Below are 72,089 nucleotides of genomic sequence, written 5' to 3'. Positions count from 1 at the left end.
CCTCTGGGCCGGATAGTATTTTAATTTTTTTAAATATACCCGGGCCAGGCCCGAGATTTTTAAAAAACACCCGGGCCGGACCTGAATTTTTAAAAAAAACACCCAAGCCGGGCCTTAATTATTTTTAAAAAAACACCTAGGTCGGGCTGTATTTTTTAAAACAGCCTATATTTGAAATCGTTATTATTAGCTATAAAAATCAAAAATAAATATAATTTATTTTTAAAAAATCCAGGCCGGGCCTTAAAATTTTATTTAAAAAAATTTTTTTAAAAATAACCCAGGCCGGGCCGTAAAATCTTTAAAAAAATCCGGGCCGTGCCCTGCAAATGGTACTTCTGCAGGCCTCTGTTATTCTTCTTAAAAAAGAGAGTGTTATCTCATTAGTTTACTAATGGGAAGAGTTTATAAAACCTTTTAATACATTGGAAATTTAATCTAAAATGTGTTTGAAATAATACAGAGCATCCATAGCATTTTTTGGGACTATATCAACTATAGTTAATCTTATAAACATAGTTATTCAGCTAGTAAGGCATCATAAGATACTTTTACATCTTCATAATAAAAATCTAACAAATATTTTTTTTTCTATCACGATCTGAAAAAGGTTTGGAAGGCTTTTGTGGAAGTAATATTTACAGATGTAAGTGCTGCATGATGAATTAAAAATTCATTTATTTGGGTTATAAATGTATCTGCATCTAAGATATACTCTTTTACTGATCCTATATTAATGTTTTAACGATGAGCTTGCCTTGCTAAAAGTCGAGGGAGACAAATATTAAACACATATAGCTCTGCTTTTGACTCAACAATAAAATATAAAATATGAAATTCTTCAAACATTAGCCCTAATTTCCTTGAGTTCTGATAAGCTATTCTCATCTTCTTAATCAAATCAATGTCATGTTTTTGAAAAGTAATACTTAAAATAGTTGTATAATTAAATAATACATTTTAATGAGAAATAAAATTTGGAATAAGCATTGAATCCAATAATTTTCTTGCTTCTGACGAAATATTTATTTCAGGCCATTGTGATATTTCAGTGATAGCAAATAATTGGCTCTTCTAACTCCTTAATAGCTGTTAGTGCTTGATGGAAGAGGCTCTATCTCGTTGAACAAGGTTGCAATTTCTTTTTCCCTGTTGGACCAGAAGTTTCAGAAATAATTATTATTTGACTAGAAATTTGTAAATGGTAGATAAATATTACGCCACTAAAAATTTGAAAATAATAAGTAAATATTACGCCGGAAAACTTGAAATCGAAATTAATTGATAAAATAACTTATGAATATGATAATAAATGTAATAAAATATATATTTAATATGAGATACGAATAAATATACAAATATAAATTAATCTAAACAATAATATTTTTGAAAAATATATCCGGCATCTGCATTTTTTGGCTTGGGGGGGGGGGATTTGTCCCCCTGCCCCCCTTCCCGCTGCGTACGCCAATGCTCTATTTGTCGATTGTGTCCAGCCTATCGAATCGAACTCCCACCATCCCTTGCACTGCAATTCTCCCGCAGTCGACAACCCCGCATTAAATCTATCAGCAACATTCTCCTAGCTGGCTCAAAAAGTTAATATTCCACCCACCCTAGAACCAGTAAGCCTTCTCGTCCCCATGACTAATAGGCTCTAACTGACTTGGGATTGGGATTATAGTTGTGACGATTTTGCAGGAAAGTCCAACCTCTCATTTTCCATCGAGGCAGAAATCCTATAAAAAAACAAATAATCTGGCCTCACCAACACTGTGTTGATACTATTACCTTAGGAATGGGCCCACAATTTCATTTAAACCATAAAGAAAATTATGAGACAGATGTTTAGGGACTCAATGAAGGATTCTACCTTCTTCAGCAGATTTCTCTCGAAATCTGCAGGTTTAATTTTTTAAGCATTCTATCTTCTTTAGGGTGATTTGTACCTTTTTCAATATTTTTTTTAGTTCTTTTAATGTTTTTCTTTATAAAATATTTATTTTTTTAATATATATTTTTTAAATTAATTTTTAATTTAATATTGTTCTTATTTGTATTTAAAATATGTCTTAAATTTAATTTTATAAAATAATTGAAACTTTTTTTTAAATAAAATTATTCACACATCAAAAAATAAATAAATTTAATAGGACAATTTTATTTGTAATAATAATAAAAAATCATCCAGTCAGGTAAGTGTTGAACGTTGTTTTTCAACAATATAAATAATAAACCTCGATGAAATAATTGGTTCATTTAATGATTAAATAAAGATTAATTAAAATGTGCAGATTTAAAAATTAGATATTTTTTTAGGGACGTTCCAAAATGGAGCCAGAAAGCCAGAATGGAACATTTTTTTTACAAAACCTGTAAACCAAAAATGCCATTATTCAGGGTCACTGATTTAAATATATCAATATATTATTTAATTATGTCAAAATCTTTTAAAAATAGAATATTACAGGGCTTCCCTACAAAAAAGAAAAAGTCCCAATCAAAAAAGGAAGAATCAATAAAGGAAAAGGTCCAATCAAAAAAGGAAAAGTGTCGATCAAAAAAAGTAAATGGTTATTTTTTTTAAATATTTTGAAAGAAATTATAAATTTTTTTCTTGTCAATTTTCCTCAAATTTTTCTTCCTATTTAATTTCAATTTTTTTTTGCAATCTTTTAATTTTTTTATCTTCTTATTTTTGCAGGGGTTCGAACCGAACCGAACCGCAAAACCGGAATGAACCGTTATGATTTTCTGAACCGTAACCTTAACCGAACCGTTATGAAGAAAATATTAAAAGAGCGAACCGAACCGTTATAAATATTTTGAACCGGTTCAAAACGGTTTTAAAATAATTAATTTTAAATTATTAACCTAAATTTAAAATTTTAATTTTCCTTGGGGGTAGTTTTTAAATTGGTGATTTCTTTTCAAATTAAATATTTCTATATTATCAACATTATATATCAAATTAAATATTTTTATATTATCAACATTATATATCAAATAATACCAGGTTTGTTCTTTTTTCTTTAAATAGTTAATTTATAAGAGATTAGACAATTTATCTGTTAATTAAATAAGATATCTTAAAATCATTGACATATTAAAAGCTTTATATCCAGCATATGTTTTGACAAAATATTTACAAAGTGAACAATTGACAATGGGCGATTTTTATGCTGCGAGGATCAAATGTCTCATGCAAACGAGTAAAGTAGACACTCCATTTGCCAGACTTTTAGTTTCTACGATGAAAGCAAGAGAAATAAATTTCAAAAATGAAGTTTTTTGCTCTGCTATTTATTTCGACCCTAGATATAATGTATTTTTAACTTTTGAAGAAAGAGAGATCGCCAGAAAACATCTTTGTAAAACTTGGAACTTGATACAAAATCTAAATAATCAGAATATTGAAATTCTAAATACTATGCCTACGTGTTCGTATTCGAAGGATAATTTAGATGATGATTTTGAAGATTTATTAAAGTCGCATGAAAGTCTTAATAAGAATAATTCTCAGGGCATCAAAAATTATAATAAATGTATAGAAATAGAATATATAATTCGGTCATTTGATAATATAGAGAGATTAGAAAAAGATACTAATCTTTTGAATTATTGGGAAAATGTAAAGAATAGTATGCCAGAACTTTATAAGTTAGCTATAACTGTGCTAGCAGTTCCAGCTATGCAGGTCTCCGTAGAAAGAGCATTTTCAAGCCTTAAGTTTATACTCTCTGCGCAAAGAACTAAATTAAATCCTGAAATATTAGAAAATATTTTAGTTATCCGTTCGAATTCTCTTTTTAAACCTAAATAGTATAGTATACATATTATTTTATTGTATTTACGCATGTTTGTTTTTATCTTATTTATTTATGAAATAAAAAAAACTAATTTGTCTAATTTATATTTCCTAAATTTAATAAAAATATCTATTAGATTATCATGGATAAATTAAATAAGAAATTATAAACTAAAAAGATTTTTCTCTAAAATTAATATATACATGGTTAATGATTAATTTTTTTTAAAATTAAATTTATAAAAACCGGAACAAACCGAAAAGAACCGTTATAAATTATAAACCGAACCGAACTGATTTTTTTTAAAAAAACCGAAATGGAACAAAACCTTTATAAAATTTTAAACTAAAAACCGGAATGAACCGAACCGTTATACTAAACGGTTCGAAACCCTGTTTTTGATCATTCTAGATATCAATCTTTTGAGTTTTATTTCTCCTTAAATTTTTATTTCTCTTTGACAATCTGATTTTTTTTTATTAATATTTTTTGGATAAACTTTCTAGTGCAAAGAATAATTTTAGGAGTTCTACCTCAGATATATAATTTCATTTACAATAGGACAAATTGAAAATATTATAGAAAATAAAATGTTATAATAAAGAATTTATCTACAATACTTCATCTTGAGATATCTAATAACTTATGTAAAGGAAAATATTTAATTAAAAAATTAAACTTTAAAGTAAATAAAATGTTAGAAAAATATTTGTGATGAAATTAAATTACATTTATACACTTTCAAAAAAATGTGAGTGAATGAATTCATGATTGACCAATAAAAATTGAGTAATAATTCTCTGGCCTCAAACCCATACCCTCCTATAAGTACAACTGCATATAAATACATCAAAAGTGGCATCTCCTTAAGTCTATGCTCATTTAGATAATTATTTGTAAAAATTAGTTTAAAAATATCCATGACAAATGTGTCAATGTAATATTCTTCAAAAATTATAGTAAAAGTAGGATAAAAATATAAACTATTGAACATATGTATATATCATTAAAAATGATAATAGATCAAAAATTTGGGTCCAGTCTTCTCTGACAGCCCTGACATTTTTTTGCAATTTTTGTTCAGGCCCTGATTTTTAATTTTGCTGACAGTCCAATCATAAGTAACTGATAATTAAGCTCATTATATGAATCTCTACCATTTTTTAACTAATATATATATAATTTAAATGTTTTTTTTAAATTGACCCAGTTTGGTAAAAAAATATATTTTTAGCCTCAGCCTGGCTTTTGGCCTTTGGTCCAAGCTGCAGATTGAAAAAAATATATTACTCTCAAAATTTAGGTGTCAAGAAAATGTGAGATAATTTTTTAATAGTATATATTTTTTTTAATTCTATATCTTATTATATTTAATTCTATATCTTATTATATTTAATTTAAAAACAGATTTATAATTAAAAATCAAATTATAATTTATAAAATTGTTTAAATATTTATTCATTTGGCAAAATATTTTGAATAATTTGTAAGAGTTCGTCAATTTGATCTTCGGCCAAGCGTTCTTCACTTTCTTCAATTATCTTAAATATATAATTTATAAATTGAATACATTGAAATTTAAATACCAATTGAATCTCTACTGGAGTTTTAGGTCTTAAATTTATAATCATAAGTTTCTCAGCTTTTGTTAAATTAAAAGGTAAGACAGCCTCTAAAAATGATTGAATATTATTTTTATTCTGATAAATAACAGGTGTTGATTTAAGATGTCTTAACGTCTCATAAGATATTGTGGAAGAATTTTGATTTAAATTTGCAGTTTTAATTATTAAATTTTTGGGTTTATTATGAGTTTCTTCTAATAAATGATATACTTCATAATTACTTAACATGGCACAATTTTCCTCAACAATTTCCATTTTTTTTTAAGTGCAAAACTTCTAATGATATAATGTCGACCGTTCTTACCAAGGCATAAGGAACAATCCCTATAGGAGTTTCAAAATTTGAGATGCAAAAGAATCGAACGTTAGTGTCGCAAACTAGTAAATCACCTTTTTGCTTTAACTTTTGTGGAAAAGTAATAATAGTTGGTTTTCCTTTTAAGTAAATTATTGCTTTTAGAAAATTATTACGAAGTTTGTAACATATTTTTTGTATTTCAGGTTCTAAATCATTAGACATTTAGCAGGATGGATGGATATAAAGTCAACCTTTCTCTATATACTAAACAACATCCAAATATTAATAATGTGAGGCAGAGTTGTACAAAAGATCTTCTTTGAAGATTTTTGAGCGAGATCTAGCTCAAAAATTTGAGCAAGATCTTTGAAGATCGAATTTGAAGATCTTTTATTTTTTAAAAATTTTGTGTAACGATCTTCAAAAATCTTCATGATATTTATTTTTTTACCCCTTTATTAAAAGCCCAGATGTTTTTAAAAGGCAGGAGGAGAGGTATAAAACATAAAAGAAATATTATATTAATAAAATTGAAAAACATCTGGGCTTTTAATAAAGGGGTAAAAAAATAAATATCATGAAGATCGTTACACAAAATTTTTAAAAAATAAAAGATCTTCAAATTTTACGATCGAAGATCTTTTATTTTGAGCAAATGTACAACTCTGATGTGAGGTGAGATAATAATTTTTAATATATAATATCTAATGGTTACTTAGTCCACATATCTCTGTTCTACCTTAATTTGAATCCAAATAGAGGCTATTGTGTTTAGTACATGTTTTTTTAATTACTTTTTTTGTCATAGCCTTGATTTGAAAGAGATAAAAAAGTATTTATTTTTGCTTTTTGTAAAACAAAGGGTGTTATTACAGAGCTGCATATCCTATTTTTACCAGAATAATAAAAACAAAGTGATATACACTAGTCTTAGAATCATTAATGGGAACAATCGCTAAAGGCTAACCCTTACGATCTCGTAAGGGTCATGATTAACTCGATATAGATTCTATAACCACAAAAATAATCTAAAATAAACTTTTATAAAACACATTTAGTTACAACATAAATATTTAAAACTTAATATTATATTAACCTATTAAATACTCCGGTAAAAATGACGTTAGTACTCGGGTGGGGTTTAATAGACCCCAATTTCAAATGTATATATCTACAGTAATATTCATTATTTTCATTAGATATTTGGATATAAGATAGATCTAACCCTAAACTTAATAAAATATTTAAATATTTTTATTTCTTAAGCCTAGATTAAGGATGATGAGGATAATTATAATTTGTGCCAAATTTTTTTAAAAAAACTTACCTTTTTTAAATTTCAAATATAAAATTAAAAAAATAACTTATCCATCATACAAGATAATTCATAATATGGATATTTATTCTTCAATATAAAAAAATTTACACTAATACATTCAAATATAAAAAAAATATAGAACATACAAATTTACTCTGGTGGAGTCTCACAAACCCCAATCAGTCACAAATTCTTTATATCTTAAAAACTACTCAACATAAATATGTGAAATTTGGAATATAGATTCTAAGATATATTTGATAAAGCTAATGAAGAATCCAGATCATAATATTTAACTGTTTTTATGTAATATCATTTCTAGCATGCCTGGGTTTTCATCTACTCCACCAGAGTATTGAAGGGTGAAACCGTTAAAATAATAGATATTTTTAAAACACATTTAATTAATTATAAAGATTTATAAACCAAAATATAAGATAGTGATAAACATAAAAATTATTATCTTTTATAGGGAAAATAAAAAGCGCCATTATAAATTAAAATAAAAAATTGATGAAATGTGAAAAGAGAATGTTTTTGCTAAGAGGAGTTGTGTTAGTTTCATTTTACATAATTGGGATAAAACCAACCCACTAACTTTTCTGAACTCTAATAATACTTCCAAGTGCAGATCTCCGAGACCTAACTATCTAACTTATTAATATATATCTTATTAAGGAATCTAAAAATATGAAAAATCTCTGATTAAAAGAAAATACAAAAATCATATGTTTCACTTTTAATTTAATAAAATAAAACTAAAGAGGGACTTTAAAAAAAACTATATTTAATTTTTATGTATTTAAGGCGAAACAAAAGAGGTAAAGAAAACTATTTTTTATTTATATGTATTTAAGGCTAAACAAAAGAGGTAAAAAAAAGGGAACTAAAATAAAATAAAATAAGAGAAACCATATTTAACATAAAGATGTAGTGAAGTATTGAAATAATACTAATCCTTCATATAAAATCATAGGCGTAGCCAATATTTTCTTAGGGGGGTAATATTAAAAAATACATTTTTGGTAGGGCCTTCGGCCCACTTTTCCCCGAACTTAGCCGGTTTACCTTAGTCTAATTAAGTTATTCTTAATAAAAAAAATAAGCCTGGAACAAATATGAAATATATTTTTATTAGTTTATATAAAATATAATAAATTACTTGTATATACATTAATATAAAATATAATAAATTACTTGTATATACATTAATATAAATAATATTTAATATAAAAGCATGGTAATAATTTATTCCAAACAAGTATAAGAAATTTTTAAAAAGTAAGTAGACATATAGTTGATATTCCTCTATTATATAAAATTGGTTACAAAATACTAGATAAGACTTTTACAGACATATTTGACAGTTAGAGAATATATTACAGTTAATATTTTTTAAAAATTACTAATCAATGCTCTTGATAATAAATATAGCAACAAATTGCATTCAATTATTTAACGCCATCTATTTAATTTAAATAAAAAATTATATTAAAAAATAATTTTCATATTATTTATCCCACAATGTCTTTAAAAGATATTTTTTGATGTCCTTATCAATATTTTATAATTTTCTATAAAATATATTGACTAATATCTTCATGAGGCCGTTTTTAAAAATCGGGTCGTTTAACAACACCAATGGTTTAGGATTCGTAAAAAAAAATTTAAACGATTTTATTATATTGCAAAAAATATTATTACTAATAAGCTTTCTTAATTATTTTTTATATTGGTTTTTTAGATATAATTTTACTAATGATTTATGACTTATAAAAAAAATGTTTCATAAGAATAGTTAAATTAAAAAATATATACTATTAAAAAAAAATTTGTATATTTCATATGAGGGACTAGTATTATTTTAGTCAAACATTTTTTATATACCACTTGATAATGCAGATCTGTATATCACCACATGTTTTACCACATTGCAATTGGGAAGTATAAGACACCGGATATGTTATTTGAAAAGAACACATAACAACATCACCAGGTTTGCGATATTACTATTGGCTATACGACCACATACAATCGATAAAAAATATATAAAAGAACTGGATTGTTTGTGTGTATGGATCATTTTTTCTTACTTTTACATTTTTGTTACCGAAATTATTTATAAAATTTTAATTGTCCCCCCCCCCCCACCTTATTTTTGTTATTAAAACTATTTTACAAAAATTTGAAAGTGATAAATAAGGATTCATCTTCACTTTTTAGATATATGCTGTTATATTTAGCCACATGTGATTTGCTATATAACGATTTGCTTTAAAATTCGATCACATACAATTTATAAAAAAAACCTAAAAAGGAACGAGATTGTTTGTGTGTAAGGAATATTTTTTCTTACTTTTACATTTTGACAATATTTTGTTTTATTTTAGATAATATTTTTTATTTAACTAATTATGTTAATATTAAATTTCGAATTGTCGGTATATAGTTGTTAGCTCATAAATTAATAAAAGCTAAATATAAACTGACAGTTTTCAAATTCCGTCCACTATCCTGTTGATTGCTTATAAAATAATAAAAGCTAGATATAAACTGACTTGTGTAAAATTCCGTTCGAGCTCCTATGGTAGTGAGAGTAAGAGATGTATAGAGGGGAGGGAAGTCATCAGATTTGGCGCGCTGGCTAGTTCAGAGTTCAGATTAAAGGGAGTAAATTTAACCATGGTGGGGTGGTTAAGGACGATGGACTAAATTTGACACAAGTCAGTTTATATCTAGATTTTATTAATTTATGAGCAATCCACAACTATTTACGGACAATTCAAAATTTATTATTAACCTAATTAGTTAAATAATAAATATTATCCAAAATAAAACAAAGACATTGTCGTAAGAACAACTTATTAGCCTTACACATAAACAATCCCGTTCTTTTATAGGTTTTTATTGATTGTATGTGCTTGTATTTTTAAGTGAATCGTAATGTAGCAAATATATGTAATTATATATAATAAGAGTTTTATCTTTGCAAAAATGAAAATGACTACTTGTTTATCACTTTCAGATCTTTATAATTTTATAACAAAAGAGAGGGGGGGGGGAGTTAAAATTCAATAGATAATTTTGGTAACAAAAAAAGGGTAATTAAAAAAACATATTGTAAACACAACACTTGATTCCTTAATAAAGATCTCCATCCAAATACATATAATTACTTATCTAAAGGGTATAATTAAATCATTAAAATAAATTTTGAGGTATCGTTAAATATACACTTGGTAACATGCTATTTTAGTTTATATAAAATTTATGCATAAAGGATTTTTCTTAAAATTTTCAAATTTTAATATACGGTCACTAGGGGATTTGTAATGATGTACTGTCAATGATTTTTCAGTTTAGGTAGTATTTCTAGTGTCTGAGCCAGATACGCTATTTGAAAATGACAAGCCATTTTGTATTTATTTGACATTTTCAAAAACGTTCGACACTATCCTTTTAACTTTTATTTTTAAAAATCCCGATTCAGGTTTATTTTTAAAAACAGCTGATTATTTAGCCAGAATAATATTATGTAAGCTTCAAGATTTGACAAATAAAGGTCCAAAATTTTCTGCCATCTATGAGCAAAATTTCTATGCTTACATAATATTATTTTGGCTAAAATCATAATGGAGTTGTTTTTAAAAACCGACCCAAATTAGCTTTTTAACATCCCCACAATGGAGTCATATGTCTAGTCAGAATTTTAACTGAAAGGTGAGGGGGGAGGCACTATTAGATGTGATATTTCTCTAATAAATATATAATTGAGATACGATAAGGGTGGGGAAGGAAGGAATATTTGTCAATTTAAAATATATTTACGAGGAGAGGCAAAGAGAAAACGTTCTTAATGCTCTCACCCTTCGCTACGGCTTTATATAGAGCATAATAGTAAAACCAAAAACAGTTTTGAATGTAGGATGAATAAAAATATACTAATTGCACTCAATTTTTTGTAAAAGGGGGTGGGGAAAGTTTGGGGAATTTTTTTTATTATCTTAACATAATATTTACGAAAACAATTTTTAAGGATTTTCGCTTTCCCATAACATCAATTATTTGAATAATATATTTTGGAGCTAAATAACTTATCAAAGTTTGTTTAAACGTTAAATTAAACAATACATTTGCATGATTTTCACTTTATTTATTTAAATTTAGGGTGTCTAGCACAACCTCGGCCGGGGGGAGTGTAGCCTGGGAATCACAAATAATGGTGAGTAAATGACGATAAAACATGAGATATCAGAGTTTTATAACGAAGAAAAATATATAAAGGGCTGAGTAGGTAGATTAAAAGAATTATTAATGTATCACCATAATATAAATGAGTGTATCAGGAGCTAATTTTATTGAGCAGGGCAATGAGAAATAAATCATACAAATAATTACTAATATAATTCAAATGAATATTGCCAATTAAGATGAATATTGTTCGGGGACCAATTAGGCAAGTTTTTTAATAAGGGAAGATCCTTATGAATAGATATATAATTTTTATTAAAATTATATAAATATAATATGTATTCTACTTTCGATCCGATTTAAATAATAAATATAGAGAAACATGTATATAGTTTTTTTAGTAAATTTTACAAAATAACCAACATGAATAAAAGGGAATATTAAGACCAATTGGCAAACTTCAGAAAAAATTAGGATCATTACGAATAGATACAGAATAATATTTAAATAATAAAATTATCGTAGTACGTTATCTTTTTGTAATAAATATAAAATCCTATTTAAATATTAAAAAATTAAATGTTTTATCCATACAAACATATTTATAATTTTTTATTTATAATGACCAGAGCTACGCTAGGTATTCTTCATTTCAATAAATCTGGATTAAAAGATTAAGGAAATATTATAAACAAGCATATTTTTGGGCAGGGTACATGAACATTTCCGCAAATTAGTCAGAGGACTATTATTAAATATCTGTAGGCTGAATACAAAAGTATTGAACAAAATTATTAGCATACACATTTAAACTGTTAATTATTTAATATTTTATATGGGAGGAGGGGAGGAGGGGAGGCTAAAACTTATTATTTTATAGGCGAAGAATAAAATCATTATATTTAGGTTTGAAATCTTTGAAATCACACCCCTTTTGTCATCATACGGAGAGCTTTCCTTTAATCCTACACATTCTCATTACTTGAGATACCTGTTTCTATGTTTTATATATTCTATTATGTTTTGAAACCTACCATTTAAAATTATTTAGCTATAATATATTGCATATTTTTATTTATATTTAATTAATAACATAATCTTCTTATTCGCCACTAATCAAAATAAAAAAAAATTGGTCATCCAGCTACCTCCAATCCCCCCCCCCCCCTCTTAAATATTTCCTTTCTAGGTAGTTTAATTCAATTTTTTCTTATTTCTTTTAAAGTGCTAAATATTATAATAGTTCAGTTTCATGTTTAAATTTTCATTAAACTACTCTCATATAAGGTAAAATACATATTTATTAAGATATGCATAAATGATGTGAGTATGGAAGAATCTAGATTCAAATTCTTGGTAAAAAAAATAATCTTAGAAACAAATATTATTATCCTATTATTAAAGAGATACAAATATTAGTATCCTGCTAAATGATAGCATCTTTAATATAATATAACTTTTATAAAATTATCACTACCTATGCTCCTGCAATGGACGATTCATCAGACACAAGCAATGTAATACAATCATCCAACATGCTCTGAAATCCGGCCAAATTCCTTCCACATTAGAACCACAGGGTCTTTTTAGATCTGACGGTAAACGTCCTGATGGGATCTCTCAAATCCCATGGAGGAGAGGCCAACTTTTGGTATGGGACTATTCCTGTATTGACCCCTTGGCCCCATCCAACCACGCCATCAATATCCTTGACCAGAAGGAACAACTTAAAATTTCTAAATACACAGAAATAATAAACGATCATTGCTTCATCCCAATCATATCAACCACTCTTGGCACCTTCGGCAAACTCGCCTTAGCATTTTTCAAAAACTTAGGATCACAAATCAGCAAACTCTCAGAAGAACCTCGAGAGGGTTTTTTTCTTCGTCAACGATTATCCATAGCGATTCACAAAGCTAATTATATCAGTTTCAATGGTAGCCTTCTAGCCAAAGAGCTATCATAGACAACGCTTACGTTCCTTTTTCATTTTTGTTTCCCTGCGTCACACCATCTCCGTTCTTTTTTTTAAATAGTATTATTATATATTTTTCAAACATTTTTAAATATATTAAAATTTATTATAATGAAAATTTAAATTATTATATCTTATATTGATAATAAATTCTAATCTTAAAAAAAAATTAGAATTTTGTATTAATATTGTTTTTTTATAATTTTTTTTAAGCCTTTATCCTATCGTATAAAATAAAACAAATAAATAATTAAAATAGATAAGTCTAACTTTTTATATAATATATTTACGAAAAGCTAAATTAATTAATTAGATTTTTAAATAAAAATTTAGAAAAATTGATAATAGCTCAATCATCATATTTGATAATGAGGTAGATTATGTTATATATTTGGCACATTTATAGTTTAGACAGGCAAGTTTGACTATTATTTTTTATCGAGTTAAAATATTAATTTATAATTAGAGTATTTTAAAAATTATTATTTTTTGAAATAATAAATTTTCTAAAATAATTTTATTAAGCCTTCGCCTTTTTCGAGTATACATTGTACCTTAACTGAATAAATTGTTAACCGGAGCTATAATAGCCGAGGGGGAGGGGGCAAGAGAAAATTATCTCTTAGGAAAATTTGCCTATTGTCGTAAATATTATTTTAAGTAATAAATTTTTTTTGCCTTACCACCTCCCACCCCTCTCCCCTTAATATTTACAATATTTTATTATAAACAAGAATTTTGAAAGAAAAATAAGTAAAAGTTAATAAATTTTTAAAATAGTATAATTCAAAACTTTTAGAAAAAAGCAGTTTCATATTAAAAAAAATGAAGACCAAAAATTATTAAAGACCTCTAATAAAATTTGTGCGGTAACCCACCTAATGTTGCCCTGACCCGTTCTCTAATAAATCCCTGGCTACAGTTGATAAAGGAATTATCTTAGTATATATTTCAAAAATGTTCCATAATGTAAGCTTAACAACTAATTTTTTCTAATATATTTTTACGATTTTTAGGATATTAAAACCTCCAGCTTAATGTTATTTCTATTATTATAGAATTAATTGTTTCACTAAAAAAGAAAGTATCCTCATTTACTTGGTTATAAATGAGAAATCTAATGGTTGTAGTTTGATATGTGGGCTTCTTTTAATAATATGTTTTTAAGTTTTTTTTGTCATCCGACTCAATCCATTAGTTTTTAAAGTATAGACATGATAAGAATATCAAGAATACCTTATTTTATTAGGAAAATAAATCCAATTCTTTTGCGCAAACTTGAATTTTTATTTATCTAAGTCCCACTTTAACCAACAATAGTATGAGATGTAATTTTACATAAAATTCCGTGCTTTTCTTATGTAATTTGTCAAATTAACTATCTGGCTTAAAACCTTAGAGTACTCTTCAATATTAACAAATACAACTTTTAGAGTTTTACTTATCAATTTTTTCAAACTATCATTTAGTATATCCCACAAATACCTTTTACCTCCCTTATTTTTTCTGATATTTGATTGGTCTTTTTAAATGTATTCCATAGTTATATATTTTACCATTACTCCATTGTAAATCCAAAAGAATTATTGAGTGTATGAAAGGCTTATCCTTAGTAGTCGCTATTAATGATTTTTAAGCTAAAAGGTAAAAACATATAATTACTGACATAAATTTCTTGGACAAAAAGTTAGGATTCCTTGTAAAAATATACTGGATATAAATAGCCACAGACAAATAGACATTGATAATTACATCGAAGGCAGGAGAGGCAAGACTGATATTATTTAAAATTCATTTTAAAATCTTTTATTTAATTTATCTTTTTTTTTCTATCACTACTAAAAATTTTACAACTATATATATTATTATTTTAATACTATTTACATATATACAATTTACAATTTGTTTTAAGGTTACTTTAAGAAAAGTTATTTTAACGTTTTACAAACACAAATACTATATCTTTTTTTAAAGGTCGCACAAAATATATTTCACAAAAAGAAAAAAAGGTCATTAAATAAATTTAAAAGAAATAAATATAAATTTTTTTATATTCTAATTAACATTTCCCTCTTTTTTTTAATGTCTTCTTTCCGTAGTTTATTATCTTCACTTCCAGTCATTCGTTTCCTAATTGCGCCATTAGTCATTTGTTCGTATATCTTTAGATTGTTTGTTTGACCATCTGATTATTGTTTGTTGAATCGATTATCGAACATCATGAAACATCCTTGGTTGCAGGTCGTTGATTGAACATTGCTTGTTGATTTGCTGTTTGTATTGATCATCCCATTTCTCTTTCAAAATTATATACATATATATTTTTTTTACAAAATTTTTATTTATTTATAACAATTATTTTCTATGTCGTAGGTCATATTCTCGCTTTTGAACTTGACTTTGAATTTTGAACTTGACTTTGAATTTTCGAATTTTGAACTTGAACTTGTTCACTTCTTCCGCCTCTAAAATTTTTTTCAGTATTATCTATCGATACTCTCTTCTTTATTTGATCCAAAATAATATGATGTCCATTGTCTATTCTGTACGTTAAGTTTCCTTCTTTTTGTATTACCATTCCTTTGTCCCAAATATTTTCTTTAAACGTTTTATACCAAATTTTCTCTCTTACATCTATATCTCTATTGTCCGATATTTTCCTCTTTAATATATTTTCTTTTTCTTCCATTGGTTTGATTAATTCCCTTTTAGTCCTCATTGTTCTTGAAAACATTAATTTGCTAGGTATCATCTTTGTTTTATCATTAGGCGTGTTTCTGTATTTGAACAAAAATTTTTCCAACGCAATGTCCACATCTATTTTCTTGTTGTTTTCCATTTTCTTTTCATGCTCATTTTCATTGTTCTTATCAAGCGTTCACATTGCCCATTTGATTGTTGATGATGCGGTGCTGTGAGTATGTGATTTATTCCATGATCTTCACAAAATATTTTAAATAAATGGCTGGTAAAATTAGTACCATTGTCCTTAACTATTTTGTATTGTATTCCAAATAAACTAACGATTCTTATTAATTCTTTTATTGTAGATTCAATCGTTAAATTCATTCGTGTTATTATTAGAAATTTGCTATATGCATCAATAAATACCATAAAGTTGTCATTTTCAATATTTGCAAAGTCTATATGCATTCTTTCAAAAATCTTAGTTGCTTACTCCCATGTGTTTTGTACGTTATGTGGGTTATCCCCGTATTTATTGCATGAATCACAATTTTTCATCTCTTTATCTATTTCTGTATTTATACCAGGCCACCACAAGTAATCTCTTACTAACAATTGTTTTGCCTGCTCCTAGATGTCCTTTGTGTAATTCACGTAAGATCTCCTTTCTCATGTTCATTGGTATTATTATTCTGTTTTCCTTAAAAAGACAATCTTTCACCAAGCTCAATTCTATCTCCATATTTTTGTATTTTTTATAATTTATCGGGTTGTTTTTCCTAATATTATCAATTATTTCCATTAATTCTTCATTTTTATTTGTTTCTTTAACTATTCTATTGAAGTTTATAAGGATGTCACATATTGTCATCAATTTTTTCATCTTCTATATTCTTTATCGCACTTTCGATATTTGTTAATGGTAATCTTGATAAACAATCTGGCACCAAGTTCTGTTTCCCCGGTCTATATATTATTGTGAAATCATAAGCTCCCATTGCTAAATTCCACTTTTTTAAACTCATTGATATTTAAGTATTCTCTTTGAGTGTTTTTGAAAACAAATATATTAGCGGTTTGTGATCTGTTATTATCGTAAAATTTGTCGCAATCAAATATTCTTGAAATTTTTTCACAGCATATATTAATGATAGAGCCTCTCTTTCTATGTTCGTAAAATTTGTTTCGGCTTTTAATAAAGCGACGCAAATGCTATAGGTTTTTCTTTACCATCGCCTTCAATGTGAAATAATACTGCACCTAATCCTTTTTTCGAAGCGTCAGTAGCAATTCCTATAGGCAATTCAGGATTGTAAAAATTTAAAGTTGGCGGACTATTAAAGTTGGCGGACTACTAATCAACGTTTTCAAATCATCAAAACTCTTCTGATGTCCATCTTCTCATATCCACTTTTCTTTGTTTACAATCTTGTACAGCAGGTCTGCTTAGTCTGCAAAGTTACACAAAAATTTTCTGTAATAACTGACCATGCCTAAAAATGTTGCTAACTCCTCTTTTGTTGTTGGTTTGGCATGTTTGTAATGGCTTTGATTTTGTCTTCATTCGGATGTATGCTATTTCATCTATATCATGTCCCAAAAATCTTATCACCTTCTTCATAAACACACTCTTGTTGAAGTTTGGTGTTAGTCCATATTTTATTATTTTGTCAAAAACTTTTTTATGTTGTTCAGATGCATATACGAGCAGGGGATGACTGGCGACGCTACGGCCTCGCGGGCATTTTTTTTATAGCGGCCTCATTTTTATGAGGGCTTCGCCCCCATACCCTCAATTTCGCGGGTCTTCGGCCGGGTTCATGAATTATATGATTTTTATAACTTCTTATTTTTGAAAATAGGTACAAACGATGTACATTTTTTTTAAAAAAAAAGAACAATGACACGATACTCATATATATTTTATTTCAAAAAATTGCACATCTAAAATCATATTTATTGCACATATATTTTATATTAGATATACAACGATAATGCACTATAAAATTAAATCATACATCACATGTTAATTATAAAATAATACATAATACTCAATATATAAAATCAATTAATTTCACATAAAAAATTATTTCAATTATACAATATTGCACAGAAAATAAAATTGCTACCGCCGATCATATTGTAAATAGATATAAATAAGATTTAAATAAAAGAATTAATATATAATTTTTAATAAATCTCTCATTAACTTTGAATCTTTGCGCAAATAAACAAGAATATCTTTTAGTTCAATCTACGCTAAAAGTTTCCGTTCAACTGACATCATTAAAAATGCTTCTAATTTTTCTTGTCCTATATTCGCTCTCAGCCTATTTTTTATAATTTACTAAATGTTCTCTCACAATTGACTTGCGTAAATGATAAAGTTAAAATGTATTCAATGCTAAAAACAAATTAGTGTAAGCACTTGTATGCATATTGTATCTTTTAATAATTTCGTACACACATATTAAATACTTGTTACATCTATTATCACATTTTGAGTTATTATCATTTTGTTATATTTCATCTTCTTCATATGAATCCTCACTTGTACATTCACGATATCATTGTCCGTTTCATTTAATTCTTCCACTAAATCTTTGAATACACTGGCAAATGAACACAATTCGTTAAGTAATTTAACACTCGATATATTTGCCAATTGTGCCAGTTTTTCTAAGGCCTTTTCAGAAATGCCTTTACTATTTATATCCTCAAACTGCCTTGGATGCAAATATTGCACATTCAAAATAAGCTCTTTATTCGCAGAAACCGTTCCAACAAGCTGTTTATAATTTGATCAATTATAGACGAAATACTTCGACCCTATATTGGCCTTCGTGTCACTATATATTCTCTTCACTCGTCCTATTCGATTTTTTGGCATAGCAGTTTGTACCCAGATACTCTCTGGGGTCTTTAAATATGAAAGTGTTTCTTTAAATTAGAAGCTATTTTTGTTGCTTTATTTTGATTTGAAGTAATAGTTATAGATACAGAAGACTTTGCATCTTCTATCATTTTCCACGCTGATAAAATATCTAAATTCTTAGTTTGAATTTATAATGACAATGGCCCCATTATTTCAAAAATTTCTAAATATATTATAGCAGTACATAGAGTCTTAAATTTACATAAATTATCAATCAAAGACTGTGCTTCTGATGAGGTTTTTGCCTCAAATGATTTATTATCAATTATAAATTGTAAGGCACTTATCGTTATTGGAAGTAGGCTCTCTTTGCCATATATCCATCTAAGGGCTTTTTCACGTGCCCATCACCTTGTCTCACCTATTTTTTGCAGTCTTCTCAACTTATTTTGGCCAGATGAGTTATTCTGTTTCACCCAAGCATCCATCCTTTTATATGATTTACCAAAGAAAGTTGCTAGTCTGTTCAAATTTTTGCCTTCATATATTATGGCATGAATCACATATACATAGATTTAATATGTGACTATAACACCAAATATACAAACTACTTGGAGCCTCTTGTCTAATAAGAGCTTGCAACCCAACAAATTTACCCCGCATATTTGCCGCACCATCAAATAATTCTCCTATTATATTTCTCATTTGAATTCCATGTTTTAAAAAGCATTCACTGATCATAAACACTAATGTCTTGAGTACTATCCATTTAAACGTTTGTTACCAAACTCCTTTTTTTATTAAATTCCTGATTTGATCAAGAACAACATCTATAACTTTGTTAACAGTTGTTTTCGACAACAAGGTTATGAGAGAACCTCTTCCCTTTGATTTTGATTTTTCAGAGAGTTTAAGCTTTTCTTTTCTACATTTGCTCTTTAAAAAAGCCTTCTCTAAATGATCTCTTAATATTTGATAATACGAATCATTTCCAGGAAATTCCCATGATTCAAATTTTCATTTTCAAAGTGGCTAAGTGTTTCAGTAGCATTTGATCCTCTATAGGGTAAGTTTTGTTTGCCCTTAAACTTTATTATTTCAAATATTTGTTTTATTATGTGAACATTGCTATAAATTTGTCGATTTTTTTCATTTAATATTTTAATAACTTTCCTCGATTAGATTCCCAAATTTGTTTCCGAAAACTTTTATCCATGTCCTTCCCAGAAGTACACTCTTGTCACTTTCGACTACATAACATCTAAGCTTTAAGTTTTGGCTTCATATCTCACTTTTATTTGAACGATTCCTTGCACCTTAATTATTCATCATAGCCAGTCAGTTTCGTGTCCGATTTATTTAAGACTTTAATTCCTATCTTTCTACCAATATTAATCGGCAATATCGAATATCGTGCCCCGGTATCGATCTGCATGTCTATCTCGTTAAGGTATATCGTTACTTTGTAAGCATCATTTGCCCTGTCATCATCTTCCATATTATTCACATCAATGTTAAATAAACTATATTCCTTTTTATCATTATTTCCTCCTTTATTTCTTCTATATCGACGGTATTTATATTATTCGAATCTGGATAGATTATTATCATTGTCTCTATCTATTGTTGTATGACTGATTATTGTTACGATTATTATTGTATCTTGGTATGTATCTTGATTCGTTTTGATGTTTATAATCTCTATAATTATATTTGTAATTATCATTATTATTATATCTATAGTTATTGTAGTTATTATAATAATTATTTTTATTGTTAAATCTTAAAATTATTATAAGGTCTTGACCCATTATACCCCGTATTATTAACATAAACTTTAGGATTATAATTATTCCTAGATCTTCGCTCATAATTATTTGCATGTCTCGAATTTAAATTGTTTTGATATCGAGGATTAAAATTGTTTTGAAAACGAGGATTAAAATTATTCTCTTGATAATTATTTCTTTGATAACTGTCGTATCTAGGCCTCCATTGATTTCTATATATGGAATTCGTTTGTGCATCTACCCCTCTATTTCGATCATCGTATTTTCTCATTCTTCTATACGTATCCGCCTGATTGTCTTTCTGCATTTCTATTTGTTTTATTTCGGTTGTGTCTCCTTCTATTTTTATATTATCAATTTTATTAATTATTTTGTCATAAGCTTCTTCCTCGCTCCTTTCCTATTTTTATTATCTCATGAATATCTATACTTTCTATATGTGAAATTTTCTGACGTATTTCTTTATTGGTTGATATTTTTATTCTCTCTATTGCTCTACTATAATTACTAAATTTGCATTTATTACTTAACAAACATAATCTCTGGTTACCCAATTACTGAATGTTACATTTTATTCTTGTACTACGACTTTTGAGTTTTCTATTTATTTCCCCCAAAAACTAGATTTAAAAAGAATTTACAATTTATTCTTAAATTAGATAAAAAAAAAATACGAAAAACTTTATTCTTTCCTTAACATTTGATTACACGAAATTTACTCTTGTTTCAATCATTTATATAAAATAATTCTATTAATTCATAGGAATAAATAACAAAATTGGATAATTCAAAATAGTTCTACTTAATGTAAAAAAAAATAAATTTGAATAATTGCTCGAAATCTTTTAAAATATTTTTTATTCCAAATAAATAATTTAAAAAATAATAAATTTATAGAAATGCTAATTCATATGGTTAAACCTAATTATCTTGTTTTATTTTAATTAAAAAATATAATAGTTAATAAATAATAAATTATTTTTGAAATATAATATATGGGAGAAATTAAGAATATTTGCCTATAAATTTATAATTTAATATTTTAGTACAGTTTTTTTAATTAACTTATTATTAACTAAATATCAAAATTATACATTTTCACTCTACATAAATTAAAAATTTAATTAAAATAAAATTTTATTTAAATAGAAGAAAGCAAATTAATTATATGTTTATATTATTAAATATAATTTAAAATTGTTTTGTCGTTTATATGATTTTTTTTAATATTTAGGTGATAGTTAAATATAAATTAATAGCATAATAAGATTTAATAAAAAGAAAATGGCATCTTCTAAGATATTAAGAACAAGGATGTTCATTGTGGATACAACGAATGCTGGTTGTTATTATATTGAATCATTAATGGGAATTTCATCCTTGGAAACTATTGTCTATCTTAGGATATATCCCATACTATTGATTCTCGGTTATATAGGAAATTCTCTTGGTATTCTAACTTTGTTACTCAAGTAAAAATTTTTACTTTAGAATCATTTAGATAAGTCTTATATTTACATTATACATTAATGATGAACTATAACTTACGCTTCTAATCAAAGATGAACATTGTAGCCAACTACAAACTATCTTTAAAATATATGTAGCTTAGCCATATTTTTTTAAAGTATTTAAACATAATAATTCGAGTATTTTAGAGGTGCGTTAGTTTTAATTCATTTTTTTTTTCTAAGGCAGTGAGATCATCTAGTATGGAAATGTAATGTATCATTCCACGATGATTAAAATTTTTTATAAAACCAAAACAGCTTATTTGAACCCTATATAATACACTTTTAGGGATAAAAGAATAATAACATAACTTAGCGATTATATATATATCAATTTGTCCTAGTATAATTAATATAACATATTCTTAAAAAAATACTTATTTATAATTTGCAACCAGGGATGTAATCAGTCAGGAAGGGGCACAATGAGGCACTGTACCGCCAATTTTAATTTAAACAAAGGTGAGTCTAAACCCTTCTAAAAAATTTAATTATTTTTTACAATTGTATTTTAGCACATTATTAATATTTTTATCAAGCAATAAACATAAAATATTTCACAAATAGAATGATAGTATATTGATGTAATAGTACATTAATTTAAAAACAAACCCTTTTCTATTTAATCGGTTATAAAAGAATGTTAAATAACTAGACGTGTAGTGTTTATGAAAAAATATATTACAAATTATTTTTATAAACAGAGCATGCATAAAAAATGGTTACACACATTGAACAATCCAAGTTAATATTAAGAACTGCATATTATCTTGCTAAATCATCACCCGTTTGCGGATTTTGAATCGTTAATAGATTTACAAACAACGGCTTAGATATAGAATACATTTTGCACTCTAGATATTTTGCCTTGTTAATAATTTATTGCCAAGGAAATGCAATATATAAAAATTGCAAATAATATTACAATTTACAATAGAAAATTAATATTCTGGTAGTTGAATCTACTCTTTATTGACCTAATTTATAGTTTATATAGCCAGTATAATACAAGTCGAACGGCGTTGGATCAAATAGCATCTAAATTGGATATTCAGTTGCTGAAGATTGGAAAGACCTTGTTGTACGATGTTGTCCGGAAGTCCTTATAATATTTGAAATAACAACGAGGCCCTGTATACATATTTCAAAAATTCAGTAAATTCTAGCAACAGTTTAAAATTTATCGGGTCCACCTAGTTAGAAAGTGGTGAATTTTTATTAGATCTCACCTTAATATATTAAGTTCTATATTTTTTAATCTGTCTTTAAAGCTTCAGACAAGAACATTCAGCTTAACGAATGCTAAAAAATCAATAAGCCGAAAGATTCGTATTCTAAAATCATTTGTGGAGAAACCAGGTAGGTTATAAATCTCTTTTATAATTTCTAAATAAGTTTTTATTTAATATTGTCGTTGGGAATTAGGTTCCATTATTTTTTATAAAAACGGAAATATTTATAAAATAAATAAAATTATAGCTAATATAAGGATGACCATCTATCATATTGAAAACAATAGAAAATTAATTTTTAAAAGTGCTCTCCAGTAAAATTATAAAAAGAGGAAAAGGAATAATCATATTCTCAGGCAATGATTTCTAAAGAAGAACATATGAAATTTTCAAGATATCAAAGGAAAACATCTGATATCAACGAAAATCAATTCATTACCGCCTTAATAGACAATATGCAAAATAGGTTAATGGATGCTAATTCCGATAATTTTAGTAATTAAAGAGGCTTTAGTTTTAATATTGAATATTTTAGAAAAAGATGAATGAGTAGCAGAGTCTCACATTCGTTATGGGCAAGAGTAAATACGAATTTGTTTCCGACTGAAGTTCTATGTAAATCTTAAATAAATGGGATGAGGGAATATATTAAAAATAATGAAATTAATAAATGCCCCCTTGATAATGTGGCTTTCACCTTATGAATTCCATTATGACGTATTTGTTTGCAAGTCTTATGACAAAACATATTTCCAGTTTAATGATGATAAATTAATAGGCATCTCCTCTATCAGAGGAATTTTAATATTTGATATAAAAAAATTGATAATATAATAATACTAAGCTAGGCACGTTGATTGTAATATTTTAATTTTGTAATTCCATTTATTAAAAAGTGACTTAGAATTTACAGGTCGGAAATTATAATCAATCAAGGAAACGTGAAGTTATTATCAAAAAGATTCGCTAAGGCGAATATTTAGTTTATTTCACCCCTTTTTGATCCATTCCATTTTATGCATTATATTATTATAATAATATTTAAAAAAATAAAGTGATAACATGATAATTTTGTTATAATGGTCCCCCTTTTTGCTAAATTTAAACTAAAATAATGATTAAACAAAATAAAACATGGAAAAAGACGCGAAACACGCAAAAAGCTCAAACTCGGAATTCTGTTCAATAAACTATTACTAAACCACCAAAATGATGGAAAAACATGATATATAAAAAGTAATAACATAATAGAATAGCACCCCCCCCCCTTTACCATGCCTATGATATAGATCAATTTAACAGGGGTATATTCCCTTATTAGGCGCAATCATTATTGCAAGAAAGGATATTGAATAGTTATACGATTTTAATCAAGTTTTATATTTTTCAGTTATAAAGTATATTTTAAAATTATAATATTAATTATTATTCACCACATAACTGTACATAAATATTGTTTTAGCGCTTACAAGGCAAATAAGAGGGAAAACTTAATTCGTACTCATTCACGTAATAATCTTTCATTCGTAGAAAAGTTCCGACGTATTTTCTTCAATCTATTTTTTTGTTCTTCTTCAAGGACTTATAATCCTTCGCTCATGGATCCATACAATACACCATCTCGTCTATCTGATATGGCAGGCGCTGAATTATTATACGCCAGTTATTTTGGTTTCAATTTGCTAACAATTATAATTTTTACTACCTATCCCTTATTCAACTATCATTTAAAAAGTATCCATACCAGTCTTCATAGACAAATATGGTTAGGATTTAGGTGGAACAATTATATATCTAATTATTACTACATCTTGATGCAGGTAAGTAAAAGCACGGGTTTTTTGATATCGGTATGGATGTGTGTTTACTGTTACTCATTGGCTTGTCATAGAGAATATCTTAAATTCTTTTGGCCTAAAAAAATTAAATACGCAATTATAGCAATTTTATTATACCTTGTAATCCTGTTTGCTCCTGTAATTTTTTGGCATAAAATACTAGTGGGGAGAATTTGCGATGAATATGAAATAGATAATGATCGTATAACAGGAAAGAATGAACAAAAGTTACCGTCATATATTTTTTATTTCAAGATTTATAAACTATATAGTTCAGCAATGTGGATAACTTATCAACTTGCGAGGGAACTTTTTGTCACATTTATTCCTTTTCTTATTATGGGCTATGCATATATTAATGTAATCATTAAAATTAAAAAATCCAACTCTATTAGGCATACACCAATAAACTTTATAAATAATTATCAAGAGCAAACCAACTCATCTATGTTTATTGTTGGAGAAGCCTCAAAAAAATTAAATGATTATAAAATTAACAACTCTCATAAATTATCGGGAAAAGAACCAGAACTTAACAAATCTCGATATACAGAAGAACGAGAGAATACATCTAAAAATTGCAAGATAAAGCCAATTTTCACGAATCCAGGTATTTAAATTTTTTTTTTGCATGGATAAAATTATTTCCCTTTATTTTATGAACGAAAATATATTATAATGATAGGTGTATGTGATTCAATAAAAATACTAATTGATTTACTAATTTTTTTTACAGTATAAATAATATATAATCTTAATTTTTATAAACAGATTCCTTACCCACTGAAAAAAGAGTCACAAATAGTACGAATTTCCCTTCCACAAGCCGAAGCGGGATAAATAATAGGATAGATAGTAGGTTATTATATCGGTTAGATAATCGGCCAACCATTTTGTTAAGCAGAAGTTTACGAATAAATTTACTTACAATGAGTCTCCTGGTTTTTCAAAGTGCGGCATTTGTATTACCATCGTTATTGATTACTTTAATTAGGGATTATTCTTTGCGATTTGAAGTGTCTACCTTGCACAAAATCAATATTATTTACGATCTAATAAATGTTATAAATGTTATAACATTGTTTTATCTTGAAGTGTTGTGCAATCCTGATTATAGGTCTTTAATAAAAGATACTTTATTTTGAAATTCAAAAAGTAAATTATTATTTATAGATTCATATTCTTTAGATTTTATCAAAAAAATAAATAAATATTTTTTTTTTATTATAAAATGTAAAAATTATGTATCAATAAAAATAATATAAATTTTTGGAGAAAATATATTTCATTATTTACAAAATAAATAAAGAAGTTAGTGCGAACTAATAGCGTATTTCGAAAAAAAAGCAAACCAGTTTGCTATTTATTAGTGTTTACAAATTGTGACACTTTTGCACGATATCATTTGAAATACATTTTTTTGCGTTTTGTATAAGGAAATGCAAATCGTACTATTAGACTTGCGTTTTTTATGACATAATTTTTTTTAGATTCAATTTATGTAGAATTAACTCTTATCAATGTATAATCAAATTAAATTAGGATCCTCACAAATTAAAAAAGATATATATAATAAGTGTTTATTATTTTATAAAAATGGATGCGCTAGAGATAACATTTAGTTTATTAAGCGCTTAGTTATTTTTAAAAATTGGATCGGGTTTTAATTATATAGCCAAAATTCTACAAGTCTTTAAGCTTAATATAGTACTTTACCATTAAAAATTCTATAAATTTTTTGATAAAATATTTTAAGCGATATTTCGAAGTAGGTTATTATTAAAACATTATACATATCAAATTACCCATGATTAAAGTTTTTCATATTTATGGCATTTTCGGAAATTTTGTTGCTCGAAAATCACCATTTTGAATATAATTTTATTTTTATAAGATATGTTATATTTAATCAGATAAAGGTAAGAAGAATTTAAAAATATATTTTAGAAAAGATCTATTATTATTTAATCTCTTCAAAATAATTTTTAATATAATGTAAGAATAATGGGTATACTAACTATATTCGTAGATTATACATTATTTCCTTTTTATTACCATATATTTATCTAGATATATACTTCACTTATAGAAATTCGATCGGCATTCTTAACTTTTTTTATATAACTAATAAATACTTTTAATTTGTCAATTTAGTTATTGTTATTTTTAAATCATTACCAAATCATGGCACCACGAATTTCTTGACTTCTCCTAAAATTCGAATGAAGTAATTAATTTCCTACTCTGAACATCACTAGGAATATATTATAAAATTTTAAAAAAATACAGGACCCAACGATATTAACTATTAGTACCATTCTAATAGTTTTAAGGCCCTGAGAAGTTATTTGTTGAAATAACTGAGCTAGTAGAATAAAAAAATAAAATAAGGTTTTTAGCTATATAATACTTTAATTATATATATTTTTTTTGACATTTTAAATAGTTTGTAATTGTAATATGGATTATATGGCAAAACCCATTTTAAATATAAATTTATTCTCCTGTTATACTAGCTTTCAACATTGACTCTGACTGGATATAAATTACTGAATTTTATGATGTTTTTTTTAAAAAAAAAATCTAACATTCAAATATTTTTTTCAAAATTTAATCGACTGACTAATTGTATTCAATTACCAAATAACTAGTAAGCCTAAAATAATTATATAATGATATATTAAAGAAGAAGGCAACCCAAAGCGAACCCATATGGTATTATTCCTTTTTATTGTTACAATTTTGGTCTTGAACAACTCGTATTTTAGCTAGTTAAGCGTAAAAAAAATAAGCCAACTTTTGGAAATTCTAGCTTTAAAATTTATAACAACCCCTTAAGTAGGTAATTAGTGAATCTTATAGCTTTAATCTGTGATCATTTAAAGGGAAAATAAATTATCGGGAAAATAAGAGTAAAATTACCAAAATTGGCATTATAGTATTGTTAATTGGCTGGTTGTGTAACCCAGACCCAAGGTTTGGGTCTAAAAATCGACCAAACCAGCTCCGAGCATGAACCCCGAGCACAGACCCGGGGTTCAGATGAATAAAATTATTCCAAAAAGTTCAAATAAAAATTATTTGCCAAAATTACAGAAACAGCAAAATGTAATGTAATTTTCTGGGGTTAGATAGTAAAGCCCTGCAAGCAACTTAGCTTAGGGTTAAAATAATTTTTAATCGGGTACACCTAGGACTTAGAAATACTAAGAAAATAGGATTAAAATGTTGGTTAGCCGAGCGATTATTTCCAGCTATACGACTTTTGAACGACACAAAAAAGCACTTTATTTTTTAAATAAAAGATAAATTATAATTTTTCTATAATCAGAAATGGACTACTAGTTATAAATTTAAGACTTATTTAAATATTGTCAAACTCAGTGCTAAAAGGAAGATGTTCTTTTTGAACAAGATTTCAAATTTGCTATTTAAAATTTATACCTTACATTTATTTTAATATATTTCATTTTTTTAAAAAAATTTTTAATATAAAAAAAACAAAAATATTATTTAATTGTGTTGTGATGATTTAATTAAATATGTTGTTGACATGACGATTAAATAAATACCCATCCCATCTAAATAAAAATATTTTGTTTGAAAAATAAATAAAACTAGTAGACCGGTCAAAAATGACGGGGATGAGAATTTTATTCGTTCTCTTACGATTGATGTTACTTTTTATTTAAAAACCATATCCAATCTTTATACTTTTATACCCCCCCCCCCTCTTAAGGCAGGTCAAGTTCAACCCATTAATACTAAGTGAGTACTATTTTTTGATTAAAATTATTGAGACCCATATCAAAATTCTTTGTTAAAATATTATTGATTACCTATAGCTAACATTTAATATTAAAAAATCCAAAGCCACGTCCAAGACCACGATAATTTTGAAAAAATTTCCCCAATCTTGGTAGACCATAATAATTTTGGTAGTTCAAAACTAAAATAAAATTCAAAAAAATCATAATGCATTAATCAGAGGTTCATGGTCCTTTTTTTGATAATGTTTAGCCCATATTATATATAAAAAAATTTCCAAGCGTCCAAGCCCAGCCCAACCCATTATAATTTTGAAATTTTTTTTCTCAAACCTGGTCCAACCCATAATAATTTTAAAATTTCCCAAGCTAGGTCCAAGCCTGTATTAATTTTGAGGAATATTTTCTAAGCCCAGCCAAACCCATAGTAATTTTTAAAAATTTATCCCAAGCTCGGAAATAGTTAAATTTCTAATTAATTTATCATAGCCTGCCTTAGGAGGAAGTATAGCCTGGAAATTACAAATGGTTCGGAATCAGAAATTCCCATGAATTACAAATGGCGAAGGATCACAAAATATAATATGGGTATGTGGTTAAGAACGGATATTTGAAAAATATTATTAATTTATGTATACAATATAAATGAGTGTATTTTCAATAGCTAATTTTATTGAGTAGGAACAATGAGAAATAAAATTATACATATTTACTATATGAATAATAATAAATATATATGCAAATTAAAATGAATATTGTTTGAAGAACCATTTTGGCATACTTTCTATCGTGTAGGATCCTTGAGAATATTAATTTTTTAAATATTTAAAAAAAATAAAGAATTTCCTTTTTTGAATTGGAATGGACCTTTTCCTTTTTTGATCAAACTTTTAATGGGAAATTACCGGTGCTTGAAAGAAAGTGGCAATCCAGAATCAGATTAAATTAAACTTTTTCTAAGAATGATAGGAAGAAAGAGGGAAAAAAATAGAAAGAAGCAGAACTGAAAGGAATTGTGAAAGGGAAAGAAAAAAGAGAGATGAAATAAATAGGAAAAAAACGGGGTAATGGAAAGTGAAATAAAAAATAGGGAAAAAGGGAAAGTGAAAGAAAAATAGATTAAAAGGGAAAAGTGAGAGATAAATGAAAAAATAAAGGGTAAGGAAAAGAAAAAGAAAAAGAAAAAGGGAAAGGATGAAAAAAAATGTAAAGGTAAAGGGAAAGGAAAAGGAAAAGATAAAGGAAAAAAAAGAAAGGAATAGGAAAATGATAAGGAAAAGAAAATTGGAAAGGAGAAAGGAACGAAAATCTGGAAATGAGCAGGGAGAGTCTAAGGTAAAGAGAAAGAAAATGGAAAGGCAAGGGAAAGAGAAAGAAAAAAGGAAAGGGAATACAAAAATATTAAGGAGAAGAAAAAGGGAATAATGAAAAAAGGGAGGGGGTAGGATATTAAAACTGATTTAAATCGATTTTTAAAAACAACCCAATTATTTTAGCCAAATTAATATGTTAGATTGAAGATTTTGCTTAGGTGGCAAAAATGTTTGGACCCATATTTGCTAAATCTCGAGGCTTCAAAATAAAAATAGGGTCATTTTTTAAATCGACCCAAATCAGCATTTTAATAACCCTATAAAAAATGAAAGGTATAGAAAAAAGGTAGAAAAGTGTGAAAGATAAAAGAAAAAAGGAAAGAATAAATAAAACTTATTTTTATTGAAATAAAACCTGTAGAGAAGTCAGATAGTATTAATATAGAAAATCCAGTATAGTGGATTAATATCCATTGTTTGGGAATTTAAACCCATTGTCTGGTATCTTTATTATTATAGTATATATATCAAATGAGGGGTGATAAGGCACATCTTTGTTTAAAAAGGTGAAGTTAATGTATTATGCCTGATGTTAATGAAACCATTTAAATATTCATAATAATTTCGATTATATATGATTTTATATTTACGTCATACGTCATAATAAGCGCAATCGCCCTTTATCGCTATATGAAACAGCAGAGCTACGCTTGGACTATCTCGTCCCATCTAATTGGGTTAAGAAATTTGGGGATAGCCTATGAGATGAGCCCATCCACAATTTTTGGGCAGGTTGCAGTTACCTGTGCGCGCAAGAGGCGAAACCACTTGCTTAAACGCTTACGGGAGATAAGAAGAGAGAGAAAAGCCCGTACCCGATTAAGTAAAATGTATATTATAGGGAGGGGTATTGGTAAATTTTAAATTTATGGTCTATATTGAATTTGTTTATTAACTCAACTTTGCTTTTTGTAAATCCATGTGAAGGAATCAACTATCAATATTGAGATATAATGTTCATAGAATTGTAAATAAATATGATTAAAATAAAATTCTATCACTTCAAATTTTCCACCCTGATTTTATATTTAAAAAGAGTATTTCAGAATGGTTTGATGACATACTGAGTCGAAGGCTTTTGAAATGTCAATAATTATGATATATAGGTTTAATTTATGAAATGTTGCATTTTCTCATATGATTTAAGGCTATGATCAATTCAATTGTATTTCTTCCTTTAGAGAAAGATGCAATATTATCATTGTTGTTTTTAAAAATGTATTTTATTATTAGGTTAAATAATGAGTTGATTAGAATTTTATAAATTGATGATGAAAGAGTTACACCTCTATAACTATTTGGAGATTTAGGAAAAGGTATTTTAGGTAAATTAATGATGGTTGATTTGCAGATTTCAAAAGGTACGTTTGCTGCTAACTATATCTTATTTAAAACTGGAAATAGAGTTTTTGATGTTGTAATTGGGAATTTTTTAAAAGCTCATTTGACTCCGATATGGATTTGTATTTTTGAGGCTGTTTATAATAGCTTGTTTTAAGGGAAAAGAGGCATGTGTTTTTAGTTGTTGAGAAGTTAAAGATTTAATGAGAGGTATTTTACAATTGAAAATATTCCTATAATGATCAATAAATATATTTATTTGATCTTCTGGATTGTTATGAGACAACCAATTATTAAATTATTATTTTTTTTGTCGTTGGAGGATGTGAGAAAGAAGTAAAATAAAAAAATTTGCCTGATTCTTGATTTTAAATTGATCTTTCTGAAGTTCATATGAATAATATATAATCATTAATGATCTGGTTTACCTAACCATAATTTCTTCCGATATTACAATTGTCACATAGGTGTAGTCGGTAGGGGGGGGGTCCCCCTTCAGAAATTTATCACTTATTGTGAATATCTTTTTAAGCTAATAAAAAATATCCCCCTTACTCCTCCCTCCAAAAATGTATGCATCTATCTTAAACAATTATTTGAAAATAAAAATGTAAAAGTTGATAACTAAAACTATTCATCATAATTTATACATTTTTGGAAAAAAACATTTATTTATAAAAAATGAACCAAAAGTGTTTTTAAAGAAATGGAATATAAGCCAAAGATAAGTCTTAAGACAAAAATGAAATATATTATATTTATAACAATAGATCCATAAAATTACTAAATAATATAATATATCAAATATAATTTTTTATAAGGTGAGGAATTTTAATTTATTTATCTTAATAAAAGTAAAATATAATTACAAAACTATTGATAACATTAAATCATAAATTAAATAAAAAAATTAAAGCACAATACAAATAGTGGAATATTATATGTCGTAGATTTACAGTATATATAATTTTATAAATTATCATATGACAATCAAATAATTTTTACCAATATAGCGAATTATATATTTTACAGAAAACTATAAAATATTGATAAGGACATCAGAAAATATCTTGTAAAGACATTGGGCGATGAATAATATAGAGATTAATTTTTAATATCATTTATTTATTTAAAATAAATAGATGGCGTTAAATAATAGAATGCAAATTGTTGCTATATTTATTATCAAGAGCATTGATTAGTAAAATTTGTTAAAATATCAACTGTAATATATTCTCTGTCAAATATGTGTGTAAAATATAATAGAGGAATATCAACTATATGTCTACTTACTTTTTATAAATAAATTTCTTATATTTGTTTGGAATAAATTATTACCATGTTTTTTGTTACAAGTAATTTCTTATATTATATATTAACTATTAAAAATAGATTACATATAAACTATTAAAAATAGATTACATATAAACTATTAAAAATAGATTACATATAAACTATTAAAAATAGATTACATATAAACTATTAAAAATAGATTACATATAAACTATTAATAATATATTTCATATTTGTTCCAGGATTATTTTTTTTTATTGAAATTAACCTCCTATCTTGTAAGTATTTTATTACTATATAGACTAAGGTAACCCAGCCAAAGGCCAGGTAAAAGCGGGTCGAAGGCCCGACCAAAATTATCTGGGGGCGAAGCCCTCATAAATTTTTTAATTCCCCCCCACCTTACAAAAATTCTGTTACGCTTATGAATTGTCAAATAGATTACAAAATTCATTTGTGTATTGCTTTCTTCGCTGTTGATGGTGTTTGTTATTCTCAAAATATGTTATTCCTACAAAAAAAATATATAAATAAATAAATAAAAATAAAAACTTTATACGTTCCGATGACATGACGTAGTGAGGACATCGGAAAATTATAATATAGATAACACAATTGTAATTTATAAAAAAATTTAAATTTTTCTTTAATTTCATATTATAAATTATTTTCTTTTATTTTTTTTCGAAATTTTTAAATCAAAATATAAATCCCTTCTTTTTTTTTAAAAATAATTTTCCGATATTAAAAAAATAGATTCAAAACAATTGACTGGTCGACGGGCTATAAACCTACTTAAAATGTGCTCAAGCATGCCCAGGCTTAATAAATTAGTATCGCTATGCCCCATCCTAGTTCAAAATTAGGTAAGAACTTTCTAGTCGGATTTGTATCATCGCCATTTTTTAAACATGTATTGATTTTTTTCTTCCTAATTTTAGAAATGTATTTTGGACATTAAAAATGATAACATTAGTTCCTAAATTCGGCAAGATTGAGCTTGAATAGGATATTTAGAATACTTTTGGATAATCTTTTTTATTTAGGGGGGGGGGGGTTTAAAGCGTCTTTGTCTTTTTGCCGTGCCTATTCTGAAGTCAAAATATATACAATCTTCAATATACACGTTTTATATAGTGTGTAATTGCTATAATTGGGTAATGGCATATAGACTAACTAAGCTCAATCTTCAGGCGCTTGCCGAAATCCATTAACATTAAGGCGTTTTAATTTATATCAATTTCTTCTAAATATGTGCCTTTATCTATTTAAGAATAACCCCGAACCCAGAGTGATAGTTTTAGGCTAAAAAATATAATAATTGCATACTAATTGTAATTGCAGGTTATCAAGAGAAAAATATATTACAATAATGTATTATACAATAAACAACACGCTCGTTGGAAACAGTTACAATTATAAATTTAATGAAAATGATTTTATTTCCTTTTTTTTAAACGGATGAAAAGGAAGCTTTTCAACAAATTTTTAATTTTTTTTTACAGTTTAAAAATAAAAAACACCTTTGTTTTCAATATCAAAAAATATAATATTCGTTAATATCATCATCGCATTCGTATTATAATTAGTGCTGTGAAGTAACGTCGTTACTAACTTCGTTATCTTTTTTGAAGAAAAGGAACACCATTCGTTACCTTCTTCTAGAGGTAACAAGTAACGGTAACTCATTTCTTTTTTGTAGTAACATTAACTAATTATAATAATATATAAATATAATAAATAATATTAAAACTGAAACAGAATATAAAATATAATAAACAAATCAAACAACACACACTTAAAACATAATATTATATAATAATCTAGTGTTTGAATGGGATTTATTTTTAATTAATCGTCAACATGTTTCATTAAATTATCACAATACGAAAATAAAATAATTAATAAGCATAACTTCAAAAATATTTAAAAAAACGGAAATTTTATCTTACTAATTCACTTTTAAAATTATAGGTTGCATATATCCTATAAACTTCACAAAAATTTTAACTAGGTCAAACAGACTCCGATCAAAAGCACCCCAATTTAAACAATATTTAAATGGTTAGGAGATTCATGTTAAATAAAATAATAAACAAAGCTTTAATTTATAATTAGAATGTATAATAAGATTTGAGATTAGTAAATGAGATTTATTATTTCTTAGTTTTCGTTTAATGGAGTTAATAAAATGATCATATATGGCAGCAGAGCAGTTGAATAAATTTACATTGAATCACATCATAATATTATATTAACTAATAATTATATAATTTTTTCTTTTGAATCCTGAAATCAATAATTATAGAAATTTCATAAGGACTTTAGTATCTAAACTCAGAAAACACTATTGCGTTTTGCTGCTTCTTTACTTATTGTAAATATTTATTATTTGAACTATTTGGAATAACATTATTCATCTGAACCCCAGGTCTAAATGTCTATACCACGGATCTAAAACCCCGGTCTCAACAACAGATCTGAAACCCGGGTCTAATCCACAGGTCTGAAACCCGAATCTAATTCACGGGTCTAAAAACGGGGGCTAAACCAAAGGTCTGAAATCTGAAAATAAACCACGGTGAACCCCGAGTCTCCGGGTACGTGCTCAGAGCAGGCTTGAGCACCAAATAGTAAATTTTACGACCAAGCAAATTAACAACACTAGGCATTTTAGCAAAACTGATAATATTGTTGAATTTTGACATAATATTATTATAAAAAAAGAAAGATTAAATATTAAAATATATATAATCAAACCTTTATTTTTGTCTTGTAATAATAATTGGTGAATAATTAAAATAATTATTGGATGAATTAAATTAATTGTTGGGTGGAAAATTAAATTTATTGTGTGTATTATAAAAATATTGTGTGTGTATATTTATAATTGTTTTTCTTCGTATTTATATATCTTTTTTCTTTTTATTATTCAAATTATAAATTTGAATGGCGAACGAAATTAATAATTTAAACATATCCTAATAATGCAACTAAAATTATAATATAATAATAACTAATTCTAATATTCAAAATATAAAAAAAAATTCATTATTTAAAAAGAATGAATAAACTCCACAATAATTACTAATTATAATATTCAAAAAAAATAAGTAGATAACCATATTTAAAAAATTAATAAAAAAAGGAAAAATTGAATAACTACAACAAATATTATTCTAAATCTGGTTTGTGTTAATATTTAGTGCCTCACTTATTAAATATAATTCCTCATTCAACTTCACCAACTAAAAAATGTAACTAAATTATATGTAAAAAAAATGATATTACATCTTAAGTATAAAGTCAGCCAATGGGACCGTTAAATCTGAAACTTATATAAATAATAAATGCGGATTTATTGCATTTTACTGCTTTAACTCGATTGGTATTATTTTAAAGAAAAATAAATGCAATGATTGGCTAGCAGTTAGAAGGAAAATTATAGAAGCACTGATTATATTGGTACACAAATATATAATGACTGATTATTAACAACTATTTCATGAATTATATTTTCCAGTCAATGAAAAAAAAACACTTATAAACGAAATAAAATGTAATATGTTTAAAAATGGATTTTAAATTGCTGATTAAAAATTTTGAAAAATACATTAATTAATTTTCCCCAATTCATATTAATTTTTTTTTTAAATTTTATGATTACACGCTCTTTATAAATATTAATTGTTCTTTTCTGTTTTTTAATTGATATAGAAAATATAACTAAAATCCCAATATATTCTATATCTATATTTTCAAATATTTGTTTTAAATTTAAATTTAATGCGAAACTTATAAAAGCATTAATTTTAAAAATGAAAATATATGATTTTTTAAATTATTTAATAAAGTAATATTAATACTAAGTATGCTTTTACCTTGAAAATATAAAAGGTCAAACGTCGATCATGTGCATCTCTAGCCTTCACAAACTTTTTTTAGCTAACAATTTGATAATTACCTTATTTTTTCTCTAAATAAAAAAGAAGCTCTTCAAATTTTTCAGGAAGCTCGAGCCCTTTTCCTAGTGGTGACACAACTGACATCGATCCCAGGGAATTATGCCTATTTTTTAATTATATACCTATATATTTATATAACAACTTTATAAATGTAATTAAAAAATAAAATGTACATATAATATTGTTTATGTAGATTTTTATAATTCTTTCACCTTTATAAAAAGACTCTATTTCTATGATAATTTTATAAAAATAGAAAATCAAAGAGGAGGTATTATCAATTTAAAGAAATGAAAGTAAATTCCATCTAGAGAATCAAATTTTGCGATAAAATGATCTCGAAAATTAATTATCATATTTCCACAGACAATATGAGATGGTAAATTATTCTTGTATAATTTTAAAATTATGTGGGTACCTTAAGAATAATGTGAGAATTCTTAACTTAATAAGATTTTTTTTCTCCATTAATAGAAATGTAAACATCCTTTATTTTAAATTTAATTGTACCATATTTAAGAAAAAGAATTATATAATATACAATTTATAATAAAAATGTGATTTTTTAAACAATAAAATTATCGAAGTCGAATCGTATCATATCATACACTGGGGAGACATCCCACAATTAAGTGAACACTCCACCACCCTATAAAGAGTGTCTTTAGTGGAGAGAATTTGCATTCACTGATTGGCAGTAAGTTTGCCCTACTGTCAAAACCCGTTTAATTTAAGATGACTTACTGTACCTCTTGTGGATAAACCATCACTAAAAAAACAGTTTACTATGCATATAAAATAATTAGACTTCTCTAGTTTTTTATTGACAATAGTGCTATCGAACACGGGGATTGACAGACAAGAATAATAAATTCACATCATATGGTTTTGGAGAAGGAAGAAAGTTTAAAAATGATTGCCGTGGATTATGGAATGGGATGAGGATATGATTGTATTATTATGATGTTGTTATCGAATTAATTATGATTAATATTTGAACAAGGTTTATTTAATTGCAATAAAGAATTACATGAAGTCCAAGTTAAATACATATATATGCTAAATTAACCACTTTATTTGTTGTGAACTTAAAAACTTACTTTTTAAAGAATAAATTGTAAACAAGCCCCTAGCCTTTTGTTTTGCGGAGCCAAAAGTTTATTTTAGGTGACTAATATTTTTTGTAATAGAACAGATAGACAAAAATATAAATATTTGTTATATTTCAATTCAAAGTTTGTAAATATGTACAAAGACATTCAAAATAATTGTATTATATACAATGATTTTTAAATACTAACTTTATGAATTAAGCCGTTGGGTTATTTTTTATAAGTAATAGCACTAAAAAAATATTTATGGCTTAAATTTTCTCTGTTCATCTTTTATTGATTCTCTGGTAACCGATTAAATGAAACATAGGGAATAAGGAAAGAAGCTGTTATTTTACATAATATTTTAAGAACAATATGATACATTTTTTTATATAATTAATAACTTTTTTAAAATCTTACACATTTCTTTCTGTTGATTCAACCGCTAATAATTCCTATGCAATTTTCCTGTGTTTAGGATCTAAAATCCCACGTAACTTAAAACTGAAGTTATAATTTATGTCAGTTGTCTACTTAAAAAACATTTATTAAATAAAAAAATAATAGAATTTGAGTTTGATTTAAAAAAATTATGCAAATTTGCAAAATCAGTAATCTTTTAAAATACTATTTTAATTTGTTAGTGGATTATAGTAAAGAAAATACAATATTATATAAAATCAGAGTTGTTAAAAGATCGAATCAAAAGATCGACGAACCTGGATTCGATCGCAGATTTGTCAATTTTACGAGATTTATGATTCTGACTTAAATTGAGGATCGAGATCGAGATCATTTTGTTTAAAATTCGATCCCGATCTTTTTAAAAATTAATTTTTTACTTAAAAAGCAATAAATAAAATAAAAATTTTGAAAATTAAATTAAAATATTATTTTTTAAAAAAATATCTATCTTCATATTTTATCAACTTCCATATCAACTTCCATTCCACCATTTATTTTATAGATATATTTGTTCATTTCCTAAATTTTACGAGATTTAGAGTACAAGTTATTTAATATAAATTTATAATAATATATTAATATTTATTTTAATAGGTAAATGTAAATGTCCATTATAGATTTAGAAGATTCTATTGTTGATTCAGGAGAAGTTATTTTCATCCAACTTTGATACATACTATTTTTTTCTTTTATAAAGAAAAAGCACAGTGAATTTAAAAATGAGATTACCAAACACCTCAACGAATTCTCTACACAAAAAAATATATCACTGCAAAACCAAAGTGATTCTGGTTGCAAATCCCGACAATCTAAATTAAATTATAACAATCTAAACATTCCAGCTTTATCGCAAAAAACAGCAGACAAGGTTATCATGGATTTTATTATTGACACCTTCCAACCACTGTCTCTGGTTGATGATCCTTCATTTGAAAAAATGATTAAAACTTTTTCTCCTGCGACAAAAATTATTTGTCTCCAAACACTGGGCAACAGGATATCTACTTCCTTCTCTCAGTGGCGTAGCTACGGTGGTGGTTTTCGGGTTTGGACCCCTCCCAGAGCAAAAATTTATTTTTAGATTATACGTTTAAAAGACTTAAAAGTGACTTTAAATCAAATAAACACCATTAATATTTATATTTTTCTGGTTTTGATGTTTATGGAAGGATATTATATTACTATTGAAATTATTCTGGATAGTATTATTATAAAGTCCTTGAGATTAATCTACTAAATTATTATAACATATTATTGATGCATTTAAAAAATATATATTATCGAAGATATGGTTATGATTTGTAAGATAAACCGGCGGAAGGCCGGGCAAAAGTGCCGAAATCCCGTTAAAAGGGGTCAGGGGGGCGAAGCCCCCAGTATTTTATATGTATGGACCCCCTCTAAGGAAAATTCCTAGCTACGCCACTGCCTTCTCTTATATGACGACAAATGTTATAAGAGATTTGTCTGAAGTTTCTTATGTATGCACCACTGCTGATTGTTGGAGTGGTCATCGAAGGTATATTATATTTATATGAATTTTATAATGTTTATTTTATTAGGGCTTTTATTGGACTTACTATACATTGGCTGGATCCGTTAACCCTCAAGAGAAGGACAGCCGCTTTGGCACTGAGGGGGATAATTGGGAGGCAAACATATGATGTTTTGGCCAACGAAATCATAGGTATCCACAAGTTTTATAAAATTTATAATAAGGTGGTGAAGATGGTGACTGACAATGGAATCAACTTTGTCAAGGCATTTAAGTAATATTTATATTTAGCAAAAAATATTTAAATAAATTTATTATTTCTAGAGTTTTTGGAGAAAATGAAGAAGATAGTAGTGAGGATATGGAATTGATAAATTTGGATGACATATTATCCGTTGATGACCCAATTATTCCTACTATCAGCCTACCAAAACATCAACGTTGTTGTTGCCATAATCTTAACCTTATTGCAACAACAGATGCGGAGATGGCAGATAGTGAATAGTGATCTCAATTATAAACGAATATCTAGATCCACTTTTGCAAAATGTTTTGCTTTAGTTAATAAACAAAATATGTCGTCAAAAATGGCGGATATTTTATTGGAGAAATTAGGAAGATATTTAATAGCTCCCAACAAGACAAGATGGAATTCTTATTACCAATCCATGAAATTAATAGATAAGATGCTTTCTGAAAAGTTTTCAGAAGTAAAACAAGTATGTGATCAAATTGGATTTGCAATGTTTAGGCAAGAGGAATGTTTTTTTGTTAAAGAGTATGCAACAGTAATACAATGTTATTCTCTAAATAAATTTAAATTTTATAGGTTATGGAACCTTTGGCGATCTCGTTAAAAATCTTGGAACGAGAGGATAATAGCAGGGATATATAACTCCTCTATCGATATTGATAGATAAATTAACGAAATTTAGCTGCCTGCGGTATTGTCAGCCCCTTGTAGATAGTGTTCTTAGAGGTATTGATAAAAGGTAATATTTTTTTATACAATTATTTTATATTATCAGATATCTGCAAAATATATTAAAAAATTGCAAAGATCTGGCAAATTTAGTAATATTTTTAACACTAGTAAAATATTAATGGGCCTTTGAAGTCATTAAAAATTTATTAGATTATTTGAATTTTAAGCTAATATTTTGATTAATATTAATTGTAAATAAATTACAATGTTAATTTCTTTTTAAGTATTAAGTTTACATTTAATCAATATTTATGATATGACCCAAATATAAATAAATACCATACAGATGATGTGCCAGACTACTGTAAAATTTAAAGTTAAGTTTTGCAGATACTTGATTTGATTTATATGAATAAAATGAACACTTATTTAATATAAAATTAATTATCATTTTATAATATAGATTTTCTTCACTGTATGAAGACAGTAACATTTTGGTAGACATGATTCACCCTAAATTTAAAGTTAATTGGCCTTATATTAATCTGCCACAAAATATGATGGTAAAAGAAAGATTAGTTGCCCATTTGGAAAATATGCAGGAACAACCATATGCGGATACCTCAAATGAATGTATGGATGACATTGATGCTTTTTTGGGGAAAAATACTGTAAAAAATGCTTGTTCCGTTAAAAATTTTTTTTATTCAAATGATGATTCCATGAATATTTTTAATACTTATATTAATTTAAAAAAAATATTTATTGAATATAATACACCTTTGCCATCAAGCGCTCCTGTGGAGCGCTTGTTTAGTAAAGCTAAACATGTTCTAAATGAAAGAGGCGGATATTTAAATGATGATAATTTAGAAAAAAATATATTATTAAAAGCTAATTTTAATTATAAATAAATATATTATAATTGTTATATTTAATATTCAATTACAATAAAGTTATAACATATATTAGTTAATTTTGCATCGGTGAGAAATTTCCTTCAGAAATTTAAATATTTTTTTTAAAAAGGTCGATCCTGGATTTCGATCCTCTTTTTTTGAAAAGATCGTGATAGGGATTCGATCGTTTTGAAAAGATCGGTTAATAAAATGTATCAATACAAAAGCTTTTAAATTTCATAACTTTTTCTATATTTTCCTACCTGTATGCGTCCCTTATTAAGCCATAATAATTTAATGTATTATGCATAACAAGAATATTATATTAACATTTGATCTATATAAATTACAATTTTGTACTAAAATTAGCGCGCTATGATATCATGCTAATAATATTTTAATATTTTTCTCATTTATACATATATGTTACACGAGGATATAAATTTTATACATTATTTTCAAATTTTTTTACAATGGCAGATGCTGCAGCAAGAGCACTTCAATATGAATATAAAGCCGTAAATATTAATTCTAGATGTTATTTTTATGATTTAATAAATAAAATATTTTAAAAATAATTTGTATACATTATTTTATCTTGAAAAGAACTCGAATTTGGTATTACAAGCCGATAGGTCATTAATTGATAGAAGGCCTAGAGATGAACCAACAGGAGAAGTTTTATCATTAACCGGTAAGTTATATGGTACTAAGATGGGTGATAAGTCTCAGCGATCGAAACCTCCATTAATTCAAGAAAGAAAGGCTAAGTAAATATGGATACATATTTTTATTTTCTTACATTTTAATGAATTGGATACAAATTTTTCCTGTAATGCTATTTAACTAAATACTAGATTGATATAATTATATTTGCATAATCTCATGTAAGTGAATAGTTTTATATTTCATTAATCTTGAAAATTAAAGGAAATATTGCAATAATAATTTAAAACAAGCATAACAATTTTAATATAAATAAAAAGTTTTAATCTCAGAATTAAGACAGGGTCTCTCAAAATTGCTCAGAGCCAATGAAGCAGAGACCTGAGGCTATTAAAAATATTTTTACTTTATTACTAAAATTTAGCAAAAAAAATAAGAATGACTAAGAAACATAAATTTGACAGATCAACTAATTTTATAAATGGTTATTGAGAAAAATAGATATAGGATTAATTTTATAAAAATTAGCTGGTCTAATATTTGCTTAAAAGATAAATATTTTTGCTAAATACCTATATAATTATTGATTATGTCTCATTTACTTCTTTTTTTTGAAAGCTATTGTTTATAATATTTTGTTTGAGTATATGTAAGCTGTTAGGAAGAAAGTATAGGAATGATTAAATAGCATAACTTGTAATTCTCTTATTTGAAAATGTAAAAAAGAATAACTGAAATATTTGTTTGTGTATTTTTCATTACAAAACAAAAATATTTTTTTAAAAATATAAATAATTTTTATCATAAATATGTATTTTTAAAAAATTATTTAAAAAATTAAAAATGTTTTTTTCTTTTCTTTTTTTCTAAAAATGTTTAAAATGGAATTCCTGACTTGTTAAGGGAAGATGCAGAATTCAATAGAAAGAAAGAATAGGATTTTTTATTTTTAAATCTTTTTCAGAATTTATGTATTTCTATATTTAGTTAATGAAAAGGTTAATTTTAGGCGGGACTATGATAGTATTGTGAAAAAAGATTTATTTTGATTTGTTAAAATAACAAATTATTTTTTGCACTTTGACTTTCACCCTTTATTATTATTATTACATACACAATATGTTAATTTAAAAAATACAACTAGTAAAAAAAATGATTTTTGATATTTACACTGATAGAGCAGAAAGTGTTGAAATTGAAGTATTCCCGATATATTCATAATCCATTATTTGAAATCAGTATAAATATCCAATAATCAAATATTCTATTCCCATTAAGCCCTTATTTTTGTTTTTAAATTGTATTAAGAGAAAAAGGAAAAAAAAGATATTCATTTGAAAATTAGTCATTTTATCAAATGCCTTAAATGATAATATTTATTGTTAATTCTATTAAATTGAAAAATAAAATTTTAATAAAATTAGTTCCACTCATACTTTATACTAGCTTTATATTAGCCTACTGCAGTGAAATTAATAAATAAAATTATTCTCACATTTTTAAATTTTCATTTATTCATATTTTTAATTGCATAACAAAAAAACAAAGAGCTTTTAAAGGTATTTAATCCATTAACTTTTTTAAGGTAACAATGGTACCTTAACATAATATTTTTTTAAGCAACATGCCCAACCCTGGGTGTTGGGATGTATTTATTTGTAATGTAAAAAAACAAATTTTGCAGGGGAGGGGTTCCTCGTTTTCCTCTTCTTACCCTGTCAATGACATACTATTTATTATATGCTAGACGCCTGAAAAGAGATGAAGCCCAGAGAGATACCCTCAAAATGAAAGGAACCACCCTCTTATCCGAAGGAATTGAAAATATGATAGGAATTTACTACAAACCAAAAACAGCTGAGACTAGGCAAACTTATGAGATTCTATTGAGCTTTATCCAAGCTGCCATAGGAGATCAGGTTTAAAATTTTGGAGTTATGTTAGTTTAAAAATAAGACTTGAATATACATATTTTATATTAATTTGTTTATATCACCAAAATTTAAAAAAAAAATAGCCTAGAGATATAGTTTGTGGGGCTGCTGATGAAATTTTACTCACTTTAAAACGTGATGACCTTGTAGGACGTACGGAAAGTGGAAGCGATATGCGCCGTACCGAAATAGAGGACTTACTAGGTTTTTTTTATATAAATTGATTACAAATGTTTATTATAAAAGGTGATAAATGCTTCAAAATAACTTTTGTCTTTAGGCTATAAGCATAAGATAATTGATATTAAGAAATTCAATTAAGGTATTTTTTTTGCTTTTCACTACCTGTTATTATTTATCTCAAAATAATTAGAAAACGTTATATTGAAGAAGTTATGAAGGTTCATAATAGATTTATCTAATAAGGACTGATATTTGTTTAGGATTGGCAGATTTATATTTTACTAGTGCTGCTAAACAGCCTAATTTGGATCGATTTTAAAACGGCCTGTTTAAGATTTATAATATTATGTAAGCCTGGAGATTTTGCACACAGATGACAGATAGGCTTAGACCTCTATTTGCTGAATCTAAAATATTACATAATAATATTTTGGCTGAAATTTTAATTGGGCAACACAATATTTTACCTTGTTTTATCATTGTCTAAGTTTCATTATTTCTTATTAGAAAATATTAGTGCTGTAAACATTTCTAAAAAAATCGAACGCGTTCAACGTTCATTGACAAAAATCGAACGCGTTCACGTCAAGTTCATGTTTATAAAAAAGGAACGCGTTCACGTTCATAAAACCGTTCAAAATTTTATGATAATTTTTTTTTAAATTTAATTTAATATAATGAACTTATATTTTTTAATAAAATATATTTTCGCCATGTTAAAAAATAATATAGTTTTATTTTGATAATATAATTATAAATAAAATAAAATATAATAGCGAATAAAAAGATATTTTTATTTATAAAAAATTTTTCTTATTAAATTTTAATAACACTTGTTTTCAAAATATTTATCTGATAGACAGGAACACTTGGCAGTTAGGTATTAGCCTAAAAACGCGCTCTACAGGGGCAGATGAGGGGATTGCGATACTTAATAAAAAGCTCTTTTAACGTGGAGAATTAATTAAAAACATATTTTTTATTATTTGCAAAAAATTGAGATAAGTTATCCTTTTCCAAACCATTTTCTACTCTACAAAAAAGGATATCTCGAAATTAACAGTTTTCTAGGGTTTTCAAAGCATTTTTTTCAATAACGCTATAAGTTTATTTTTAATAGATTCATTCTGTGATGGCCATTGACTTGAATGCTGGATGTATAATTGCATAAAGAACATATTGATCCTTATATATATGTTCAAATCTTTAAAAAAAATAAAATGTATGTAATTAATTGAGAGTGATAGGTTTAATACCTTTTATTAATCCTATTTAATACGGCATATATCAATGGTTGACCATATTTGAGGCCACTAATTTTTTTTATTTTAAAATAACTATCCTTTTTGTTTTCAGATTTAGCTTAGTTATATCATATAAAATCAAATAATTAATATTAAAATCAAATGTCGTTTTAAATTGGAACCTGAAGATTTTGACAATATAATACTTTTTGGCCACATTTTATACTTGGTAAGCATTGGATTAGTTCCTTTAATATAGGATGTTAATGTAAAACATTTATCAAATTTGGCCATAGTAATGATAATTTATCTGATTTTGGATTTTCAGAATCAGATAATGAGGATTAAATAATAATATCCATGCTTATGCTAATCTATTAAATTGAAATATAAACAATAAAATTCAAACTAATAAACTATAATAATGGTGTGTTAAAAAAAATTGAAATGTGAAAAGGAAATACACAGCCGATTAAAAAATATAAATAATACATTTTTTTTAAAAAATCGGAAATATTAATTTTTTAACATTGAAAATAAATATTAAAAAAAATTTTTTTTTTTAAAATTGATAGAACGCCAAATTCAAACGCGTTCGTCATAAAAAAGGAACGCGTTAAGTCAAAATTAAAAGGAACGCCGTTCATCATTTTTTTCAAAAAAACGAACTTCGTTTACAACACTAGAAAATATATTTAAATTTTATGGACTAATATTTTAGCACTATTTCAAAGATCAGTTGCTGTAGGATTCACTTCATTATCCTAAATTTTTGCTTATGTATTTAACTTATTCTTATAGGAAAATATAATGTGATATAAAGTATTTATATCAATAATTTGTTTTTTAGACACTAAAATTATATGCTGTTAATATAAATTTAATTTTTCAAAAAAAAGATATATTTTCATATGGATTTTATTGAATGAGGGTTCATTTCAATATTTTGAGAATATTAGGGATTGTTAATACGCCCTCTATATATCCATAAATTATAAAAGAAACATATGTTCTCTAGTCACCACTTAAAATCTAGCCCATTAACTAACTTAGTATATATATATATCAAAACCAGATTAACATTTATAATACCTTTGCATGTTTCAGGACCTGTTGCCGATGAAAGATATGCACTTTTAGTAAATCTCGCACGGAAGATCACCGATTTCTCTGCCCCCGAAATACGTCAATCATCGGGTCGTGGATTTGACGAGGCACCAGATAACGGTTCGTTTTCTATTAATTTTATGATCCTTAGAAAGTATAAATTTAGAAAGAAAAGTACAAATAAAGGAAGAAAGAATACAAGTAAAAGTAAAGGATGCCCTAATATATTTATTTTAAAACAACAAATTATTAGACATGGATGAAACATATGGTGTAAATGTGCAATTTGAGGAAAGCGACGAGGAAGGGGGAGGCGGTGGCGGAGCAGACGATATTTACGGAGAGGTTCGTCATTATGGACGCAATGATACACGTCATGATGTCGCCCAAGAATATCGGGATCCACTGTTACACGGTCGTGGCAAGAGAGGGTATTTTTTTAAATAGTTTCTTTTTATATTATAAATTATTTTGCCATAAATTTACTATTGCAAAAATGACATGGGGGAATTATTTATTACATTAAGACATAATAGTTAAAGCTCTAGTCTATTGATGCTATGATATATATTTTTAATTCTTCAGACGAGGTGGAGACGAACGCGGAAGTGATGAGAGTGGAGAAAGTGATGGATCACAAGCAGACATAGATGATGATGATGGACTTGGCATAGGCAACACGGGTGGAGTTGAGGCTGTTAACCCTGAGATATTGGTGACTATTATTTTATTTAAATTGAGTAAATTGAAGATGTTAAGATAATTGGAAGGGGATTGAAAAGAGAGGAATTGTTCAGGGGTTATATTCCTTTAATATTTAATACAGAAAAGGAATTGGAAAGCGATATAAATCGAAGGAAAGAATGGAATTTTAAGAATTTCTATAGATTCCATATTAATCTCACTTTTCTAAATTGTATGATTATTAAATTAAAATTTTCACTTCAGAAAGCCAAAGGTTCTAAAGGTAAAGATAATGGCGATAAACGTGGTGACAATTTAGATTCGGATGCTGAAGATCTTGGCAAAAAGTATGAATATATTTTTAAAATTAGATATTTTGAAGCCGATTTACACTACTCATTTTAACATGAACAAAACCCTTATTTTTTTTTCTGAAAAAAAGGAAATCTGAATCTGGTCCTGACACGATAGAATCAATGTACAATTCCCTTAAGCCTGTGCAGGTGGATGCTTATTGGTTACAAAGAAACCTGGCTAGATATTACAAAGACCCCCTAGAAGCCCAGAGCAAGTCCAACGAAATAATGGACATACTTCAGACTTGCCAGGATGATGAGAGGGATTGTGAGAATAGACTGGTACTTTTGTTGGGGTTCGATCGTTTCGGTTTTATCAAAATACTCAGGCGATGGAGAAAAATGAGTAAAAAAAGGGGGAAAGAAGGGAATGAGAGTTTAGATGGAAAAAAGAGAAAAGAAGGGAGTAAGTGATCGTGTTTAGACCATTCCTCAAACCTAAAAATTTAAACAGAAAAATCAGATAGAGTTTAGACACCAAATGGACTCTAATTATTTTGTCGGCCAAATCTGAACCTGATTCCTTCACTAGAATAAGTTAATAAGTATTTTTCTCTAGTTTAATGGGTTTGGTTTAATGAGTGTACATAAGAGGAATGTATGCTAATAGCGAATGCGAAGTAATAAATTATGATGTTCTATGACAAATAAACCAGTGATTCGGACGACCATTTTAAAAATTGATGAAACTTGGTATGAAGGTTAGATTGTATATTTTATACTAATTCAAATTTTAATGCCCTAATTCAAATATATCCCTAGTTATGGGCCTTCAAAGTTCGACGAGGGCCTTTTCCTCTTTTAATGACTCTCAAAATATTAATAAAAAATTGGTCTTAAGTAATAAAATATATATCATTTTGTAGCTTTTAAAATTCTCCTTAAGAAAATGCAAAAATTATTTAAAAAAAATATTCTCAGTATCGTTGTATTTCTGGTGAAACAAAAGTATATTTTGAAAGTGTCCCATTTAAAATGACGAAGCTCATGAAATATGTTTATTACCAATATATTTACATATTTAAATAAAAATATTAATGGAGAAAATAAGAATTTAAATTTTATTTAATTTTTTTACAATTTTAGGAATAAAAAAATCAATTGTAAAGGGTGCTATCGATTAAAAAATTATAATATATTTTCTTATTGGTGTAATGAAAAGCATTTTTAAAAAATTTCTATGTGTATAAAAATTTTAGTGATAATATATGGTTAAATATCTATTTTTATTTATAAAATACATAATTATTGTCTTAAAAATAGCACCTTCTATATTACTTTTATTTATAACTAAAACTATAAAAAAAAACTCAATCAAATTTAAATTCTTATTTTTCTCCGTGAATATTATTAATTTTTTGAAGGAGAATATTCTTTACATTAGATTAAAAGTTTTTTTGAGTAATTTGATATTCATTTAACCCTTTCGGTCGCGGTAGTGCAAATATAAAACCACCTTTTAACCTTTATATCTTCTAAAGGAGTTGATCATATAAAATGAAACCACCACGAATATATATTAAAAGATATTCTTTTTCATATGTTTGTGGAGGAGTTATTTTTTAATTTTTTTTTCGCGCCTTTATTTCAAAATACGTTTTTTACGGTGATTTTTCTTAAAATTCCAATTTTAATTATAAGTAAGTATATTTATCAAATATTTTTAAATATATATATTCCTCACTATTTTATCTATCTTTCTAATATTTATTTTTGCTCAAATAAATAATATTTATATATTATTTTGATCTTTTTAATGTGGTATATTAAACTAACCACTGCCACTTAACAACAATATTTTTAATATTTATTTTTTTAAATAATTGATAAATTTTGCCAACTCATTTCGCAATAATTTTAGCTTGTTATATATATGGATGATTATCTGGACATTCCATCTGAAGGTTCTTCGTTAGACAACTCATCCACTGATTCCGAAGATGATTATGAATCAGATACACGTTACCAAATTGATAGTGATGATTATGAATCGGATACACCCTATCAAATTGAAATTGATCGATTTAAAAAAGAAAGGTATATATGCTACCGGAACACTAAACAAAAATAGGAGATACTTGCCCATAAAGAATATGGAAACAAAATTAAAAAGAGGTGAGTTTGACTGGAGAAGTGACAAAAATAATATAAGTATAATTAAATGGCGAGATAATCGTGACGTATTTATAATGTCCAATTATATTGATCCGAGATCAGTGGATACTGTGAAGAGAAAAAATAAAAAAGGGAAAGTATTTGACGTAAAATGTCCAATAATGATAAAGATGTATAATAAATATATGGGGTCTGTTGACCATTTCGACCATTTAAAGTCTTTATATGAAATTTCGCGAAAGTGGCGAAAATGGTGGCTACCAATATTCTTTTGGCTGATAGATGCGGCGATTATCAATTCATTCATGATATACAATATTCTTACAGATAATAAACTCTCATCGAAAGAATTCCGAAGACAAATAATTGCTAGCGAATTGGCATACTGTAAAAATGTTAATAGGGATGATAATATTCATAATGATAATAATTATATATCAATGCAAAGAAAAAATAATAAACCTTATATCCTTCCAGAAATTAGACTAAAAAACTCAACTCATCAACCTCAGGCAGGAACCTCATGAAGGTGTACCTTCTGTAGTACAAAGTTAAATCCCAGAAGAACAAGGTGGTCGTGCAAATCATGCAACGTACCACTATGTCTAAATAAAAATAGAAACTGTTTCGAAAGTTTCCATAAGGTGTCAATGATATGAATTTAAAACCACCAGGGAGAGCCGCCATTTTGAATTAAAAAACTTTTTTCGTGTGTTTTATATTATATTATACTAGAATCAATAAAAAAATTACTAAATATCGTGTTGCAACATATTAATTTTATGAGGGAATCTAAAGGGTTAAAGAGGAAAAGGCTCTCATCGAATTTTATAGGTCCATAACTCGAGATATACTTGAGCTAGTTAAAATTTTGATTTGCATAAAATATACAATACCATATTGGCATATTATGCAAAGTCATTTAGAATCTTTAAAAAAAACCCAATATATGAATGGAAAATTAAGGGAGATATGAAAAAGTATATAAAGCAAAAGAAGTGTTTTTTTTCAAAAAAATATGAAGAATAAATCTAGTATGCATTGGAAATAAGAAGGAAATGAGCTAATATTGTAAAGTATATGTTGAGAATTTAATAAGGCAACTTAATCCAACTTATAAAAATTAATTACATTTAATCCTTACACCCATAAGTTTTGTATTGCACATTGCTGGCTCAGGCCCAGAGCGATGCTGAAAGGGAAAGACTCGAAGAAAAAATGAGATCTAATGAAGAGCTCGCCAAAATTCTCAAGCAACTCAGGGAGGTGGAACGAGAGAATATTGTCAAGGTTATCAATTTCTCATTTATTTTTTAAATGTATTTTGTTTAGTATTAAAGAAGATTAATTGTGAAAGAGGTCTTAAATGTTATATTACTGATTTAGTAAATCAACATTATTTCCTTTTACCTTATATTCAACTGCACAAATAATTGGTAGTAAAATAACATTTACATTTTATCAATTTTTTTGTTCATTCTATATTTATTTTTAAAAAGTATAATAAAAATACATGTTAACCACAAAATAATTTATCAGAAAACCTATATTAATTTACCAATAAAAAGGGCTACAATTAAAAGAATGTATAATTAATTAATATTTAATAATCGTGTTCACAAAAAGTAGTCATGATTATATCTAAAAATATCAATTTAATTTTTTTGTAAAATGTAAGGAAATTCTTTGGCTTCGTTGGTAAAAGTCTTAATTCGCTAATTTTATGGCCATAAATATAATTTATTGCTTGATTTTAACTTGAATTATAAGGCCTTAGAGTTTTCAGTTAAACCTCTGAATTTTTGGGAGTCTTTAGCTAAATAGGCAATCCCTGTTTATCGCCTTTTGAACGACATTTAAATAAATTACCTCTATGACAATGATATTCTAAAAAAATGTTTAAAATTTGGTTAGTTAAATTGACAATTAAAATGAGAACTATTCTTTTATATATATTTAATTTGGATTGTAAAAAAATTTGTTATTCGTTCTGAATGTCACATTTTATAAAACATATTTTTATAGGAAGAAAGAATGAGAAGGGTTGCTTATAGACAATCGGAATTGGACAAGGATTTCAAAAATGTCGATGTCACTGAATCTTCTGCTCAGGACAATGTAACAAAAATAGATTAAATTGAAAGAATTTATAAAACGGGAAAGACAGGAAAGGGAAGATGGGAGAATATCTTTTAATCTTTTTTTAAATTTGTGGTGTATAGACTTTAAGGGAACCAATAGAAATAGCAGGGGAACAAGAGATTCAATGAGAAATTTATGGATCAATAAGTGTACATTAATTATTTTTTTTTATAATTATATAAATCGAAATAAGTATAATAAATCTTTTAAACTTTTAACATCAAAAATAACAAGTTTTTATCAAAAATTAAAAAAAATGAAAACTTTTTTCAGTTAATCATCAATCGGAAAATATTGGATTTAGAGGATCTGTCCTTTAACCAGGGGAGCCATTTTATGGCTAATAAAAAATGTCATCTACCTGACGGTTCATACAGGAAACAGAAAAAAAGTAAACCACTTTATTGAAAAAAAATATTACAAAGGAAGTGAGGAAAGAAAAGAAAATGTAAGCAAAAAGGAAGAAATAAGGATTACAGAAAAGAGGAAAAAGAAATAAAAATAATATATTTTATTTCAACACTATGCTTATGTTTTTTGCTTTGAATTCTAAATAAGGTTACGAGGAAGTTCACGTGCCCGCGCTCAAACCCAAACCTTTTGGAGAAAAGGAAGTTTTGGTAATGCATTTCTTTATTTTTTTGTCCAGCATGACTGTTTTATCTCCGTCCCTTATCTCAAAATTATTTTGCGCACCCAAACAACTTTTATTTAAAAAAATTATGATTATTAATTCATTCAAATATAAATTGAGAGCTTTATAATAATTATTATGTATTTTATTGTGCATCTAAGGTACAAGTGGATAAACTTCCCAAGTACGTCCAACCTGCTTTTAAAGGATTTAAATCATTGAATAGGATTCAGAGCAAAGTAGCGGAAACTGTTTTGGAAACTGATCTTAACATCCTCCTATGTGCTCCTACGGTAAATCTTTCATTTTAGGCCTCATTTATAGTAAACGCGTTTAGTTCAAGTGCGGTATTTACCGCTATTGCATAATAATTTTTAAAATATACATGGCAACATACGTTTTTCAAATTTTATCATAGCTTTTTCATCGTTTTGCTACATATTTATAAATATTACCCATTTATTGGCTTGATTTTGTTAAATGAGATAATTTGTTTAATTCTTTTTTTAAAAAATAATTTAACAACAATTCTAAATCACGATTATTTTTTTTGTAGGGTGCTGGTAAAACTAACGTAGCTCTTTTAGCTATGCTTAGGGAAGTTGGCAAACATATCAACCCTGATGGTAGTATCAACGCTGACGAATTCAAAGTTATTTATGTGGCGCCCATGAAATCGCTGGTTCAGGAGATGGTCGGAAATTTTACCAAAGTTTTGCATAACGATTCCTTTTATTCATATTTATGATAATTGGGTCATATCCCCACCACGTGACCTCACCAAAACAATTTTTTAAAATTTCTATTTTCTTTTGCAGAAACGTCAAATTAAAGGTAACATAATTTTGTGCTCTTAAAAGTGGTGCATCAAGACTTTTGAAACCTTAGGATGTACTTGACTTCGTTTGTTATGAATTAATTAATTCATTTTTAAAATTATCTGGCTTTCACTCACGAGATTTTTTATTAAAATTTTTTTTTTATCTTTTATTTAAAATGTAAAGTTTTTTTTCAAAAATGAAATATTCTTATTTTAATCCTGTAAAAAAATGTCTTTTGAATAGCGCCTAGGAGTTTACAATCTAAAAGTTGGCGAATTAACAGGTGACCAGGTGATGACGAGAGAACAGATAAGGTCCACGCAAGTGATAGTTTGCACGCCAGAAAAATGGGACATCGTGACGAGGAAAGGAGGGGATCGGGCCCACGTTTCTTCTGTTAGGCTAATGATTTTTGTAAGTTCATAAATATAACATTTCCATTTTTTTTGCCCTAGAAGAATGGAAAGTTAGTTGAATTGGAAAAGAGAGAATTAAACGATGGAAACAGGAGAAAGTTGAAAAAAAGACTAAATTTAAATCCAATTCTATTTTTGATTACTATTGTAAGTTTTACTTGAAAGCAAGGAAAGTTTTTTATGTCGAGATTCAATGTCTCAACAACCATTATATTTATACCTTTTTAAAAATAAAATTATAATTATATTTGTGTTTATCAATTTACAGGATGAAATTCACATGTTGCACGACGACAGAGGACCTGTTTTAGAAGCACTCATAGCAAGGTTAAAAAAATTGAATAGTTTTTTTCCCCTTTCCATTCTCCTTTACTAGAATTCTGGGTTTTCTTTTTTCTATTTTCAAAAATATTGAATGTTTTTATTATGATTTAGAATATTTTTTTTAAATATCGAGATTATACATATCTCATGAATAAGAAAAAGAGAAATATAATAACCAAAGATTGACAGAAGAAAGCCAAGACTTGCCAAATATATTTTCAACCCGGTTGGTTAGAATTGGAATATATTGTCTTGGTGTTGTTAAGGAAACAAGTAAAGGAAATTCAAATTTCTAAATCAGTATTTAAGTCATTAATTACTACCCCTCCTCCATCACCCCTCTAATTTTAGTCTAAAAAAAATTTTTTTTTTTCTCTCAAACGCTTTGTATATATTTTTTTGTGACTTTCCTAATTATTAAAAATTCTTATTCTCCCACCCCACCCCCCTTCCTATAATGCAAATTGAATGTTTAGTATATTTGTATTAATGTTAAACTGTTCAATTTTTTAAAAAGGCTAACCAAATATTTTATCTAACTAATATTACACGAGCCTCAAGATTTCCATATTAATGTCCAAACCTTTCTGCCATCTATGAGCAAAATCTCCATACTTGCGTAATATATTTTACCTAAAATATAGGCGTTTTTAAAATTAAACCGTTTAACATTATTTGTTAATATTAGACCATGTTTATATACCTTTATAACTATTTTTCTGAGAGATGCATGGAGGGATGAGGGCATTTTTTATGATAAACGATGCCACGCCCAAATCATGCCCTGCCTATATATATTATATACTAGCCCCAGAAGTGTAGCTTGAATTCGTGGTGATACTTGTAGCTATTTTAGAAGTTGGTAGAAATGTAATTTACAATTACTTACTCCTCTTTCCCCTCACAAAGAGATTTATATTTTTAAATTTTATTTACTATAATTTAATTTATGAAATATGTAAAAAAAATTCAATTGAAAATAAAAAAGGATTAAAGAAAAAAAAATAGCAACACCTTCCTTTTTTATTGTTTTAAGAATTGGTAGATCATTTTTTTGTTTATGAAAGTTAATTATCAGAGTTCGAAATTTTAGGACTGCCCAGATTTGAAAAATATTTCAAGCCTGGCTTGGATTTTAAATAAATAGCATTCTCAAACCTGGCGCGACCTAAGTGTTTTTTGATAATTTAGGCTGTAATTTGCAAGTATGTTTTGACGGGAAATTGAGATTATGAGCGGTAGATGAAGATTAAACCCTTCATTATGCTATTTTTCAACTGATTATTTGATATGATTTAAATCTATTTTATAAATTTCACCCATCCCAATTTTTAGATTTGGACTAGCTCGGTTTTTGAATTTTTAAGGATGGTCTTATAAACTCATACCATTTATAGGCCAAACCTATAGATAAATCATTTTTTTATGTATTGGCCGCTAGCATCCTTAAAAAAGTGTATACATGAGTATTGGTGCATCTCTGATCTTCTCTTTTACTTTAAATTTTTTCTTATAGGCCCTTTGCACCCTTGTTTATTTATATTTATATATATATTTACTGCTTATTTACATATAGAACTATCAGAAATTCGGAATCTTATCAAGAACCTGTCCGGCTGGTTGGATTATCTGCTACATTGCCCAATTACAAGGACGTGGCAGCATTCCTAAGAGTCGACCCAGTTCGTGCTCTCTTTCACTTTGACAACTCATACCGACCTGTCCCACTCGAGCAGACTTACATTGGTGTGAGCGAAAAGAAGAGTGGCCTTAAAAAATTAAAGATTATCGATCAAGTGCTCTACGAAAAGGTTTCAGAGAACGCTGGGGCCAATCAGGTTAATAATTTATGTATAGTGTATAACATGTTTAAGATAAAAATGACTGGCGTGAAACAGATTATCCAAGTCTTTAGGTACTGGCAGATTTTCTTCTGACTAAAGCTTCAAGACTGAATCCGTTGTTTTTGGTTAAAAACTTGGGGCTAAGTCTTTTTGGAATCGGCTCAAATAGATTCATTTGACAAAATTGTTCAAATTAGCCCTAAATAATTAAAACGAAACTACTTTTTTTTAAAAATAAAATGCTTAAAATTATAAATAAATTAGATTTTGATCTTCGTTCATTCTCGCAAAGAAACGGGTAAGTCTGCTCGGTTTTTGAGGGATACATGCCTGGAAAAGGACACGATGGGCAATTTCATGAGGGAAGGCAGCGCTTCCACTGAAATTCTTAGGACAGAAGCTGAACAAGTAATTATTCCTATTTTGTTTACTTTGTCAAAACCCCTTACTATTCCACTTAATAATATCTACATTTTTTTTTTCTCTTCAGAAATTATTATAGGGAGTAAGGTAATATGGCCCTTTCTTTTTATAGTGTTTTAAACCAACTACTAGGAATGTACCGATTTTTTTTTATCAGATGGGGAAGATTTTTCGTCCTTTTTAAAATATCGGTTATCAGCCAATATGATTTGATTTATTGATTGGATCCTATAAATTGGCTTAATTTATATTTATTAATATTTAAGAAAATGTATTTATTTACAAATTAAGAACATTCTTATTTAATTGATGTGATAATTTTTGTTAACTAACTGAATAATTTGTAAATATAAAACTTAATAAATAATTTAAAAAAAAATTGAACAATTTATATTGATCCTAAATAGACTAGATAGGATTCTAATTTTTACACGATTTTACTGTATAAATAATCATTTATCAATGTTTAGTTTACACACTTTTACATTGATAAATATAACTGAATAAATAAGCCTAAATGATAATTTAATTAAAATTTAAAAATTAATATGTATAACTAACAAAATTAGATTAGGGATATCATACGGTAATAGGCCGATATCGGATTGGCCTTTAAAAAGTGGTATCTGTATCCTTACCTTACTACCCCTTAAATCCGTTTCCACAATACCCCAATTTGGTAAAGCCGAGTAGCAAGATACATTAATGATAACATTTCTTTAAATCTATTTTATTTGGCCTTTTAAAAATAATTTTCTTTTGATACCCACTGATCTTTCTAATTTTTATATTATTATTATTTAGGTAAGGAATCTAGAACTCAAGGACCTGCTACCTTATGGGTTCGCTATACATCATGCTGGCATGACTCGGTATTTATTTGTTTAAAAAAATATGTAATATTTGGACAGTAGAGGAATAATACTAATATTTTCAGGAATTGGAACCATGAAAAATTATAGCTCAAGTTGAATTTTTTAAAAAATGAATAAAATTTGAAGGAAGAGAATGAGAGGAACAAAGAAAGACTGAAACAAAAGATAAAATAATTTTAGTTTAAAAAAACATAGCTATTTATATAAAAACCTTATCGTCATCCTTAAAGCCACCAAACTATTTATTTAATGACCAAATCAAAATAAATTTTTTTTAAAAATCTATTTCCAAAGCGTTGACCGTACTTTAGTTGAGGATTTATTTGCCGATGGTCACGTGAGACTTTTAGTGAGCACGTCTACACTAGCTTGGGGCGTCAATCTTCCCGCCCATACTGTCATCATCAAAGGGACCCAAATTTACGATCCAGAAAAGGGGAGATGGGTCGAGCTCCCAGCACTGGATGTCTTGCAGGTACTTAATATTTTCTATAGAAATTTCTATTTTTATTTCTCCATTTTCTTTACATTTTTTTCTCACTGTCCTTCCTGCCTATGCCGTCATTACGAAATTAAGTAAAATAATCGGTTTAAATAAATAAGAAGGGAACATTTTCACAAGGTGATATACCCAAAACTCTTATTTTATTCTCTAATTTCCTACTTAATCCTTGTTCTCGTTTTTTCGCGAGTTAATAACTATCAAATTTGGGGGAGAAAATATATAATATATTTTATTATATTATTTAGATGTTTGGTAGGGCTGGTAGACCTCAATATGATACAAAGGGCGTGGGTATACTTATAACAAGCCATACCGAATTACAATATTACTTGTCATTGTTGAATCAACAAGTAAATTAAATAAACTAAACTATATCTTATTTATTCCTAATCTTTACTGGAGATAGAAACCCTAAAATTCTGCTTGTGCAGCACATACTAACATAGCATCCCCCACCCACCTTCAACTCATACAATCAATAAATTAATTAAATATAAATATTTAAGCTTCCAATTGAATCACAAATGATTGCCAAACTCCCGGAAGCCTTGAATGCCGAGATAGTGTTAGGCACCGTAAGAGACGCCGTGGAAGCTAGGGACTGGCTAGCTTACACTTACCTTTACATTCGAATGCTGAGGAACCCCGCACTTTACGGGATAGATGGGGACTCGTTAAAAACGGATCCATTGTTGGAAACTAGGAGGGCAGACCTAATACACACGGCCGCTGTAAGGTTGGATAAGACTAACCTTATCAAATACGATAAACGAACGGGCTCTTTTCAGGTTATTAAAAAATGTATATAAGAAAATAAAGAAAGGAACTAGGGAAGGAAAGAGAAAAATATTTTATATGGTATATTTACTTTTAAACTACCTAGCTAAAGCAACTTAATTAATTTTACCCCCTTTCCTCTTCCTAGGTAACGGAACTCGGTCGTATAGCCAGTCAATACTATTGCACCAGTGAGTCCATGGCTACATACAACCAACTTCTAAAGCCGACTCTCAGCGACATTGAACTCTTTAGGGTCTTTTCTCTCAGTTCTGAATTCAAAAATATCAGTGTTAGAGATGTAAGTTTATTATTTCTTTTTTAAAATTTATAATCATTTCTTTAACCATTTTTGTTGGTTTGTTTCTTAAAGTGCAAATTTGCCCCGAATATATTTTATAGGCATATCTATTTACGCCTAATATTTTTTTTGTCTAATATTTAAAAAAAAATTAAATTAAATGATTATTTAGAGGTTTTTTAATGATTTCCTGACATCCTGAACTTTATCCTTTTACAACTATTTTAGCTATTATGTTCTATTAAAGTATTACAGTAATTTTAATATTAATTTTCCTTTTTTCTGTAAATGAAGGAAGAAAAATTGGAGCTAACGAAATTGTTGGAGCGCGTTCCCATACCTATAAAAGAAGGCATCGAAGAATCGAGTGCTAAGGTTACCGATTTAATGTTTTTCATTAGTTTAAAAAAACCATAGTTATAGGATATTTTATAATTTAAATATTGTTGTTATATAGAAGAAAATAAAATATCCACAAAAGTCTTTCACTTTATCATACAAATTAAAAAAAAAATTGTTTGTGGTATAGATTAATGTGCTTCTCCAAGCCTATATATCTAGGCTAAGGTTAGAAGGATTTTCTTTGGCCTCAGACACGGTTTACGTTACTCAATCGGCTGGAAGATTGACCCGGGCACTATTTGAAATCGCTCTCTTTAAGGGCTGGGCTCAGCTGGCCGCCAGATGCCTGAATCTTTCCAAAATGGTTACGCACAAGTAAATTAACAATTTATATAATTTTTTTTAGCATTTTCTTTCGCTAAATTATAAGAGTTAAATCTCAAAAGTTAGACATCTTTTTATCACAATCTTTTAAGGTGTTGGTTCCTCCCTGTAAAAAATTCTAAAATGTTTATCAAAATGTTGACCAAAATATAACCATACTTGAGGTGAACCTTATGGAAGATTTACTGCATTATTAAATGAGTAGTCATAAATAGTACAATATCGCTATTTAATTAAAACAAATCTAGACAATGGTCAAGCATGAGTCCCCTCAGACAGCTCTTGTTTAGTGGTGCTGCGGGTTCATCATCTAGCGGAATGAACGAATCGCTCGTGAAAAAGCTTGAGAAGAAGAATTTCCACTGGAGCCGACTTCTCGATTTAGACGCTCGCGAAATAACCGAACTTCTAAGAGTGCCTGCTAAGCTCGGAAAGGTGGTTCACAAGTTCTCCCATTGCGTGCCAAAGTTAGAGTTGGCAACACATATTCAAGTATGTTTCCATTTTTTTCCACCCAAGTTGCTTTCTTTAATTTCCTTCCTTTATCTTGCCCATATATTATTTTATAAAGAATATGCTATAGCTTATTCAAGAAAAAGTTTACAAGGTTACTGTTATTTTTAACAAAATGAATTTGATGCATTCTTTTAATTAAATTACTGTAAATAGCGTTTTTGAAAGGCTCGATTTAGCTGATTTTAAATAAAGATTTTAGTCAAAATAATAATACGCAAGCCTCGAAATTTCGTTAATAGATATTCAAACTTTTCTTCCATCTATGAACAAAATCTCCAGGCTTGCGTTGTATTTTTTGGCGAACATATTTTGGCTAAGTCATTTTTAAAAATCGAACCTTATAACAACACTAACTGTAAGTCCATACAACATATCATCAATTTTAGAGTTGAACGATACTTAATAAAGCTGAAATGCTATATTATAATTTCTTCAAAGCGTTTTCAGTTTATTATAAAAAAAATAAATACCAATAAATTAGTTTCAACAGTCTATTCACTAAATATGAGAAATATAGGCTAAATTTATGCCCATATACCTAAATGTGTTATTCACCATTTATTTTCTTATTATATTTTTTTTTAAATAGCCCATAACAAGATCTACGTTGCGAGTGGAGTTAACTATAACACCCGATTTCATTTGGGACGAAAAGATACATGGAAATTCTGAAGTAAACCCCAGATGAGAAAAAGATTGATATTACGTTAGAGATTGAAATGTCAAATAATTGCAATTATAAACAATTTTCTCATAATTTAAATATTTTTTTTAAAAAATAAAATTTTTAAATTGTCTGCCATTGGTCTAGGACGAATGGCAATAATATTGTCATATAATTTATTTGGTTTTTTTTAAATCAAACAATTTTATTCAAATTTTTTATTAGCAATTTATTTATACATTTTTTTTAGGCTTTTTGGATTTTCGTGGAAGACGTTGACGGTGAACTCATACTCCATTACGAATATTTTTTGTTGAAAAGGTTTCCTTCTTATTTTTTATAAAAAAGAAAAATTTCCCCCTCTTTCCTATGTTAGTGTTCCATATTCTTGCATTCTTAATTTTTTTTAATATCTCTTTTAAAGACGAAAGTGATTCTATAGTCAAATTTCTAATGGAAATTTATAATTATATCATAATTTTGATATTAGATATATATTTAAATGTTGAATCAATCACTGAGGTCGATTAAATTTTAAAAAAAATCTGATTTACGGTAAATGTGCACCAGGCACGTGTAGAGTAAGCCCTGTGAATATTAACTTTTTTATTTTATTTTATATGAAAAATTGTTATAAATTAAGAGTATTTTCAAAAATTCACTTAAAAGGTGTCTTGAAATCTTTGTGGCAACTCTATACATGCTGGAATATATTTCCAGTTAAATCGGATTTCTAAAATTTAAAAATGGCTTTCAGTGAATATGACATAAAATCGAGGGATTCTATATCCAAATGCTGCATATATAGTCCTATATTAGAATGTTTTTTTGTAAATATAGTACTTGATATCATTTAAATATTAGATGGACGTAACTGCCATTTCTATAAAAATTGCGAGATTCAGATAAAAGAGATTTTACTACATATTATTAACAATTATTAAGTTGTTAATAATAGTAAAAAAAAAAATTAAAAAAAAAACCTTGCTATCTTTCTCACAATTATATAATTACTAATTTTTTTCATTGAATAGGAAAAAAACGCAAAATATGGGATACATAGCTTGAATCTATTATTCAAGTGTCATTTTTACTTTATAAATCTTAGAGAGATGATAGATAACTAATCATACCAATCAAATTGGTTTTTAAAATCATATTTTATATGGTATTATCGTATATTTTTTTAAAAAAAGCAAATTTGCCCAAGATGAGCACATGATAACTTTTTTTGTTCCCATATTCGAACCGCTGCCACCTCAATATTTCATTAGGGTCGTATCAGACAAATGGCTAGGTTTTTAAAACAAACAAAAAATTGTAACACATTTAATAATTTAAATGGATTTTGATAGTTCAGGATTCTTCAATATAAGCAAAAGAATGTTTTTATAAGTCAATAGGAAATATCTTAAAACCTAAATTATAAATAATTATATAACGATCGATTTTGAGAATCGATTGGAACATATCTGGTATTTTTTTTATAAAAAACAAGGTATTAAAATGAATTTGAAGAATTTAAATTAAGCGAATTACAAAACATTATTTAATATAAAACTTTTAATGCATCCCATTTTTTCCCTATAAAATAATAATCAAAGCCTCGGAAACCCTTTTACCAGTGAGCTTTCGGCATTTGATTCTGCCAGAAAAATATCCGCCTCCTACTGAATTGCTCGATCTTCAGCCTTTGCCCCTTTCGGCACTCAGAAATCCGAAGTTCGAAATCCTATACAAGGACAAGCTCACCTTTTTCAACCCTATTCAGACTCAAGGTTTTTTTTTGTTTGTTCTTTTACAAAATTTTAAATGACGTAATAGAGGAGAGTAAATGAAGAATCAAGGGAATAGATTGGGAAAGGAAGATAAGGAAAGGTTCTAAAAAGAATGACCTGTACAAAAGCCCTTTGGCATCGGTTATAATAGTCTGTTCACAATAAAAAAATTGCATATTTTGACAGGCCTTGGACTTAACCCATTTTTAAATTAAATTCGGAATATGATTTTAATTGTCTCGGAACCCAGGGGAAAATATTACACGATTTACTATTATAGTACCTGTTTATTTTAAAATTTGATCCAATACGTTATAAAAAATTTTCTTCTAATTAAAAATAAACCAAGTTTTGAATATATTATTTCAATTTTTTTTAACTATTTAACAACCAGATCAAAAGCAATTTTTTGTGTATAATTTCACTTTATTGTAACCAGGGATTATGAGTGAATTGGATTGAAAATTAATTTTACCTAGAGGATTAGACTGTTGATGAGAAAAAAAGAATTATTATTTTTTTTTATATAATAAATTAATTGCCAAATCGGCATTATCAATGCTTAACAGTTTTTAACGCTATCTACAATTCGGACGATAACGTTTTCGTGGGAGCACCCACGGGCAGCGGGAAAACTATTTGCGCGGAATTCGCGCTTTTGCGGATGTTTTCACGTACTCAAGATGGCGCTATGGATACTGTTGGAAAAGCTGTCTACGTTACCCCTTTCGATTGCTTGGCAGAACAGGTTTTTATAATAATTCCTATTTTTATACTTATTAAAAACTATTTTGTACTAATATTGAAATTAACGAATGTCATTATTTTATTTAAAAAAATAATATAAAGATATTAAACATAACATAAATTATGTATCGTTAACAATATCAAAATCTATACCATATGAAATATTTTTATTTACAATATCAACAACTATTACCTACATTAACTAATGTATAAATCAAATATATTTAATAAATTTTGTTGAGTCATCTTCCACTGCATGAATAGAACACTTATCAAATGAACTCCATTCCTATAATAAAATTATATGCTTATTTATACAATAAAAATATATCTAAAGGGTGGAAAATCGCCATAATTATATTTAGGTGAAACGATTACTTAGTTTAATTCCTATATTAATTAAGAAATTGCGTATAAATATTAAAACTTTTAAAGTGTACAAATAAACCATGATTCATATATTTTATTTCTGAATAATTGAAAGATTACATGAATGTTGAATAAAAAATATTATATTTTTTATGTGGTATTGACTGAAATGTTGAAAGCCCGCTCAAGCTCAATTACAATATTTAATTGAAATTTATTTTAAACTTTTAACCAATTCTCACTAAATGTAGATTTACAGTGATTGGAGTCACAAATTCGGCACGATTCTGGACAAGAAAGTGGTTCTTTTGACTGGAGAAACCTCTACCGATTTGAAATTACTTGCAAAAGTATGTTTTTAAGGATATATTTTTTAAAACAAAAACGAATTATATGATTTTTAAAAATTCTAACCCAATTTTACTAACAAGACAATAAAATCTGCTACTTACTAATACTAATAAACGTTATATATTTTTTTAATAATAGGGTCACATAATAATAAGCACTCCAGAACACTGGGACATCTTATCCAGGAGATGGAAACAACGCAAAAACGTGCAAAATGTTCGACTCTTCATAGTCGACGAATTGCATTTAATGGGTGGACCCGATGGAGTAAATACTAACTGAATACCTAAAACATTTACCTTTATACACCGTTCTTCCCTACCTATTTTCTCTTTCAATATATTAACAATACTGATTTTTTATACGCGAATATTATTCAGCCCCACATAGAAGTGGTAGGATCCCGTATGAGATACATATCATCCCAAATTTCCGCGAACCCCCAATCGGACCCAGATTCCGTCGTCCAGGGGAGTGCCACCAAAAACGCTTCATCTATGAGAATCATAGCTCTCGGTTATAGCTTGGCCTGTTCGAGGGATATTGGTCAATGGTTGGGCTGTCAACCTCACACTATATTCAACTTTCACCCCAACACTAGGCCCTTACCACTGGAGACCCATATACAAGTGATTATGATATTAGGCATTTAACCCTTAATACATTTGTTCGAGTTTTTAAAAAAAGAAAAAATTCTACATTTAACAAATGAGATGATAAAATGGAATTGATTAATAAGGATAGAATTTTTATTAAAAAATTTAGTCTTTATAAAAAAAAGTTGCTAAGATTAAGTAAGAAGGTGCCTAGAGAAAAAAATAATGTTAATAAATAAACGAATATAATTAATAAAAAATAAATAAGGGTTTCAATATAACGCACGGGGCTTCTCGGCTCTTGTCCATGTCTAAACCAGTCTACTCGGCAATCCTCAAATACGCTTGCAAAGCTGCCAACGTTAAAGAACTTGCTATCTCTGGCCCTGCACCTTTCAAGAATGTTCTCGTTTTCGTGGCTGATAGGTATGAATATTGAAAGTGGTCTGTAAATGGCAAAATTCTCAGGCCCAGCCTGGCCTGGCGATAATTTTTTATTAAGGTCGCCGGGCTCTGTTTCATTATTTTACTAAAGTTGTCCGACCAGATATTTATGCCTGAACACCATACTTACAATCATTGGGAGTGGTTAAATTAATAAAATAGACTATACTTTATGGATTATCAGTTCTATCAACTATTAGAATTCATCAATATGTCTAATACATTACAAAATATGTCCTATTTCTGCCATTGAAAAATACCTAATAATAATTCATCATTAAAATTATAAGCCAATAAAAATTTTATTTAAACAAAATTAAGCTTTGAAATAATTTATATATTCTCAATCTCTATTAAGTCAGCCTGATATCTCTACTTTCTGTCCGGCCTGGTCTAATTTTTAATAAGACTAGTGTTACAGACCAATATTGTATCCTTTCAATAGGTAATAGTATTGCTTCATTCTTATCATCATTAGTGACCAAGTAGAGATGTGCTTTAATGGAACCCCATCATTATTTCTTTTTTACGAGCATATTTAAAAAAAATAATATATGTAACAAGAAAACAAAGCAAACTTGCTGCCTGCGAAATACTGAGCCTAGCCGCCTCTGAAGACAGAAATTTCTTGGGTCCTAACGTTTCTTTGGCAGAACTAGAGCCTTACCTTGTAAAAATAGAAGATAAGGTTTGATTTTTTTAAATTATTTAATATACCTCTTGTCTCTTTTAGTTATTCCTTTCCTTTGAACAAAATAATTATGTTTTATCTATTAAATAATGAAATAGCTGATAGTCTTCACAATAGTTTTGTATCATATTACTTCTCATTAAATGCTAAACAAAGTTTCACCGTAGCATTTTTATCTAATAATTAGATTAAAATGCTATAATCCACCACGTTTTATTTTATTCACAATAAAATATATTCCAGACACTAAAAGAAACGGTTAGTCATGGGGTAGCTTACGTGCATGAGGGCCTGTCACAAATAGAACAAAAAATCGTTAAACACTTATTCAACGCTGGAGCTATCCAGGTAAAATAAATATTATCTTCTTTATATGTGAATCAAAATTTTTTAAACTTTATAGAATAAAGAAAAAAGTAATAAATGATAATCGGAAATATGATCTCTGTAAAATTTGCCCCTATTTTTTTAAACCCTTCATTAATAGACATAAATTAAAAATTATTTCCGAGATGGTATTAGTATTAGGTGGAGATCCTCAAAATACAGCAAATTCAAATGTAAGGCAACATTAGACATTAAAAGCCTATTATTAACGACATGCATGCTGGTATCCTTCTGATAAAAACAAGCTACATTAAAATCTAATCTATGGTAAACATTAAAAAAAAGAGGGCTTAAAACCATTTGGCGAAGCCTCTCCAATATTTTACTGAATTTTGAATTTGACAAAAATGTTAAGTAAAATACTACAAGAAATCTATTAAAAGGATTTTGAGAAATTCTAAATATAAGGAGCATTATGAAAAAGTTTTTGAATTTGACAAAAATGTTATGTATAAGTGCTATCAGAAGAATCAAACAGAAGGACTTTGAGAAGTTTTAAATCTAAACAACATCCATCAATCCTTGATTATTTAGAAATTTGTAGATAAATTAGAATTATATTTATGATATTCATATTTAGGTGATTAAGTAGAATGCAGACCAGAAAATTATATCCGTTTTCTCCTATCAGAAAATGAATAGGTCTTCTTAGAAAATATAATTATATTTTTATATCTGGCCAATTTTCCCGCATTTTTAATAAATAATAGGTAAAAAAAATGAATAAATAAATGGTATTACTTAATATTATAATAACATGTGTTATATGATGTAACCAAGGTGGGAAGTGGCCCAATTTTTTTTCCTCAGCTTTCTTAAATATCATTTTAAGTAAAAAAAATTCCTAGTACCTCTCCTCCTAAATTAATAAAAAAAAAGAATTAAAATCATGTCCATAATACAAATTTTTAAGATAGAAATGGAAAACCAAAATATTATATTTTTAAAATGTTCAACAAAGGGGATTCTAAAAATGCCCCTAAAATTTGTGGTGAAAAAAACAACAACTTACAAATCGGAGTAGTTTTCGAAGAATAATTTTGTTTAATAACGAAAGGTTAATAGCATACAACTGGACTCAACTCCTCCCTATTTTTTTTAGATATTTGTGAAGGGAAATATAATAGAGCTTAAAGATTTTTTTTTAAAAATAAAATCATCTTAAAATCAAAATGTAAGGTATTGGTATCGAGTCGAACCTTAGCTTGGTCACTCTCCGTGTATGCTTACCTAGTTATCGTCATGGACACCCAATGGTACGACGGGAAGGTGCACGCGTACGCGGATTATCCCGTCACCGACGTGCTCCAGATGATAGGTCGTGCCAATAGAACACGTTATGATAGAGAAAGTTATTTTTTTATCATTCTAATTATTCATTTATTTTTTTTGTCATATTTATCTTTAATTGTTTTACTAGTCAACACTTCTTTTTTATAGGAGTTTTTATTAATTTATTTTACGATATTTTTAATTTATGATTATTAACTTTTACTAAAATCAATTTTATACGTTTTTTTAAAAGGTAAATGCGTTATACTGTGTCAAGGATCTAAGAAAGACTTCTTCAAGAAATTTCTATATGACCCGCTTCCTATCGAAGTTAGTTTTTTTTGCTTGTTTATTTCTTACGTAAAATTATCATAAATGCACCAATTTCTGGGTTTTAACAGAAAAGATGATTGCATTTTTTTGTCTTAACGGTCAGTCTGCGTTATATTATAAGTTGATGATTATACCCAATATGAATAACATAAAAAATTTAATAAATAACCTATTACATTGTATTAATTTTAACAATTTTTTTTGAGTTTTAGAAATGTATAATTCAAAATCATTTTAAGAATAATGTTTTGCATTGTTAGATAATGTAAAGATAGAAAGGCTACTTTAAAAAAAATTAATATATGCACAACTACAGTATTCCAATTCTAAATTAGCAATAATTAATATAAAATTTTTATTTTGTGCTTTTTTTAGAGCCATTTGGATAATTGTCTTCACGACCATTTCAACGCGGAAATTGTTACAAAGACGATCGAAAACAAACAAGATGCTGTCGATTACCTCACTTGGACTTTCCTATATAGGCGCATGGCCCAAAATCCCAATTATTATAATTTACTGGGTTTTTTATCAATTTCATTTTTATGCTACCATTTTTTGATATATTTTTTTTATAATTTTTTTAAATTTTCTATACTCACCTACTTAAAAGGTATAACACATCGACACTTGTCCGACCATTTATCAGAACTTGTCGAAACTACCTTAAATGATTTGGAACAATCCAAAGTATTTCTTTCTATTTATTTGAGGGGAGAGGTGAATGGGCCCAAAGATTTGCATCATTGGCAAAATTCCATAGGCCATTAAGAAATTAGACTAGAGATAGGGATCAACAGATTCATACTCATGGGGTGGGTCGGGTTATTATAATTAGTTTTTTATTTCGGATTGGGTTGGGAAAATGTTTTTCTTCCTACGAGTTCGAAAAAAATTAATCCAATAGTTTGAGATGCCATTTTACATAAATGATTGAAAGGATAAACATTTTTAGTAAGATTTTGTCACAAAGGAATCTGATTTAAGGAGGTTTAAAAAATGTGGAAACTGTATTATATATTCACATCTTTTCATAATATAGTGCATAGCCGTGGAAGAAGAAATGGACGTCTCACCTTTGAATTTGGGCATGATCGCGGCGTATTATTACATAAACTACACTACCATTGGTATTACTTTTTAAACTTTTCTCACTAAACAATAACGAGTTTTTTGGAGATATTTTTCTTTCTTTCTTTCCGAATTGAAGTTAGTTTAAAAGCTATCTTTTGATATTGATTATACATTAAGATTTATGTAAATATTTTAAGCCAAAATTATGGAAAATATATTTTTTTTGAAAAATTGCTTCGTTAAAAAAAGTTGAGAAAGTCTGATCTACCTTATATAATAAAATTTTTAAAAGTGTTTCTTTTTGAAAAATTTAAACTAAGAATTGTTCTCGATGTCTCTTTCCTCTAAGACTAAGCTCAAAGGATTTATAGAGATTATTTCCAATGCATCAGAGTACGAAACTATTCCCATAAGACACCACGAGGATAATATACTCAAACAGGTTTTTATAAATCGAATCTAATATTGATTTTATTTTAATATTTCCTGTTTTTAACAAAATAAATCTTACTACAAGTTTATATGACACCATTTCTTTTTAAATAAAACACCACATATTTGATATTTTGTTTAGAATATACTGAGACCTCTCTTTGTGAGATGAGGGAAAATGTAAAACTAGTAATGGTTTTTCTTTATATATTATTTTAATTTTTTTTAGAGAGGCCTGGTGATCTGATTATCATGAAGAGATAGTCACCTTTAGAAGCTTCATCTTAATCGTATTCACAATTATTTATATATTATACGTTTATTTTTAAATAATAAAATATAAGCTGGCAAACAAGGTTGAGTACAAGCTAACCAACCCTAAATACAGTGACCCTCACGTTAAGGCTAATTTATTGCTTCAGGCTCATCTCTCCAGAATGCAATTATCTTCAGAACTTCAAACCGACACTGAAGATATTCTAGCCAAAGTATATGAGAGAACAAAAATTTATATATTGTCACATATTCAAATAATATGAAAATAAGGCAATGATCGATACCTATTTTTTCTTATTTTATTTTTTTTTACTTCGAGTGTTATTTTTGATTTTTTTAAAGAAAAGTTTAATGTATGCAAAGGACTTGGGTCACATTCTAATATCCTAGCTATGTGGTACAAAATTTTAATTAAAATTATCTATATCGATATTTTTGCGATCCTAATGTGGTACAAAATTTTAATTAAAATCATCTATATCGATATTTTTGCTATCCTATTTATGTTTTTAAGATAATTGGAACCTAGATCACTACTATCTAGGTGACTTGAAAATAGGTTTCCCACTTTATGTTTTGATGTTTACGCATCTATATAAAATTATGTACGAAAGTCTATAAGATTAATCCAAGCTTGCGTTGACGTTTCCAGTAGCAATGGGTGGCTTTGGCCCGCACTATCTGGCATGGAACTCTCTCAAATGACCACTCAGGCCATGTGGAACAAAGATAGCTACCTGAAACAGATTCCTCACTTTGACGCTGCCATAGTGGCTAGATGTTTAGCCCAGGTTTTTTTCTTCTTACTTCAATATAATTATCTTTTATTTATCATTAAAATGGGGAAAATTTAGCTATTATTTGAATTACTTATATATTCACACATTTTATAATTTATGTAAAATCTGGTTTGTTTTAAGTTCTAACGTTTTCTCAATTTTATGTTATAAATCATTTTGTTTGTCTAAATAAGGGTGTGGAAACGGTCTTTGACGTTACAGAGTTAGAGGATGAAAAGCGCAATGAGCTTTTAGGCCTTACAGATTTGCAAATGGTGGACGTAGCTAAATTTTGTAATAGATATCCTAACATCGAACTGCGATTCCAAGTGTGCAGCGCAAGCTCTAGCACTGAAATCGGAAGTTCAACTAGCAGCAACCCTATCTTTTCTCCGTAAGTTTTATGTTAACCAGAAAGATTAGCGAACTAATATAAAAAAAGCATAGTATTTATAAAAACTTAACCTTTTGGTTACAAGGAAATATAAAAATCGTTGGTTTATTTATAAAATTATACATTCATTATTTAATAGTACTTGCGTTCACTGGTTTATATATATTTAATTTTTTAAAGGGGTGAAAGCGTTAATGTTATAGTGACACTTGAAAGAGAGGACGAAATGTTTGGGAACGTATTGGCTCCGTTTTTCCCTCAAGTAAAAATTTTTTATTCACAAAATATTAATTTTCAAATTTTATAATTGTATTTATTTTTCTAGAGTTGACACTTTTTTAAAATATAATGCATGATATTTAAGTAGCAATATATATTGCTATTTATGATTTTTTTTTCAAAACAATTTATTTATAAAATAAATATCCAATAAGAAACGAGAAGAAGGTTGGTGGTTGGTTATAGGAGATCAAAAATCCAACACCTTAATATCTATCAAGAGACTAACCTTGCAACAAAAGGCCAAAATCAAACTCGACTTTTTAGCACCGACCCAGCCCGGGAATCATTCTAATTACACCTTGTTTTTCATGAGCGACGCGTATATGGGATGCGATCAGGAATATAAATTTGACTTAAAAGTCGCCCGGGAAGATTGAAGAGAATTTTTTATCCCTATTCATGGACAAACTATAATTTTTTTTAGTTTATGATGTATTATTATAATTTAGGCGATAACGAGGTTTTTATTCATTTTTTAAAGAAAACGATGTTTTTGTATAGATATTTATGTTATTGGAGTACCATTTATTTTATTAGCTAATAAATATTATGTGATTCAGACACATGTAAATCTCATATTATCAGACCTAACCCTACAAGTCTGTTTTTTTAACTTTTAGTTTGCTCTGATCCATTTTTAATGACTATAACGTGAACTGTTGCATAAAAAATAGATTAAGGCTAAGGAAAGGAAACAGGGCATAGCAGAAGACGATTTAATTTTACTTTGACTCTTAAGGCTGTCATTTTTTCAATTTTATGAATACCCTTTACTTCACGAAGAATAAATTAAACTGACTCTTTCATAGGCAACGCCCCAGCGAGAGAGAATATAAAAATGCATTTTGAAATTTGGGAAT

General features: G+C 27.3%; 2 protein-coding genes across 2 annotated transcripts; both read left to right on the top strand.

Moving 5' to 3' along the window:
* The first annotated feature begins 21,843 nt into the window (after positions 1-21,843).
* Positions 21,844-40,838, top strand: LOC135926697 (uncharacterized). The gene is made up of 8 exons (XM_065462629.1): positions 21,844-22,041; positions 24,775-25,760; positions 25,922-26,267; positions 39,854-39,967; positions 40,011-40,145; positions 40,268-40,440; positions 40,505-40,731; positions 40,773-40,838. The coding sequence occupies exons 1-8, from the start codon at positions 21,854-21,856 to the stop codon at positions 40,836-40,838; spliced, it is 2,235 nt and encodes a 744-aa protein (XP_065318701.1). The 5' UTR covers positions 21,844-21,853.
* Positions 40,839-42,204: 1,366 nt separating this feature from the next.
* On the top strand, positions 42,205-71,792 carry LOC135927333 (U5 small nuclear ribonucleoprotein 200 kDa helicase-like). Its single transcript, XM_065463301.1, has 49 exons — positions 42,205-42,285; positions 42,374-42,537; positions 44,181-44,352; positions 44,451-44,571; positions 46,902-47,021; positions 47,155-47,332; positions 47,487-47,616; positions 47,850-47,932; positions 48,028-48,287; positions 51,210-51,346; positions 52,082-52,174; positions 52,472-52,589; positions 52,757-52,818; positions 52,994-53,125; positions 53,389-53,544; positions 53,897-54,067; positions 54,338-54,396; positions 55,970-56,231; positions 56,502-56,645; positions 57,465-57,532; positions 57,830-58,010; positions 58,286-58,390; positions 58,547-58,828; positions 58,966-59,118; positions 59,413-59,493; positions 59,648-59,835; positions 60,093-60,336; positions 60,950-61,033; positions 61,275-61,345; positions 62,221-62,321; positions 62,629-62,802; positions 63,372-63,550; positions 64,170-64,268; positions 64,408-64,536; positions 64,650-64,898; positions 65,134-65,291; positions 65,874-65,997; positions 66,244-66,348; positions 67,567-67,738; positions 67,913-67,989; positions 68,368-68,515; positions 68,606-68,682; positions 69,035-69,122; positions 69,387-69,508; positions 69,843-69,986; positions 70,389-70,565; positions 70,748-70,947; positions 71,128-71,209; positions 71,382-71,792. Exons 1-49 carry the CDS (start codon positions 42,241-42,243, stop codon positions 71,604-71,606), a joined length of 6,894 nt encoding a protein of 2,297 aa, XP_065319373.1. The 5' UTR covers positions 42,205-42,240; the 3' UTR covers positions 71,607-71,792.
* The last annotated feature ends 297 nt before the right edge of the window (positions 71,793-72,089 follow it).

The sequence above is a fragment of the Gordionus sp. m RMFG-2023 genome, chromosome 3 (genome assembly GCF_954871325.1).
Source record: "Gordionus sp. m RMFG-2023 chromosome 3, tfGorSpeb1-WG-v2, whole genome shotgun sequence".
NCBI lineage: Eukaryota > Metazoa > Nematomorpha > Gordioida > Chordodea > Parachordodidae > Gordionus > Gordionus sp. m RMFG-2023.
This window is presented reverse-complemented; position numbering and strand designations above follow the sequence as displayed.

What these genes read in the sequence shown, in the direction of transcription:
- LOC135926697 (XM_065462629.1), top strand. Translation starts at nt 21,854, where the DNA reads ATGGCATCTTCTAAGATATTAAGAACAAGGATGTTCATTGTGGATACA. An exon ending in TGTTGGAGTGGTCATCGAAG is followed by an intron (nt 39,968 to 40,010) that starts GTATATTATATT and finishes TTATTTTATTAG; the next exon opens with GGCTTTTATTGGACTTACTA. An exon ending in TTGTTAAAGAGTATGCAACA is followed by an intron (nt 40,732 to 40,772) that starts GTAATACAATGT and finishes TAAATTTTATAG; the next exon opens with GTTATGGAACCTTTGGCGAT.
- LOC135927333 (XM_065463301.1), top strand. Translation starts at nt 42,241, where the DNA reads ATGGCAGATGCTGCAGCAAGAGCACTTCAATATGAATATAAAGCC. An exon ending in CATAAACTACACTACCATTG is followed by an intron (nt 69,123 to 69,386) that starts GTATTACTTTTT and finishes ATTTAAACTAAG; the next exon opens with AATTGTTCTCGATGTCTCTT. An exon ending in TGGCTAGATGTTTAGCCCAG is followed by an intron (nt 70,566 to 70,747) that starts GTTTTTTTCTTC and finishes TGTCTAAATAAG; the next exon opens with GGTGTGGAAACGGTCTTTGA.